Source organism: Chenopodium album, chromosome 14 (genome assembly GCF_948465745.1).
Source record: "Chenopodium album chromosome 14, dcCheAlbu1.1, whole genome shotgun sequence".
NCBI lineage: Eukaryota > Viridiplantae > Streptophyta > Magnoliopsida > Caryophyllales > Amaranthaceae > Chenopodium > Chenopodium album.
The window spans coordinates 40,145,269-40,217,357 of NC_137847.1; the positions used below are offsets into that span (position 1 = coordinate 40,145,269).

A 72,089-nucleotide genomic window follows, 5' to 3' on the forward strand; every position below is an offset into this window, starting at 1 on the left:
TCACAAGTCAAACAAACGGTTAACACATATATAATAAATACAAGCAAGGGCACAAGTAGTTCACATAGTCACAAGATGAGTTTGCAACCTAACCATGGCTCTAGTTCTCTAAAGTTCGAGGATATGGGTTAAGTCAAAAAGGTCCATGGTTATGAATCCATATGCATTGCACACAAGCCTACCGGGAGGGTTGGAGCGAATGGACAGGATTCCGCGAGTTCGTGATGAAATCGAACTCGACTCCATGGTTTGGTGGATTCACAAACTTTGCACGTACCCAAATCTGAACTTTGCACATGATAGTGGGATATTCCATTGGGCAGGTGAAACAGGAACCCCCAGAGGGTTATTTCCATATGTAGAACACATATGGGTTCAGAAAAGTGAGAAAAGGACTCAATCAATAAGCAAAATCAAGCCAACAATGCTAGAAATGGTCAAAGCAAGAAGGCAGACCCCTGGTTCGGTATTGGAAGAACTTGGCGCCAGACTACAGGAACTGTCGCCGCAAAAAAGCTTCTGTCGCCAAGCGACAGAACTGTCGCCAGGCGACAGAAACTTTTTACGGGCGACAAGCCCTGTTTTCAAGGCACTAGTTCCTACATGCCTTGGCAAGTTTCTGTGCTCTTCGAATTTTCCAGATTTCGCATCATCTTTTCGATTCTAGTCATGAAAGATATTTCTCAAATTTCCTACGTGTAAAATTCCTATGGATTGACTCATGGGGTGCTCCCATGAGGACCTTTTAATGCATATGACAATAATGTTAATCAAATCACGCACATGAAATACTTAGAATTTTTCGAGTCTCATCCGCTCATTCTAAATAATTGCCAAAATTAAATAAATTTCAGGAATATAAATAGAAATCCTCCCCAGTGGAGTCGCCAAAAACTGTAGGGAATATTTCAAGCATTATGATAACCCCAAACTTGAACCCCACTGTGATCATACACTAAAGTACGGTGGCGTTCCAAAGGGAAAGACAAAGAGCAAAAAGAGTCGCCAACAAGTTTTAGGAACTTGTAAACCCAAAAGACAATCCAAAAGGACCATCAACTACTCCATAAGGTCTTGAACCAAACAGGGTCCGGGGATGAAGGTACGAATCCAATCTACAAAAGAAAGGACCCGCCCTATAAAATAGGCCTCTACTTTGTTCTGCTCGTATTCATGTGCGCTTTTCGAATAACATACAAACATTATATTAAACCTACCCTGTTTATCTATGTTGGTTGAATATTAATGCACAAATAATACTATTATTGGCGATCACTTGAGTTAAAATCACATTAGCCTAAACCAAATTAATAATTATCTTATTAAGCGTGATTTCAAGTATAAATTCCCTTTAACAATCATAAAAGGTGTGATCAAGCAATAACAATAAAAAATATCAAGCAACATAATAATAAATAATAACAATAATGATAATAGCATGATAAGGCATAATAAAGCTTAAATATAATAGCAAGATCCTAGGCATGATACTAACAAGATTAATAACCAATCCTAGCATGTCACTAAACAATAAAGATCAAAGCTTTAAACCTGACATGGCACTAACATGATAACATGATATTAGAAAAGATTAAAGGCACCCTAAACATGATACTAGAAAGCATTAAATAACATCCTAACATGATACTAGGAATCATAAAATAATAATAAACATGCTTTCTACATTGTGAAAGAAATAGGGAGTAAGCTAATCTACTTACTTTGAAGCCTCGTACCTCTATCTAATAACAAAATACACAAGTTAGTAAACTTCAATGAAAATAATAAAGAATTGACTAAAGAATTAAATTGAAATCAAATTAAATAAAGTTTTGACTAGTTTTGGACCAAACCCTCAGAAATTATCAACCTTTCACGTCTAGGGCGAAGGCAACTTCGAACTTGGCTAAGTGTTTCAAGATCTTGTGAATGCGGAATATTGTATGAAAAGGTTGGTTTAGAAAGAGAGGGAAAGAATAAGCTATATTGCTTAGAGAGAGAAAAGAGAGAATTGAGAGAGAGTTAATGAGAATTGATCGAGAGAATTGATTGTAGATGAGAATTGATGATTGAAAACAGGAATTCAGACCCTATTTATAAGAAAAATAGTCCGGAAAAACATAGAATTTGATAAGGAATAAAACTACACGTTGTCGCCAGGAATCGACTCTGTCGCGACGCGACAATGTCTGTCGCGAGGCGACAGGGTCTGTCGCGTGGCGACAGACTTGTCGTTTGGTGACAACCTGTATTAACGCGTTTTCTTCACACGGAATCCGATCTTTAATCAAATTGATCTACGGAATCCATACAGAAGATAAAATATGTGTTTTTAAGATAACAAAACGATATTTTATTCCAAATAAAAGTCTATTTTAAAATAATTAATTATTAAATCTAATAATATTAGAATTAAAAAGAACCTTCTAGAAACTTCCAGAAAACTATAATTAATCCTAATAATTTTAGGAATAATAATTAACATGGGGCCCTCCTCTAGATCATTGGGCCGTATTTAAATAATTAACCAGGCCCAGTTTAGTATCTGGCCATAACATCCTCATTATTCATCGGAATTGGGCTTATAATATATCGTTGGAAAGGTCTTGTAAAGCCCCATCCAATTACACCATTATTGGACCCTTATCATGGACCAAACTAAATTGGTTTGGCTATTTTCAAATAAATAAAGTCATTTTCAAAAACAGAGAGAAGAGAATTTAAATAAAAACTAAACCGCAACACTTGACTTCCAACCACTTTCACCTTATTCGATAATGGTTCAACATGAAAGGCATTCATCACCGGGTTTGGTTTTGGGGAGACACAAATGGGTGTCTACAATAACCTAAGGTGGTGGGTAAGTTTAAGATAAAATGTTTTATATTCATCAGCAAATGGAAACAAAATTTAGAGTACTAATTAATAAAATCAATTTATTTCAATGAAACGTAGCTTATCACTAATATGTTACTAACCGCCTCCTAATATGTTTAAGAGAAAATACAAGTTTATTTCCTAATAAACATATTTTGTTTAAACAAATGGCAAAAATATATATTAATCAACAACTTTTTGTCATATATATATATATATATATATATATATATATATATATATATATATATATATATATATATATATATATATATATATATATATATATATATGTCCCACAATTTTTTTTATTTACTAAAATGTCATGATTACTAGTACTAGACAAAAATGTAAATAAACCAACAACTTTTTAGTCATATATATGGGTTCCATTGTTTTTATTTATTTAGGAAAATTTATCTAGAAAAAACATATATGTTTACTATTTTGTCTGGAAGGACCTTATATGTTTAAAGCGGTCTAAGAGGACCTTATAAGTTGCTTTTGTTGTTTGGGGGGATCTTCAGGTCGGAATCCGATAATAATTGACTTTTTTCTCTGACGCTGACCTCTCATGCAACTTTAAAAAATGACTCCTTTTCTCTTTTCCATGATTTTCCTCAAATTTCCTTATTTTGATTTGTGTCATTTGGGGATTAGAAGAGAGAAACCTCACCGTCATTCTCCATTTCACCTTCTCCACCCCCCGCACCCCGCATCCCAAATTCGCCAAGACCTTATAGCCTCACCGGAGCATCATATGCGCAGCCCTCACTGTGAGTCGTCACTCTTACTCGACAAAATGAAGTTTGTCCTTCGTAGTTCTACTTTTTACGATTTTGGTGGTTAGATTTTGGAATTGTTTATTGGGTTTATGGGATTAATCAGATTATGTAGTAGTATTTGTGAATTGTGAATACTGAATATGAGTTTTTAATTGAGGTTTATAGATCAATCATCTATGTAAGTAATTTTTCTGAAAATATCGTTATATGAAATTTATTTATTTAGGCCTTTTAATGTGATATTCTACATCCATATTCTACTTGTCTTCAATTAAATTTAGGGTTCATACTTTATTTTGGTCTAATTTAAAAAAAAAAAAAAGAAAAAAAAAATTGGGTTTTAAAATTAAATCAATGGTATTATGGTACAATTTGAAAATTTATTTACGCCATGAAGTTTGAACAGGTTCTGCTGCACTGTTGCCAGTAAGTTTGTTTTTTTGATAATTTTTTTTATAATTTTTTTATAATTAATACTTTAGTTCGGATATCCGATGATCCGATCCAAAATTTTGGATATCCGGTTTAAACCGGATTGGATTCGGATCGACTCGATCCGAAAGTTTTGGATATCCGAAATTTCGGATCGAATAGAATTGGATATCCGAAATGGCCAGCCCTACTTTTCAGGTACTTAAATAGCCCAGCCCATGACCCAATCCAATATATCTTGGGACCCGTAAATGGGTATTGGATTATACTGGGTCGGGCACAAGGTACCCAGTCTCGTAAATTACTTTTTTTTAAATAACCTTCTTTTTGAAAAAATTGTTATCAAAATTATTGCTTATTATTTCTAGCCTTGTTGTCAAGTAAATGTACGTACGAAGTACAAGTTATTGTTATAAATTAATTAAATTAATATAAATTTGACCTTTTCCTATGAATCTCAAATGCAATAATGCTATTACAAAATTGTTATTTTAAATTTGTTGACATGAAGAGTGGATTTGTATGTGCTATTGTTAGTCAGCTTCAACATTCAAGATTGGGCCAATAAACATCGTCAAGGATTGTCGACTACAAAACACGTCAAAAAACACCCTTGACACAAAAAAGCGTCGAGAATCTCGATGTTAAAAGGCAACTAGTTAGATAAAAAGCGTTGAAATACTCGACGCAAAAAAGCATCGAAAAATTCTCGATCTTTTATCGGTGCTTTTTAAAAGTGTCAAAACTATTTTTTTTTGATGCATTTATGCGTTTTAAATTGGGCCAAATAGCATCTCAAAAACACGGTTTTTCTAGTAGTGTATTTTTTTCGTATAATATTCTTCAACTTGTATCAAACTTGTAAAAAATGTGATTCATAGGGTCGCAAGAGTGCTTTCTCGTCGCAGCTTCTCTTGTTGGAGTTGCCACCCCAGCAAATACGCTAAAAATTAATGTGAACACTCATGTGCCGATCAATGGTTTTGTTGGTCTTGGGGTTGTGGAAAGGGATGTTGAAGGGAAGATTATTGTTGCAGCAAAGAGAAGGACTGCCATTGCTGTACCTGAAGTTGTGGAAGCCCGTGCAGTACGTTATATATGCTCTCCAGCTTACGCGTAGATTGGGGCATGCTAGAATTATGGAGGAATCGGATGCTATCAACGTTATAAAGGCTGTGGGTTTAGAGGATGAGGGTCATTCACCCATCTATTCCATATATGATGATATTCGTATTGATAGAGCTAAGTTTGAGTTTTTTACTTTTTCACATATTAAACGATCATGTAATACCGTCGCTCATCTTATAGCAAGATGGGATACGGGTGAGAATATGGAACTTGTACGATTGTGCTCCTTTCCCCAAAGTATATTGACTTTGGCGGAAATGGACTTGATTTAATTTGATTAATAAAAGTTCTTCAAAAAAAAAAAAAGTAAATATTCCTTTGCTACTTGGACATAATAATGTGCTTTCCTTAGATTATCCTTGCACATATTTAGGCTATACTCTGTCTTCCCTAGGCACACTCTTATTACTTGGTGCTCAAAGAAACAAAAGTCATTAGCTTGTTTGTCTATCTAGGTGGAGTATAGGTCTGTTACTAATACTATTGCTGAAATTCTGAAGGTCCTAAATTTTCTCGCTAAACTAGGTGTTAAGGTTACTCACACTTTGGTGATTTAATGTGATGATCTTATTACCACTTTGGGGTGAAAAGTAATTTGGATTAAAACCTAACCAAACCAAAAACCAAATTGAATTAGTAATTTAGTTTGGAAAAATTTAATAAACTGAATTTCAGCTTGGATTCGGTTTTGGGTTGAAAAAAACCGAAAACTAAATTTTGGCCCATTAGTGCATAAGCCCAAACCTCTTTAACTTAAAGCCTTTCTAATTCTACCCTTTCATATATAAAACTAAAAAGAAACCCTAATGTACAGTGTGGTTTCTCTCCTCCACAACCTCCCTTCTTTCTCACAGCCTCCCTCCTCTTACTTTCTCAAACACAATTCTTTTTCTTACTTCTCTGTAAACCCGGCCCTAATCTCTCTCATCATATCAATTGATCTTCAATATTGCCTAAAAAAACGAATTCACATCTCAAGGACTCGAACCACAAACGTTTGTTTTAACTCCCATCTAATTTAAAAGGTAAGTTATTTACTTTTTTTTTTTAGTTCAATCTATGAAATTTGCATGTTTTTTTTTTTTTTTTTTTTTTTTTTAGTTATACTTCGATCTATGAAATTTGTTCGCATGTGTAAATTTTTTTCATTTATATATTTTTTGATATTTGAACACTAGCATCTCTCTCATCAATTCCATAATTTTTTAGTTTTCTTTGGCAGTATGCGTGATTTTATAATTTACAAATTGAGAAGAAAAAACTTTAAAATTTGGCGTGTTATCATCTCCTTAATTTTATTGTTATGGTAGGTTTTAGTGTTGTAATCCATTTAATTTTATCAATTATCATAGTTGTAAAAAAATTGTTTTTGTTATAGACCTATTAATTATAAATTAGTTATATTTTCTTATTTAAATTTTTTCGTCAACTTGGGAAGAAGCACCAATAATTTGGTTTTTGATCGAAAGCCAAATTAGATTGGTTAGATTTTAGGTAAAGTTTAGCTTTGATTTGGTTTGGAACATTCAAAATTGAATTAATTCAAACCAAACACCAAACTTTCACCCTTAGTTCCACTTAACTCAGCGCTAATCCCGTTTTTCTATTCAGAGATAAAACATTATTTAACAATCTAATTTATTTTCATTTATGAGCAGGTACAAAATGGGACATTACGCATGTTACATGATTAATTACCGATTTCGTCACTGAACTACTATCGACCACAATTCAATGTTCTCTTGATCAAGATCAGACTTTTCGAATTGTCGTCGAGGCATATTGGAAAAGATATCAAGAGTCTCGATTAATGGAGTTAGGCTGCATTCACTTCACTTTATTTTTGTTAACTGAAATTACTTTTATTAAACTAAAATTAATTTTGATGGATTGCAGTTATTTTTGTTGAGTTGAAATTATTTTACCGATTTTTTTTTTTATGTTTCCTCTTTAAATTTACTGAATTTTACTAAACTGAAGTTATTTATCAAACTAAAATTAATCTTACTGAATTGAACTTATTTTCACTGAAATGAAATTATTTTTATTGGACTTGATATATTTTTACTGAAGTTAAATTATTTTTAATATTTTTTTAATGTGAAGTGAGCATGACCTTAATTGATATAAGTTCCTTATTATTTTGATAATACGTTTGGCTCATATCAAATTTTTAATTTTTTTGACAGCTAATTTTATAATATATTAATCTTTTTAATTATTGAGTTAAGCAAATATTCATTTGCTATCCATATTATTTTAATTATTTTCCTTAGATTATCATTGCACATATTTAGACTATACTTTATAATATTGAATACAATTACCATTTCGTTCCTCTTAGAAATGGCTTAGAGCTCCCCTATCTCTCTACTCTGTTCTTCAAATACTCAATGTTCTCTTGATTAAGAATGGACTTTTTGAAATCGTCATTTGTCTTGCAAGGCATATTGAAAAAGATAAAAAGAATATCAATAATGGAGTTAATTGATATACTTTTCTTACTTATCTTTTTCATTTATATACGTAGTAATACTTTGACACTTATCAATCTTATAATCTTTTACATTATTAAGTTAAGAAAATATTTCTTTGCTAACTGTACATGATATATGTCTTCGAGGAAGCCTCAATTTATCTCCTTGATAACCAAAACTTGTTTATTAAGTGACGAAATTGTAAATAAATCAATAATTTTACCAAGTCATCATGACATATTTGTAAATAAATCAACAAATATAGGATGACATATTTGTAAATAAATCAACAAATAAAAGACCCAATTTTAATAAAAAGTTATTAGTGTATTTATAATTTTATCATTTGATAAACATACTTCATATTTTATTTATAATGTTGTCATTCGATAAACATACTTCATATTTTGTTTATCTATGAATGAGATAAACTTGTATTTTCTCCATATCTTCCCACAAAGAATAACTCCATAATATTTACTCTATAATACTCCGTATTAAATACAAATTAGCATTTCATTCCTTCTTACTTGTTAGAGATGGCTCAGAGCTCATCTATCTCTCTACTCTGTTCTTCAAATCCTCTCTCCTCACCACCTAAATCCTCGTACTCTGCCCGATTTTTAAACCCCTCTTCTTCTTTTTCTCGTATTCCATGTCAATGGCGCCTCATTAGTCTTCAACCAACTCATGGACTTAAAGTTTCTTCCTTACAAAGCACTGGTACTTCCAATTTCCTGTAGTAATTTTGCATTAATTTTTCTCTTTTAATCGCTTGGCTTGTTTATATTTCTGGGTTTTGTGTTTGTTGAATTTCATGCTAATTTGATTTGAAATTTTGAGTATAACTGATGTATTTCTGGTGGGTTTCTAATAATTTTACTGTAACATAAATTGTTTGGGTTATCTTGGTTTATTCATTTCTGGGTTTTTTTGTTTGTTGAATTTCATGCTAGTTTGATTTGAAAATTTGAATTTACTGGTGGGTTTCTTATAATTATTGTATATAATTGTGGAAGAATTGAATTTTTTTGAGTTATTTTGGTTGTAGCATTAAGTTAATTGCAAAAATAGGAAAGTATGTGTTTGATTATTATAGTTGAATGTCTCACTTAAAGCATATAATTTTTAGCTTCCTTCCTAGGTTTAAAATTTTAAATTACTAATCAAAATTAGAATTTAAGGTTACTTATTCCCCAATCATCAAATTTGTAGTTGTTAGTCTTGTATGTTATACAAACTTTTTAGTAGTGTTAGGCTTGGTTACGCGTCCAAGTGTAAGACAGGGCAGTCTTATGAAATTTCTGCGTGATTTTGGTTCAGAATGAACAATGAAGTGTCTAAATGTCATATCCATGTCCATGTGTCGAGTATCTGATCACTGGTACTTGGGGTGACTTGAAGAGTTGGAGTAACATAGGTTGTCTATTCTCAGTTTGTCACGAACCTGGCGATAATGAATGATTAATATTTATATGTTAACTCATGATAGATATTAGTATTTTGTATAATTATATTCAAGTTAAGCCATTTCTTCCATGGTTAGCTTAAAAGACCAGAATATCCCCTTTAGATGATAAACATTTGCTTACATCATGGAGGCATTTTTTGTTTTGAACAACTGTTATTTCCAAAATAATGTACCATGTATTATGACACTTAACCATGTATTATCGTTTTTCTCAGCTCTTTCTTCCGCTTCAGCTGCTGAAGAGATAATAGAGGAAAACAATGGAGATTTAGACTTTGTTGAGATTGGCTATGTATCTAATGTACATGGGCTTGAAGGAGAGATTCGTGTAAAGCATAACACTGATTTTCCTGACTTACGCTTTGGAATGGTATGTACAATCCTGATAGCCAGAATTTCAGCAACTTCATTTTCTCTAGTGTTTCAGTAACATAAGTTTTACATTCTTCTTAGCCGGGAAAAAGATGGTTGCGACAACAATATTCTGGAAGAGATGAAGTTGTTGAAGTTGAGATCGAGGAAGGAAGAGGCCATCATGGAAGTAAGAGTTGGATAGTTAAATTGAACGGCTGTGACAGTGTAGATCAGGTTTTTATCATTTTTCTGTCTCACAAACTTCATTAAAAGCATCATTCTTGTCATATTGTTATAGAGAATTCTTTCTATAAATCTGGGAATTAAAAACCATTAAGCAAGTAAAAAGAATTCGTTCTATGGGTGGAAGTGTTGTGACTAGCCAATTTAACTATCTAGATACAACTATACAAGTACCATGAGGGACAGATTGATGAGTCTAATATGAATATCCATTTCTGCCTGAGGTAAAGGAAGCGGAAGGAAAATAAAAACAATCATTCTACCAGTATTACTCTTTTGTAAATTAATCTTGTGAGACATATATGAATCTGTTATTTTCTAAATGTACTGAATATGGCTATGCAGGTGAATGATTAAGGTGTATTGTTGATGGTGTGATGTAGAACATCTCCAATTAGAATTGTAAATTAAGTTGTATCAAATTTTCTCAACATAACCAAGTATATTAGGGATATTTATAGCCTAAACTGTTGTTGGAATAAAAATAATTGAAACTTTAAATCCTAATATAACTCTTATACCATTATCCTTATCATAAAAAGCTATTCAACTTCATAGGATTAGTAAAACCCTTAGGAATTTTATGTTATTTGGGTGCTCACGTCAAGCATGAGCTAATCTCCTGACTGAGCTTTCTTGAAACATTTCGATGATTTTTCTTCAAGACTAAGATCCAATATGGCTGCTAGAGGTGAATTGAAGATTTTGGGTTGCATTCTAGAAATCTAGATGAAATTAAGTAATATTCCTTGTGTTGCATATAAAATACATTCTCTTAAATTAAAGTTATACCTTCCCCTGTCTCTCTCTCTCTCTCACACACACACACACAAAATTTTATAATACAGAGGGGTTTTAATGAATAATGAGAGTAGATTTGTTAATAGGAAATTCCTAGGAAAATTTAGCGATAATTGTGGAATATTTGCCTAAATACTCATATCGGTAAGCTTCAAGGTAAGATATATAAATACATCATGATAAGGGAACAAGTAAAAATATAATTAAAAAAAGGATTTTTTGACTTTTACCACCAAAAAAAAATCACGAAATTGTTTTTTACTACCAAAAATTTTAAAAGTTTTATTTTACCACCAAAAAAATTTCTAAAAATTGTTTTTTACCACCTACCGTCGAGAAAACCGTTAAATTTAACGGTTTAAAAAAAATTCTTTGATTTTCGTGCGCAAAACATGTTGTTCATAGGTTTAGGGGGCATTTTGGTCCTATGAATTCAATTTGAGGTTAGAATTGACAAAAAATAATCGAAAATGCCTCATTTTGCGCGTTTCATGCAAACCGAGGTATTTTTAAACACGCAAAAGGAACCATTTTCGATCATTTTTTGTCAGTTATGACCTCAAATTGGATTCAAAGGGCCAAAATGCCCCCAAAACCCCTAAAGACCATGTGTTTGGCACGAAAATCGAAGAATTTAAAAAATTCTGTTAGGGTTTTGACGACAGGTGGTAAAAAACAATTTTAATTTTTTTTTTTTTTTTTTTTTTGTTGGTAAAATAAAACTTTTAAAATTTTTGGTAGTAAAAAACAATTTTGTGATTTTTTTTAATGGTAAAAGTCAAAAATCCTTAAAAAAATATAGAGGTAGGGCCTGTTCACATTTACTGAACTGAACTGATTGGAGCTGAACTGAATTAAACTGAATTGAGCTGAGCTGAAATGTATAATTTATGAGATAGGGAAATTAAGAGCTGAAGTGAACTGAAATGAACTGAAGTGAACTGATTGGAGCTGAACTGAACTGAAATTAAGTAAATGTAAACAGGCCCGTACTAATTAATCCAAAATTTCTTATTCTTTCCCTTGCTATGATACTATCCACATCATTCTCCATATTTTGAAAAAACTAGGCCATGAGTTTTAAAGAGCAAAAGATTAGTGATCTTGCATCTATGAACTAATGTAAGCAAAGGCAACACAAAGCCTTGGGCTGAGATGTATCCATTAATAAGACGGGAAGAGAAAATCTGGGGACGATCTCTGTGGTTATTAGGTGTGAAGCTCTTAGTAGGGGTTTTCTTGAACATCACTAATTGTTCAAAGGTTCCATTCTGTAACTCCATTTTAGGTTCACCAAACTTTCTTAAGTCAGTTGCTTGTTGTGCGGCCTGTACCCTTGTAATTCAATTCTTCTCTTCTGATATTCAGTATCTTCATTTCCATTATCTTATTAAAGATTTTTCTTAACACTATATATATCAGGCTCGACAGCTTGTGGGGGCAACTTTTCTTGTCAGGAATATTGATAGGCCAGAGCTCAAAGAGGGCGAGTATTACAGTCGTGATCTTATTGGCATGAGGGTTGTTCTTAAGGTTTGAATCTTCTAATGCCTTCATATGATGTAGCATTTTATGAAAATATGTGCATCTTGTCACAAGCCTAAAGAGTTCTGTTAAATATTTGTATAGACATCCACCTTTACTTCTTACTTGTTCTATGGACATTTCTGCAATGAATTAGGATAACAATTGTCATGTCATTCTATGCAATAAAGGTGTTTTGAGTGTATCTCTAGTCCAAGACCTCCAAGTAAAATCTTCAGGAAGGCAATCGGTGATTTCTTTCTCTTTCTAGGAGACAGGTGAATCAGTGGGAACTGTTGTTAGTGTCATCGACAGTGGTGGGAATGATCTCTTACAAGTGTTGCTTGAAGCATCCACTGGATCCCCTGATGAAAGTATTAAGCAGAAGTCAGAGAAATACGAGTCAGGCCATCTTGTTTGGATCCCATTTGTTGAAGCAATAGTTCCTGATGTTGACATGGACAAAAGAGAGATGCAGATAACTCCCCCAAAGGGACTTTTGGAGTTGAATGTGCGTTCGAATGAAAGGTCTAAGAAGGAAAGACGTATAATTGTAAGTCATTTGTAACTCTCGTGATTTGCAATTTCTAAGCTGTTAAAAAAATAAAAAGAAATAGTGATCCCAATGACAAGCTACTAATCTTCTTGTAGATAATAAATTTGTCGTGTACAAAACTTTTCTTAGTTTCATATTTCCTAATCTTTTAGCTATTACAAAACCACTTTATCCGCTAATGACTCTCTTTGGATCAGATTTGTTGTCGTTCCAAGTTATATCTGGCATTTTTAAATTGAAATTTGAGTTTTTAGCAGCTACCATGTAAATGTATACTCCTGTAATAGTTTTCTTCTTCTTTTTAGGAATGGAGAGAAAGAAAGAAGTTTCAAAGGCGCCTAATTTCCGCCAAAAAGAAATTGTGTGAATTAGACCAGCAACATATCTTTCATGGGCTTCAATATGGAGAAAAGTCCAATAGGACCTTACTCGCTGAGCAGATTGTTTGTGTGAACTTAAATTTGCTTCAGCAGGCACTACAAGTTGTTAAGAAGCCCATTAATGGGTGAGTTTGAGCATCTTATTCTTATTTTAGTGCATCACTTATCAGCGAGTCACACTTTCAATTATCACTGGATGTTGAGTGAGACCGTGAGATACATGAGTACATTTTTCAATGCTGTTAATGCTGTTTGCTGTGATGCTCTTGGCTAATGCATACTGATGCTTTTTGATGACAAAATTGACTCAGCCATTATCATTGTACAGTAAGGAAGAGGCATGGTTCTTTTACATATTAATGTGGGAATTCTGTAGATAGTGCCACAATTGAGGTGTTTTATTCTTTTGTATTACTGTTTACTCACAAGTTAGTGAGTATGCATTGAAGTGTGATAATAATTAGTTAATGTTGGTCTCTAATAATTAGCAGATCTCTTTAACAAAATATGGAGAACCAACTAGAGGAATGGTGACTTTAGTGCACTTATAAGAATAACGTAGATGCACCAGTATGTTGAAGATTATGGGTCACACCATTAAGTAATGGGAAAGTAATAATTGACCATTTTAAGATAAACACTCATATCAAAGGCAGTAAATTGAGAGTAGTACGATTTTAAATTCCAAATATTGTTTTACTTGTGGTTGATGGTTGTTAAAAGTATTTCCAAGCCATTGTATCTTATAGCATTACGACACCTTTCAGCTAACCTCCTGAGGGGAACCAAAAAAAGATTATGGTAATTGGTACATCCAAAAAAAACTTTTGCGATGTTTATAGAATTAGATTTTTCAAAGGGAAGTTATTATTATATGATTTTGCAAGCACTGGTGATAAATTGTAGCTGTCTGTATCATTCATTCTCAGTATCAATACAATAAAGGTTAGATGCAATAAGCTTAAATGATATGCATAAATTAACTGATATACATGATTTATTATGATCTGTGATGATGTAGTGGCCTATGAAACATTGAAGCATTAGCGCACTTGGAAAATGAATCCAGTTAAATGTTATTTTTTAGAAATAGGAATGAAACGAAAAATAAAAGAGGAAATCACAATGGAGGGATATCGAAAAATCCTAAATTTTGTGCTTATCTGGATTTTGCTTGATGGTATGAAATGAGAGTAGAGGGATTTATTCATGCCAAATAGCTTAAGTGAGCTTAATTACATGGGAAATAAAATAATATAGCTAAGCATGAATATTATTAGAAAGGATATTGTTCCAAAACATGGTGATTCAGTAAAATTAACATTTGGTCCAAATTGGTGTTTTGGATAGTTAGGTAAGTTGTAAGATTATTGGAAAAATGTTTTGAATTCGATGCATATAAACTTAACTTTCTTTTATTGATCCTTCCAAACAAACATAGATACACATTTTTTTTCTTAAGTGAACCATGTTGGAGGTAAGTAATTGAGCTAGGGATTATATATATATAACTTGCTGATAGCGTATCCAATTCATAGTAAGATGTTTAAGTATCTAATAGGAAATTATAGTTAATCTTCAGATTGTCTTGTAATTTCATTAAATGCTAATTATCCTTTGCAGTTAGCTGTGCACAGAAATGGTTTCTCTACTAGTCTATACTATTAATTGTACAGTGTATTGTTCTAGAAGGGTGTTTTAGTTTTCTTCTCATTCTCTTTGACTGCCTTGATATGTTTAGGTGTAACCTTGGGGAGAATATGCTAGATGTTGCCTCAAGGAAATGTGGAAATTCTTTGAAAATACCAGAAAAGTACCTCACAAACATAAGCATAGAGAAACTTGATGCGTACTCGGAGCATGGAAAAACAGGAGTCCATCTCATATCGAAAGGCAAAGTTGCTACTGTCTTCGTCTTAAACAATGAAAATCCAGAGAAGGCCCTTGAAAATGGTGAAGATCCAACCATTTCCCACCTGGAGACTTTTCTTTCAGACAAGCAAACATTCATACAGGTGCCTTTTTTGTGTGTGTTTACTTTCATGAACTTCTTGGCGATTCAAGTATTTTGCTCGACTCTTTGCTGCATTTACCATATGCCATATGCCCATATGCTATTGTTATGTACTTTTATGTGACATATCTGTGACATTTCTATATTCTTTATTACTAACCTTCTCCTATCTTATGACAAATTCTCCTGTTTCTAATCCACCCTAACTACACTAAGATTGTTACTACCTGCTTCAATGTAAAACTTCTTGCACTTGTGAATTGCAAGTGACATCATCCTAAATCTACATGAATATGCTGTAAGTTTCTGGTTCCTCCAGGATTCTTCTTGGTTATATTTTTCTGCGTCTTTTAGAGGAAATCAGGGTTCAAGATTCATTTTCTTTTGTTTGAGAAAAAAGGAACAATGGAATTAGCAGGGGGGGTATGTGGCATTCCTTCTCTATAAAAAGGAACCTTTGGAAGAATTATTTTCCACCCTTGGAAGAAAAAAAATAATAGGTTCGTTGCTGAATGATGGCTTTGATGGTAGCATCAGGTCTTCTAAGATTTCTAGAAATTAATTATTAACCAATCAAATAAAGTTGATTTTCTTAGGTTTAATATAGTTTAAAGAACACTTGTAAAATTAAATTAAATTAAATTAGGTCAAGCCTAAAACACTCCCCTTCCCTTATTTTCCCTTGCTTGGCCGGCCACACATGAGGAGAGGCCCTAGATAGGTCTTTCTTCTAATTTGGTTGCCAGTTTGTTTGTAAGTAAACGCTTTATATAGATTTCACAACCCCAAATCTTTAGAAATGACAAATTTAGAACTTTTCAAGTCCATAACTCATATGAAGTCTTTTCTATAGATTTTGATGGGCTCCTGTTTAGTGTTTCAAGAGCATATCCTCGGAATAATATAGGAAGATCAACAAGACTCATCATGGATCGTCCATCTTAGGTGCGATTTCTCCTTTTTGACACATCATTCAACTATGGTGTTCCTAGTGGAGTTTGTGAAAAGTATTCCGCAATCCTTAGATGGTCATCAAATTCTTAGCTCAAATATTCACCTCCACGATCAAATCATAAAGCTTTATTTGGCTTACCTAGTTGATTTTGTACTTCATTTTGAAATTCTTTGAACTTTTCAAAGGATCCCGACATTTTTTTTCATCACGTAGAGATAGCCGCCTTATATCGTTAGTAAGAATAATGAAATAACTGAACGCATCTCTTGCCTTTAAAATTTAAACTCATATTCTCACAAACATATGTATGTATGAGTACCCTAAGGTTATTGACCCTTTCACCATTTCCAATAAAGGGCATTTGGTCATCTTTCTCAATAAACATGACTCTCAAACATAAAAAGATTCATAATCGAATGATGTAAGGATTTCATCCTTTTGTAACTTTTAAATGTGCTTTTGGTTAGAGACTCATCCTACAATGCCATAGGTAGGTTGAGTTCAAATAATTTGTTTTTCTTTTCTTACTGTCTATGTTTTAAATTTGTATAGAATTCTCTAGAACATACAAACCATTTTTTAACTTCGCACTAGCATATTATTGTATGAAACAAAACAACTTTTGTCTCTTATTTCAAAACAATAACATTCAAAATCCAAAACAATTACTAGAAATAATGTTTTTTCGTAATACTAGGAACATAATAATAATCATAAAGAACTAAAATGAGTCCCGAAGAGTCGTAAATTGTAGCTTACAACCGCAAGTGCGGCAACTCTGGTTCCATTGCCAACTCGAAGCTCTACTTCTCCCTTCGCTAGCTTCCTTCTTTGCTACAGTCCCACAATACTTAACTATGTGAGTACCACAATTGGTATCAAATACCCAAGTATAAGTTGAAATTATATTAATTTACAACATAAATACTATGTAACTCTTTGCCTTTCATTACGTCGTTCTTGTAATGGGAACACACCTTTTCGTAGTTGTCCTCATCACAATAAAAGCACTTGCTCATAACTATCTTCATATACTCTCCAATTTGGTCAACAATCTCAATCGAATTAAGAAGACTACTTAGGGAATATCATCGTGAGTAGTATACAACGTGCAGCAGCAAAGTAGGAAGTAGGAAGCTGGTGAAGCGAGAAGTGAAGCTTCGAGTTGGCAATGGAGCAAGAGTTGCTTGACTTGTTGTTGGAAGCTACAATTTACGACTCTATTTAGGACTCATTTTGGCTCTTAATAATTGTTATTATGTTTCTAGTATTACGAAAAACATTATTTCAGTACTTGTTTTTGTTTTGGATTCCAAAGGCTATTGTTTTGACATAAGAGACAAAAGTTGTTTTGTTTCATACAATAATATGCTAGTGCAAAGTTAATCAATGGTTTGTATGTTCTAGAAAATTCTATACAAATTTACAACACAGATAGTTTGAAAAGAAAAACAAATGATTTGAATTCTACCTACCTATGGCATTGTAGGATAAGTCATTAACCAAACGCGCATCAAAAAATTATAATAGGGTGGAATCCTTACATCATTCAATTATGAATCTTTTGATGTTTATGAGTCATACTTATTGGGAAACGTGACCAAATTGCTCATTAGTGGAAAGGTGAAAGGGTCCATGATCTTTTGGCACTCATTTGTACAGATGTTTTTGGGTTGTGAGTTTAAATGCTTAGTTACTTCATTACTCATACAATTTAAGTCGATGTGGTTATCTCTACTTGATGAAGCAAAAATAGTCCTTTGAAAAGTTCAAAGAATTCCAAAATTAAGTACAAAACCAATTTGGTTAGACAATTATTGTATTTCAATCCAATTGTGTTGGTGAATATTTGAGCCAAGGATTCGATGATCATCGAAGGGATTGTGTAATCCTATCATAATTAACTCTACCATAACACCATAGTTGAAAGGAGAAATCGAACCTTGTTAGATATGGGTCAATTTATGTTGAGTCTTGCTGATCTTCCTATATTGTTCCGGGGATATTCCCTTGAAACAACCGCACACAAACTAAACAGGAGCCCGTCAAAGGCTGTAGTAAGTGAAATAATTTAAAGCTTATAGGGCCCTATCAACAAGTTGCAGGAGCTTATTGATTGCTTTGATGATAGAATCAGCAAAGATGAGGTCTATTATGATTTCTAAGTGAGGTAGGATATGTAACAGAGTAAAATGATAAGTTGGGACCATCGTTCTCGGCCCCTTAATCTTATGGATTTCCTGATGAGTCGGTGACCTGGGATGAAACCATCACAATGCAATGCTTACTAATAAAGTACGGAGTTCTTGCCAAACTTGATAAGAAATTGAGCTTTGAAATCAAATGTTTTTGTTTGCTCCACCTGTTGATGCTTGGCATAAAGTATAGCATAGATATGCCCCTAAAGGCCCTATTATTAATGAATAATAATGAACTGGCACCAATGAGTTTCTACTCTCTATCAATAATATACGGACATAATTTAGATTTTAGAAATGGTGGGACTTGCACGATTATAGGTCAACTGCCTCTTTGAGATAGTTTAGTTGTTTAACGCAGAAGTGAACCTCAATGTAAAATCATTGAGAGGAGGAAAATGCCCATTTGATATTGGTAGTAGTGGGCAAATTAGACAATTGCTGATAGTTTTACTGATTTCATACAGACTTCACTTTGGCCTTTTTAGAGAAGAATGTCAATGAAAGATCCATTTACTTCATCACACATACTAAGAAAGGCTTGCTATGGCTTCAATGGGTTTTTATTTAAAATGTTCTCAAGGCAATGTCAGTTCTCCATGTTGCTGCAATTTATCAGCATTCTGTACTGCACATCTTGATTATAGTGAAAATAACATATAAGCTTATGACTCCTACAAACAAGTACCTATTATCTATTGAATTTATTTTAAATACGGTTATTGTTCAAAACTAACTAACCATGTGTCAATTTTTTTATCAGCATTTAAATAATAGAAGCTAAGCTGTGTTGAACGTCTTGATTATAGTGAAAATTATATATAAGCTTATGACTCCCGTAAACAAGTACCTAACATCTATTGAATTTATTTAAAAACAGTTATTCCTAAAAACTAATTAATCATAAGTGTTAATATTGTTATTTCCCACAAACCTATACTTTGATATATTTGAAATATGAATGGAGGTGTGAATATTGTTTATGGAGACCCCTTGATGGAAGACGCCTCTCTATGATTGTCAACTTTTTGTTGCAGGCACAACAGCGCGAGTCTGTATCAATTATATTCATTTCACCAGTTGTGGAAATTCAACTTCTTGAAAAGCTATTCGAAACTCATGACTACTTTGCTTTCAGCCGGGAAAAGGTGGGTAGATAATAACTTTTGCATTAACAGTTAGTGTTTTTGTGGCTAAATATTTGTTTGCCAAGAATAGACAATTTCCTGCAACATTATATATTTATTCTTTGCTTTTTATAAAAAAACATTATTTTATTTATTTGGTTTGTATATTTTTTGAAAAATTGCCCTTATACGTCAGTTATCTTGCAGAATTATTGGCTTTACCTGTCATTCTGGTTACTGATTTTATATGTTAGTTTATGAAGTGTCTTCATTAGGAGTAGCAAGTAGCCAAGTATGTAATGCTTATAAAACTTGAGGGGTTGCCTGGCTGGGTTGCGTTCGAACTTCATTCTACATTTTTACCTCATGTACCTGTGTCAAATCCCCGCCATACTAACGTATATATGCACACTTCAAAGCTTCATTTTGGACCACATACATTGAAATTTTCATATAGTAGTCGAGTCTGACACAGTACCCCTGCCTTATATGATGAGTTCCTAGTCATAATTTCAGTAGGGAGGGGGGATTTTAGGGGGGGAAAACACCAAGTATTTTAGGACAAAAAATGTTTCCTTTTGGAGGTTTGAATTCAGGACTTGAGACCTACAGTTATATAATACCGAATTTCCAGTTCTGTTATTCTGCTGCTTCTCTTCTCCCCTACCAGAACTTCCTACTTGTCTTCTCACAACTGCCATTTACATGGTTTCCTCATCCAATATCAGTCCAATTTGATAGCCCCAGCCTCCTTGAAAAATATTTCTACCAATGATGGAGAACAGTGAAGCCTGAACAGGAGCAATAATTTAGGTAATGTGATCGCTGACAGTGAATTGAATTGGGGATGAGGTGGACTTGATGGCGTTGAAGGTGACGATAATGGGGCCTATATCAATACCTGTGTTTTACTATATTGTAACACCTAAAGTAACAATGTGTAATCGATCTTGTTGTGTGATTTTAGAAGCCTTGTTACATGACAACCTTTCATGGACCACCAAGATGAAATTCCTTACAAAATGGCCATTACATGTCGGAATGGCATCAATTCAAATTATTGTGATAGCACACCAATTCAGTTAGACTTGGGCAGTTCGTTTTTTTCTTTTCTTTTTTTTTTTTTTGTATGATTTTTTTTTAAATTTGTTTCTTATGTTCATAACTTGCAAACAGGTGAGATTCTTAGAAGAGGAGGAAATTCCCGTAGTTAGCAGTTCAACAGTAGAACAGAAGAACAAAGTACTGATGAAGTCACCTTGGGAGGTACACCAATCATCAATCGGATTTGGTGGGACAATAAGTGCACTAGCATCCAATAATATTTTGGAAGATCTAATCAAATCAGGGGTAGAGTATGTTGAGGTAAATTATTATGTCCAGCTTTTGTATTCATATGAGCAATATGGTTGTTTATGATCATGTGAATCTTCTGTTTACTCATTATTTTGGTCGGCGTTCCTATAGGTGTGCAGCATCAGCCGAAGCTATTTGTGTGGAAACCCTATTTTTCTGGGCTTTGTACGTTCAGAAGAAACAGATATTGGACTTGTGACTTTCGATGATAAGAGAGAGGTTCAGGATAACTTCCACGTGATACTGCCTGTGAAATCTATGCAGAAGTTGGTGAAACAGATGGAGAAACTCCCCTTGAATTCCATTTTGAAGTCCTATTCACATGTTGAGTTGATTAACAAGGAATGGGTGGATGTTATACCATCCACACCCAACTCTTATGAGTTCCATTGTTCACTTCAGAGCTTACTGGATGCGTGTTCACTTGACAGGGTTTGTGTTATGGAGGTTACCAAGTAACTTGCTATATTGCTTTTCAATTTTGTAGATTAGGTTTTGTAAGTTTACAGTAGCTGTAGACTAGTCTTCGTAAAATTTACAGCAGATGTGGTTCCAATTCGATGTATAAATTAACATATACGTATGCTTGATAATCATATATTGTTGTGCAAAAACCTATTCTTAATCCTTAGACCAAGTTTATGTCAAGATTGGCAAGGCATGCCAATTCTGAGCAGGGAGCTTCTTTAGCCAAATAGCCGTTTACTCCTTCCCAAAAAGAGTAAATATACTTTGGTCTAGACCACCAAGGTATATAAACACTTGAAAACTATTTAGTGAACATAGTTTGGTAGTTTCACCTAAACTGGTCAGTGTAGGTCTAATAATGTAAAGACCAATTCATGGAAATATGGAATTATATATCTTGTCGCATTTAGTAAAGCTAGTATTCAACTATTCATTATGGAGCATACTTATATTTTTACAAAATTTCATTACAGACCATGCTTATATTTTTATATAAAATTGCTATCGGGTAGTTTCTGGTTTTTTGAAAGGGGTTGCGTGTATGGTAACCTTGGAGAACAATGGAATTGGAAGCATGTCGATGAAGGAGGATTGCACCAGTAGTGGTTGTGCTGCTTTGACTACAAGAAACCGAAGAGAACACATATTATACAACAGAAGGTACTCGACATTAGGAAGCCCTCCTCACAAGAAGAAACCTAATTTTCTTTAAAAATATGGTGGAGCTGTGGATGTTACAATAATCTATATACATATGAGAAGTCACTTAAGGACCAATGCTAGCTACCAATCAGTTGTACACTTGTTTTTATGAAAATGTCTTGAATGTCCTTTTTCGTTGTATTTCGCGAGCAGAATTCAAATGCCTTGGATGATATGAGCCAATTTTCATGATGGTTGTCATATTTCTTTCAACGGTATCGAGGACTAGGAGGGTTTCCCATGGCCAGACATTCATCAAGTACCAGTCCCATAGGCCATGGCCAATGTAGATGAGCTTATGTTATCATGCGTGCAATGTAACCAAAATTGCCAATCGTACAGAAAGCTTCCAATTCCAAGAAGCAATACATTCAACTTGTTTTGCTTGCTGCTGGATTTCTGCCAAACTGGATAATCATTGCCTTGCCCTTGAAGACATAGCCATTTACTAGATTCTGCACACATCACACATCATAATGGGAATTAATACATAGTCTATGCTTAAATAAAGTTAAAATATTAATTGCTGGTAAAATATAATGAGAGAAGAAAGCCAATAAAAAAAAAATTAATAGAAAGGAAGAGATGTTTTCAAAGATGAAAACATGACCACTAGTTCGACCAGTAATCACCAAATTGCGGCGTACTAGTCATTTGAGAGGAATATAGGCACTGATGACAAGCAATGTAGAGTAGACTTTCTGGGTCCAACAACATACATAATGCCAAGAAGGAATCAAACTAAACTTATGATTTGGGAAACTCAGAAATTGGGAAACAGGAAATTCAAACAAACATGACACGTCACACATAATTCAGGCATAGATTTCAAAAATGACAGGTGAGATGAGTTCAGGTTTAGTATAGTGATATTACAGGTCTTATACCCCTTGAGTACAAGTAAAGTAACATTGCTCCACTCAAGATGCAAAATGGTATTAAACCAGTATAACCAGAAGTGAGTAATTCCATCGTAAGCTTTCAGGTTCAAATCAATATAAGAAACTGAAAGATAAAAGTTCCATTAACAAGCCTGATTTCTTGACCATTTATACTCTATAAAACTTGGCTTCCTATGTTCAGATAAAATGTGGAGGATAACATAAATCTACTTATTCAAATTTCAACCAAAAATGTCATGTGGGAAAAAATATGATACACAACTAGAACTTTAGGGGTATATAAGATGATTAATTTACCAGAGCACGGTGTGCTAACTCAACTGATGGAAACGTCACAAATGCCTGCCCCCTCATTCTTCCTTCCTGAAAGACACAGTTTATATATTCCTTGGATTAATAAAATATAAATAAAAAATATTCAGGGAGTTACATTTTATATAAAAGTTGCACTACTCCAAACAGATATGAAACAGAAAAACTAATGCCCAAAGCACAACACCACATCGATACTAGGTTCCAGTAATGTCAAAGCTGGCCTCCAAATATATCAATATCAAAAACCATCGCTCCACTGTGGATCCATTCCTATCTTCCCTCACCCTCCTTTCCCTTCAAAAATCTATCTCATCCTGACACATGCTTGTCTGCAAATCAGTATAGTTTATTGTATTGCCTATTTTAACTTTTGAAGTCAACTGGCTCAGCAAAGCACTAGAATCATATCATAATATCATATTAATGATGTTATATGAACAAAAACTAGAACAAGACAAGAACCTCATGATAAGTTCATTTGGATTACTTTGTACATAAAAGTTGCAGTATTGTAGACACCTTCAATAAAAGATTACTTTCCTTGGGTCCTTTGAAAACAGTTCCCCTTAGATTTCTGGACTAGATAATTGCCTATTTGCCTTTATGTTGAAAAAAATAAATAAATAAAATAAATCATAATCTCACCTTTAAAAAGGCAGACTAATTGTTGGTTAAATTGCCATGGACTAATTGTTGGTTAAATTGCCATGATGTAACAGATTATATGAGATATAGTACATTTAGCTCAAATATTGGTGTGTTTAAAGATTGATGTCTCTGATAACTTGTTTTAACCTTGTGAATATTGATATGCTAAAAAACTAGTGCAACAGAAAAATAAGATAAAGTTAAATACAGGCAAATTTTGTGTTACAGTATGATTTGATGACAATCTACATCAGTAAGATACATTTCTGCAGGCCCAGGAAAAGGAAGCCAGAAGAAACTTAAAAGAAAATATGAGCAGTAGAGTTGTAAAATTCTCATCCTTTTAAAGCCATAACAATTAAGGGATTTCCAAAATTCATGCCAGCCAAAAAGAACTTCTCAGCCTATTCAGAGCTAAGAAACAAGAATTTTACAATTTCAAGTAAGTTAACAGATTCTATAACTAGATCTTGAAAACTAAAACATATCCTAGAGAAGAAAAATGGCAGTCATGATCAGACATTCAATAGCTTCTTTTCAGAATTTTCCCCAAATAAACCACCAATATCCAAGAGTTGCATTGGAAAGGAGTGATAAACTGATACAGGATTAAAAGGCTAAAAAAGTAACAACTGACCTGCATTAATTTCACACTAAGACCAGCTTTAGCAGCATCAACGTTCCCAAACAATGACCCTGCATTAATTTACAGAAATTGAAGGCAGAAGGAATTAGGAAATAGATAGCAGATAATATAGTAAGTCCTAAATATCGAAAATGATAAAAGTAACTCACTTTTCAATATGTTTGTTCAATCGGCAAGGAAAGCATATTAAAATATGAAAATATGATACGGGAAATATTCCACCTATTATTAACGCTGTTGTTCTAACTCACCAAAAATGAAATAGAAATCATCCAGAACCACATCTTTTGCCAAGTTCTTTATGTACAGCACTGTGGCAGGATTTCCAGCAGCATAATTCTAGCAATGCAGAAACAATGACACGGATTTTAGCATAATAAATATTTACATTTACTAAAATAAAACATGAATATGAGGAAATCAATATAGCCAACCAATACTTAAATCAAAAGGATGGATGAAAATTCATCTTGTCAAATATTTGTGGGCGATTGCATAATTGTTTAATGACATGCTTACAGAACAGAAAGCATATTTTATCAGGTTCAAAGAAGTGGTATGCAGACTGTGGAACAATGTCAGCCTACAAGATTAATTAAAAATTTGATAACCCACATCCACTTATCAAATCAAGTTCTTCTGATTAAGCTCATCAATTGAGCAGTCTGAGATAGCTAAGAGGAAACCAAGTTTCATACACACGTGATTTCATGTACATTAACTTCATGCAAAGTGCAATTGATCAACATATAACGCTATGCATCAAACATGAAAACTAAATCAAGTAGATTCAATTAAAAATTGTTATGGACTTTTAGCAAAATTTTCAGCTGCGCATATGGGAAAATTATCGATGGGGTATTAACCAAGATTTAAGGACCCATAGAACTCATTTGTCCAACACCAAATTATTGGTGATACACATGACCAGTATCGGTATCTTGTAAGCCCCTTCATTAAATATTTCAATATCCGCAATTTCAACAAAAGATTGCCTTCCCTGCAAATAAGCCCTATTCAGCATAAAAACACCTGGAGCCATAAAAACACACACATACACACATGCAAACAAGATGCGAAAGCATAAAATGGTATTGACAATTGTACAAATATTAGTTGTAAATATATTCGTGAAACCACAAGACTTAATTATCCAAACTTGCTATAAAAAATGAATACAAAACAAGAAAAAGAGATTCTAACTTACTTCATTTTTTTTTTTTTTTATTCGTAACACTTTGACTTATGTATTATTCATATACTCTACTTAGACTAACATTAATGATTTATAGTTAACAAAAATTAAGTCACGTGGGATCTTGTTAGATTTCCCTAAATTTATACTTTCATAATATCAATTGTTTACTTACTGATAATTAAAGATATTAGTGATTGAATGCATTGGTAAGCGTGAAATGAGGAGTGTTGCAACTTAAAAGAAACAAAGGGCACATTTACTATTGCCATAGTTTATAGTTTCATACACATCGGAGCACCCCAAAGTACATACCTTGAACATTGGGAGAGATAGTATCTCTTCAGGGGGTAATTTCTGGCTTTCTATTTGGTCAATGGTTGCATATGGCATATCTGTAGACTCCAGCTTTTCAGACTCTTTGACTGTATTATCATTAAGAACCTCATGCTGGACCTTTTTCGGGACTATTTTGATCTGCATCCACATACACATGAAAACTTATACAAAATTCAGATTAAGGAATATATATCTTCACTGATATCAAAACATTTTTTTTTTTTTTTGGCAGGGATATCAAAACAATTGAATTGACCTGTAATACAGAGTTTTTCTTCTTTATAATTGGAATTTCCTTCGGAACCAAAGTGGCGGGTTTAAGTCCAACAGCTTCATGAGATACATCTTTGTCTATGCCAGGGCCAACAATAACTTCACGCTTGACCCTTTTTTTTGGAGCTTTTGCATCATTATCATCAGCCTCCTAAAGGAAAAAAAAAAAGAAAAAAATTAAGTATATACTTACATTCTCTAAAAGATTAGTTCTAGATTTGATTTAATTACCCAATCTCAATCAGTTTATATACAGAAAAGTAAAAGTATGATAGATAGCCCCTACTTAGCTATCTCAAGAACAATAGCTTAACTATTACCAGTCACTTCAAGCCAAGTTAACCATTTCCCCAGCCAATCCCACTTAATCTCCAAAATCATAAAATTCGCCTTAGCTCATGAGCTTATACTTCAATCAATCAATCATTCACAAGAAAAGAAAGCCACTGTCTGACTGTCTGTATGTCTCCCTGAAACTTATGCAACTTTTCTTTGTCAAGAAACTGTCAAACTACGTAACATGGAAAATAGTCAAATACCACCTCTGTTGTGAATATACTTCCTCCGTTTTCTTTTAGATGCAACACACCCTTTAGCGCGGTAATTAAGAAAGGTGGGGTTTACATGATATAATAAACTTTAAAATAGGATGAGTGGTTGTTAGGAGTGTAATTTAGTGGGCCATGTGCTTTAATTAAGGGATATAGTCCCTAAAGTAACTTTCCTTTTATAGTGTTGCAATTATTGTGACATTTCCTTTTTAGGGAAGTGTTGCAAGTAAAAGAAAACGGAGGAAGTATAAGATAAAGAAAAGAAATTGCTCCACTTAAGAAGTAAGAATCTTCTTTCACAATAATTCCTATACCTGCTCCTAACATTAAGAATTTTGGGGCATAACTAAGAGTATTCAACTTTGGTCAATATGACTTTCTTCGCCGAGGTCGCCATTTCATTGTCTCCTAACCCTTAAATCTTTGATCATCAACGTAACAAAGAAAATAGAAACACTAGCATGCACTCACCCCTCCCCAGGAACCTTAGCCCAGAAGACCTTACGATTGATGCAACAATGAACTTTCTAGTACAAATTTGGCATTCTACAAACCCCAGTTTAAATTCTTAATCATGCAGCGGCTAGCAGTATCTACCAATATGATCAAGGACACTTTATTTAGCAAAACACACTTAAATAAATCAGATGATTACCTCATCCGAAGTTTCCATTTCTGACTCATCACTAGACAAATTTCCTTGATGAGGTTTTTCAGTTACTGAAGGCAACGGTGGTGGAGGTGGAGCTGGTGTAGATGGTAAAGGGGGAGTGGGTAGTGCCATACGGAATGGGGCTGGAATGTTCATTTTGTTCATCAAGTGCAACACCTACAAGAAAGGAGTGAGGTAAAAAATGATTATGAACAGTTAAAATATTGAAGAAATAGTCAAATAAGCAGAATATGAACGATTACCTGGGTATAAAAGGGAGGAACAGCAATAAGAGCATTAAGAATATTGGTTAGTATATTTCCATCTGGAGGAGGATAAGCATACCTATAACAGAACAGTGCAAAATATCAAAACATCAGTGTAAATGAATCACATACTCTCCAAGGCCTAAAAGTGAAAATAGAATAAGGGCACACAGATTTTTAGCCCATACTTCATCACATTAGTACTCTCCCAAGTTTCAAGCATTACAGCTTTATAAAACTAAAAATTCAAGGCCACACCAAAGTAGTACCAAAGTAAAGAATTAGCATCACCATTTGCCTTCATGACAAAAGAAACAAAAGCCTACACCGAGACGACAAAATATTTTAGCAGTTTACACCATCACCTATAATGAATAGATTAAGATCGTATAAGCATTACGGCTTTATCAAACTAAAAATTCAAGGCCACACCAAAGTAGTACCAAAGTAAAAAAATTAGCATCAACATTTGCCTTCACGACAAAAGAAACAAAAGCCTACACCGAGACGACAAAATATTTTAGCAGTTTACACCATAACCTATAATGAATAGATTAAGAACGTATAGAGATAAAAATTATACTAGTACTTTTCTCCTGTTTATATTTATATTTGCTAGTCAGAACCTGAGACACCATATGTAACAAGTCTAACTACAATGCATAAGGGAAAAATATTCCAGAAACCCAGTGCAATCAAATTTCATGTATCCAAAACATTAAAGAGCTATGTGGGCAACTCCCCATATGTTAATCTGTATATCGTGAGGTCTTATAAAGATATAAAAGTATCAGTCCACTTCAGTATCTATAAAGCACACAAACCACAGAGATAGCTTCAACTTATAACTGAAACCAAGTGTTGAAGACAATGTAATTCCAAATTTCATTCTTCTGGCATAGGCTTTCCATTTTGTGCATGAGGTTATTCATGTTAGATACCAGGTGATCAATTTCATTTATTGAAAAAAAAAAAAAAAAAAAAAAAAAAAACTTTCAACATCACGTCTTTTCATGGACTTATATCCTCATCATCATAGAAAGCTCATAAGGTTCTCTGAATTGTTAATGTAGGCGATAGTAATTTTCCTAAATTTTTTTTACCCCAAAACATCCAGACACTAATTAATGTATCAGATAAGAAGTAATTTTACGGTGAAAGAGGAGAATACTAAAAGGTTAGATTTATGGAGACAAAACTGAAGAGCAAGAGATTAGACAAATGGCAAAGGCAGCATGAGCCCAATAAGAGCCAAAACCATGACCTCTTTCACAATGAAACTTGATCAAATAGTCGAGCTTGTAAAAACCTATCATTGATATCTAGCTAGAATACCCACAAAAAAGCAAAATTATGTATTCTTTACATGTTTACATCCCTCAGCAAGTCAGCAATAGCTCATCAAAGCCTAACAACAAAAACTTCTACTATGATGAGTCAACTTCCAATGCAAGAATTGACCACTCATCTCTTCCATAGAAAGTCATAAGATGCAACAGAGAAAAGAACCTTAATAAGCCTTTTAACCGATTGCTGCAAGATAGTTAGCCACTTAGCCACCATGTGCTTTACAATGTTATAATTCTCCATACTTTTGGGTTAAAGTACAATAAAATGTTGAGATTTGATGATTTTCAAAGATAGTTATAGAAAGAACGACAATTATAAGTACCCAATGGATCTTACCCTTTTGTCTTCAGAGTTTTGTACAGTAAAGGCTTGACCACACCCAAATACCATTCATGTGGGTTCCTCTAAAAATAGAAATTCCATGGTAGGCTACTTTGTTTATCCCTCAAAGATATAATAAGGTGCAAGATAAACAGTAGCAGGGCTCTTTCTAAAACTTAAAGAGTAACTCACTGACTATCTTACACAGTTACACCTACCCAAAGTCCCATACATATATAAAATTTGGACGGAGTATATGTTAAGTGTCTTGTCAGTTACTCTAATATTATACTTCGGTACTTTCCCTATATCATTCCAACATTATTATCTCCATAATTTCTCAAAAAATAACCTCAACTAAAATAGTCTACTGTTACATTGTAAATACATTTATACCACAGCCAACAAATTGGATGAGGCCCCTCAAATTCATTCTTGTCACATAGATTAAAGAGCATAAATAATCAATAGATGTAGCAAGTTACAGATGACATACTCTAAATGAGGAGGAAATGGATAGTTGATGCCAAGCTTTTCAGCAATTGGCTCAGCTGCAAGCTGGCTGGCTGACTTCGAGCCTTCTTGCACATCTCTACTCTGTGCGTTCTCCTGATTTAAGGGTTTCAGTGTATTCTTTTCAGATTCACCTCCAACCTGCTTGTTGTCCTCTGAAGGCTTACTAGACTTCTCCACTGACAAGACTTTGCCAAGAAATCGCAACCTAAGCCACCATAACAATGAAGCTCCTCATCATCAAAAATTGATACAAGAGACAATTTGCTGGTTTCAGCTAGAAATAATGAAAACACTGTTAAGTATGAATTCTATATTTGAGCATGAAATCTGAAATGCCTACCCATTAAGTTGGCGTTGTGCATGTGAGGCAGCAATTTCATCCCTGAAGTCCACAAATGCACAGTTTTTTAATCTGCCAACATGTAGAAATTTACAATGATGTCCAAAATCCAAAGAACCAGTTCACAAAGTGTAATAAAAAAAACCATTAGCAACATACCATTATACCAATACAAATTGGTTTTTCATTTCTCTAAAAGTTACAAATTATAAATCCGTCTGTTATCAAAACAGTTCAATACAGCAAAGAAAGCTTTGAATAAGGTCCACGATTAGATATAACTCATATAAGCAAATAACCCAATTTCATTGCAAAGGTTTCCCTCAGTTTTAACACATTATTATTACCATGAACTACGTACTAGACTAGTCTCAATTTCAAGTCTAATCTTAAGCTCATCAGAAGAACCACATTACAATCACATATCAAAAATAACAAATTTATAACGAGATTAAGAAAGAAAATTCCCAAATGCATTACTCTATCAAATCAAGACAGCCCACCAATCTATACATAAACCCACCCCGTCTCCTTATGGGTGTAAACGAGCTGGTACATTCATGTAAACCCACCAAAAAACTCCCTATCACAATTCACAACACCAACATTTGGATTTTAACAACAACAAACAAAAGGGTATTGCATTAATCAATATTAATGTAATACCCTCCCCGTCTATACATGAAACCCGCCCCGTCATCTTATGGGTGTAAACGAGCTGATACGTTCATGTAAACCCACTAAAAATACTCCATATCACAACACCAACATTTGAATTTTAAAATCAACTAACAAAAGGGTATTACATTAATCAATATATATTACCCTTTTACCAACCAAAACGACAACAAAGCAAATTAATTTCAAACGATTCTAAATAACAATACTAGTATACTACTACAACAACAACAACAAAGTCTTATTTGAGGTCGGCTAACATAAATCGTCATTTAAAATCGTCCCCGATACGAATCTAACAAGAATGAAGTTAAGAATAACAAGTAAAAGTAAGGAAAAAAAAAACCTTGCAGAAGTACAAGGGCGAGCAGCAAGAGCACCATAATGAGAGAAAAGGCGGGAAAGAGTATCAAAGGGAATAGCTTCAGGAAGATGACGAATTAAGAGGGTAGAACTTGAATTTGACTCATTTGGGATTGTTTGATTGTGAAATGAAATTGGGGGTTGAGTATAATTTGGTGGGAAATTGGGGTTCATGATTATAATTGTGATGAAAAATTGAAGTTCTTCTTTCAAAGATGAAGGAAAGGAGCTGTGAGCGTGATTGCTGGATTAGGATGCTGTTTGTGCACCCGATGTAAAACGGCGACGTTTGCTTGGGTCTCTGTCTCTCTGACTCTGTTTCACAACCGCTCTGTTACTTCTTCTTTTTTCTTTTTTTTTTTTTTTTCCTTGAATTCTTTGATTAATTTCAGCTTTTCACGGTAAACTACCCTTAAACCCGCACAATGTACGGCTGTTTATTGTATTGTGATTTTTTTATTTTAAAAAAATAAACATCAATAAAAATAATATGCGATCTCAACATCATACATAATGGGTTAATATATATTTTTTTAATATATAGAAATTACTATCGAATCTTATAGTAACTGGCAATATTATAACAATAGTGTTAGGTTAGCATTTTTAATGTACAATACACATAAAAGTCTGTCAAATTTAAACAATTTGTCATTTATAATAGTTATAATTTATAAATATTGTATTAAAAAATAGATCAAATAAAAAAATTGTTAAGCAAATCTAATTCAAATTTACAAAAATAATTCTTAAAAAAAAAATAAAAATAAAAAAAAAAAAAAAAAATCAGAAAACAAAAACGAAGTAGCAAAATTTAAATTCATAATTGAGATCGTTAAAAAAACAAACTCAAACTTTAAACATTGTAAAAGAACCTTTTTTTTTAACACAGTAAAAGTAAATTAATTACGAAAACTTTTTAAAAATCCAGATGAAATTTTGAAACACATTTTGATGTGAATCAAGAGGGGAATTCTTTTGAAGGATCTAATGTACTTTTAGAAGGTATTAATAACTTCATTATAAGCTGCCCAAACAAGGAAATAAACAAGGAAATGTTCAATAGATCAATTGAGAAAGAAGGAAGCTTGATCACCAAGGAAGAAGATTTGCAGCAGTTCACTTCCGACGACGATGACGATGACGATGCACACACGCGAGCTGGGTCCCACGCGCCGGCGTCCTGGCACCGGATTGAGGCTAGCTACACGCGCGGTCAGGCGTGAGAGGTGGTTTTGTGTCGGCGATGTGAAATGTCTAATTTTTCATACTTAGTTTTTTTTCTAGGGTTTTGCTTCCAAGTTTTTACCTTTCACTTGAAAAGGTTTTTCTTGGTTTAAGCGCTTGGATAAGCTTTATTTTCTGTTATTTAATTGCTATAAACTTCCTAAGGTTGTTAGGAAAGTATTTAGTTAATTAGAGTTTGTTTAGGATTAGGTTTTCTATTCTAATTAGTAGTAATTCTATTCTAGTTAAGATACTTGGGGAACAAGGTTAGGGGTTTGTCTTAATCCTTTTAGGGATAGAATTAGTTATTTTTAGTCTATAAATAGAGGAATTTTGTGGCTCTTAGAGACATGAGATAAAAATCAGATTAATTTTAATAAAAATTGTTTAGCTTTACTTAAACGTTTTCTTGCTAGTTTTCAATTCAAGGAGTTGTTTTGATAATTAGAACGTGCAAGTCTTAGTTCTAGGAGTAGTCTAAGATTTGTTCATCAAAATACTTAGTTCTAGGAGTAGTTTAAGTAGTTTGATTAGGCATTGAATTCGTTCCAGGAGGGGTCGTTTTCAAGGTCATATCCGGTTACTTTCAATCGTTTTTGGTTCGAATTTCTGATCAAGAACGAAGCTTTGTTCTAAGGGTGTGATTTTAGATCTTTTATTGGGTTAAGGGGTTTAAATCCACATCACATTTTTTTTGAACGGTAAACACAATTTTTTTTTCTTTTTTAGGCAAGTAAACACAATTGTTTAAATAAACAATTAAACATCAATGATCCAAAGATACAAAAGCATTTGAAATAAAATTAAAATCTTATATAAACTTAATAAAAATCAAATCTGAAAAAAGTGATAATTGATAAAATTTAAAAATGTTGAAAATAATAGAAAAAATTGACCATTTAACATTGAAATAGAAAAAAAAAATTATATAGATTTTTATGAAAACCTACACAAATTTTAAAGCAAAATTTGTTTAAAAAATAGAATTCAAAAACAACGAAAAATTAAAAACAAATTCGAAAAAAAAAACCGAAGTGAAAATAAAGTATAGATCGAAAAAATACCTTTGAATGCTCCTGTAAATTCAATACCACCATTAGTTTTTTTAAATTTGTATACAACTTGAAAATAATTATTTTTTTAATTAGTTGATATAAATTATAGACTTTGGGTGAAAGAGAGGAATGGTAAAATCACTAAAAGAGTAGGAAGGTAAAATATTATTAATTTTTTTTTTTGTTTAACTGAAAATTTATATAATGCATGTAGTGAAACCCAAAAGACACATATGAAAATTGATATTTTAAAAGGATTGTAATCATTTAGGGTAAAGATGAGAGTTTTTTTGTAATTATTTTTTTTTTAACATTTTAGTTTATAAAATATTAAAAAAAAAAAAAAATTGAAAAAACAGGAAGGACTAGTGTCCTTTAAACTTACTGTTTTAAAATAGAAGTACAGATTTCAATGTTTGTCAAAATTTATTGAAATCAATAATGCAATTATCAAGATATTTAGAGATGTAGAGGAATTGAATAGATAATTGTTCAAAATCAAACAATAATCATAGAAATTGAAACCTGAAAAATTGAATTGGGCTCTTTTTTTTTTTTTGTGAGAATTTGACCAAATTCTTTCAAATATTTTTAACGGATTTTTCACCAAATGCCCTTGAATTATTTTTTTATTCATCAAATACTTATGAAAATTTTCAAATTCACCATATGCTCCCGAGTTTAATAAAAATGTTACCAGATGCTCAAATGACTAACGGACGTTAACTCCGTTAGTCATTAGGGTTAAGTATGCCACGTGGCATGATGTCATTGGTTGCTTAAATTAATTAACTATTAAAATAATTATTTAATTAATTAAAAAAACCCACCACCTTGTCCCTGGCCACCCCGCGTCGGCGTGATTTTCGACCTAAACCCGCACGCAAGCAACCCAGCCCAGCCGACGCTCTTTTATTTCTTTCCCTGAACCACCCCTTCTCCCAAACCTCAAAACCCCTTTTCTCCCTCAAAATACCCCCTACCCACTGTCGCCGTCCAAAGTTCCAAACCCCCCTCCCGCGCCAGCGAACCCAAATCACCCCTCCCCTCCCCCCTCCCCCCTCTCGCGCCATCTCCACCCCTTGAGCCACCATACCTAATCCCAAAATAAAAAAAAAAAAAAACCCCAAGAATCAAAACCTATGGTTTCAATTTTGGGGTTTTAGGGTTTCAGGGTGGTGCGTGGTTTTTGGCTTAGGTGGGCAGCGGCGAAGTGGGGAAGGGAATTTAGGTTGTCGACAACGGGCTTTCATGAGTGGTTGCTTAAATTTCGGCTCTAGTGGTTAGGCGTGATGGGTTTTGCGATTCAAGGCAAGGAGGGAAATGTGCGGTAATGGTTTAGTGGAAGGGATGAGCACTGGCAGGTGGGGAAAGGGGTGGCGCCGGCGCAGTGGGAAGGCTGGCTGGGTGGCAGTTGTGGGGAGGTGGCTGGGCTTAGGGGGTTGCCCAATGGCAGGCTGGTTGGGTTTGAGGTATTTTTTTTTTTTTGAATTTTTTTAAATAATTAAATAAATAATTTTTTTAAAAAACCAATTAGATGCTGCTACTTGGCATAATAAACCCTAATGACAAACGGAACTAACTGTCGTTAGTCATTTTGGGCATATGGTGACATTTTTGTTAAATTTAGGGGTATAAGGTGAATTTGAAAATTTTCATGGGTATATGGTGAATAAAAAAATAACTCATGGGCATTTGGTGAAAAATTCGTAGTTTTAAAGAAGAAGCTAAGGGTAAGTTTATTAGGGATCTGGAGTAGAGTCTAGAGATGAGTCTCACTCCAGACTCATGCGTTGTAATAAAAGACTCATCTGAGTCTTGGATAAAACTCACCTCTAGACTTTGCATGAGATAAAAAGTGTTGCAACATTTAGTCATGAATCAATTAATACTTACTACCTCACTTAACAAAGTTAATGGCAATTCAATCCAAAGATTTCCAACGGCTACTTGTATGTGTAATTTGAAAGTGATATTACAACGACTAAATCATGATCAGTTTGTATATATACATATGATAAATGTATATTTAGTGCCCAAAAAAAAAACCTCTATTAAAATATATAAACAAAACATTTCATCCAAAAAAAAAAAATCATGCATCCATTATGAATTCATCTCAACAAAATTAATCTCAAAATTCATCAAACTCACATATGGGTTATGCACAAGTGCCAAATTTGACCTAAATTCTCCAATCTCAAAATTGTCAGTCTGCTCCTACAAATAATATTGAACAGGTATGAAACCCATTATGTATTATAAAATAAATTTAGTAATTATCGCTGTGTATTATCTCGTCCATAACAAGTTTTACAATATTAACTAAAATTAATATTATCCGAATCATCATAAATGAGTATTTTTATCCAAAATAAAATTATAAGACATGGATATTAATAATGTTTATAATAGTTTTTATAAACAAATAATTAAATATAATTTTAAAAAATAAATAAATATATTTTTGAGAGAATAAGTGAGTCTAGAGTGAGTCTTCGAATAAGGTGTGAATTTGGAGAAACTCTTGTAAGAATCCGAATATTTTAAAAATTAGTGGAAAGCTGATATGGCAGAGTTTGGATTCTGGGTCTAAGTCTGGGGATAAACTCACCCTAAGGCCGGGTAAGTTTATTTATGGTCTAGAGTAGAGTTTGGAGATGAGTCTCACTCCACACTCATGCGTTAATATCATCAAAGACTCACGTGAGTCTTGGAGTGAGTTTGGAAAATCAAAACTCATCTCCACACTTTGCATGGGGAACAAAGTGCTGCAACATTTAGTCATGAGGCAATCAAAACTTGTCACCTCACCTAACAAAGTTAATGGCAATTCAATCTCAAGATTCCCAACGGCTACTTGCATGTAATTTGAATGTTTGAAGAATTTTGTAGAGGGGTGATTGAGATTTATGAAGCATACTATTTACGTAAATTCACAACCAATGATGTATGACGTCTTCTCCAAGTTAACGAGGCTCATAGATTTCCTGGTATGCTAGGAAGCATCGATTGTATGCACTGACAATAATGGGAAATGCCCAGTGGCATGGCAAGCCAGTACAGTCGAGGTGATCAAAGGGTCATTACCATGATATTATAAGTTATCGCTTCTAAAGCTAGATTAATGGATTTGGCATGCCTATTTTGGTGTACTGTTGCAGGTTCCAATAATGAAATTAACATACTAGATCGGTATCCAATATTTGATGAGCTTCTTAAAGGCCGAAGCCCTAACATACTGTAGGGAATATTTCAAGCATCCCACACTTGACCCCACCGTGATCATACACTTAAATATGGTGGCGTCCAAAGGGAAGGAAGCTAGAGCAAAAGAGTCGCCAACAAGTTTTAGGAACTTGTAAACCGTTCACAGGGTGAAGGTTACACCCCTTCACGATCCATGAGATTACTAACTCCATAGTGGTCTGGAACCATGACTGGATATTCGGGGATGAAGGTACAAATCCAACCTAAAAGAGATTGAACCTGCCCTAATAATAGGCCTCTACTTTATTCTTCTCATATCCATGTGCGCTTTCTGACTTACATGCAATCAATAGATTAATTCTAAACCTGTTTAATCTATGTTGGTTGAATATTAATGCACAAATAATCTATTATTGGTGATCACTTGAATTTTAATCATATTAACCTAAACAAGATTATTAATTATCTTATTAAGCGTGATTACAAGTACAAATTCCCTTTAAACATGCATAAAGGGCGTGATCAAGCAATAACAACAATAATATATATCAAGCAACATAATAACAATAATCATCATCATAATAAACTCAATCTCATCAAAGCATAATAATATTAGCAAGATCCTATGCATGATACTAACAAGATTAATAACAAATCCTAGTATGTCACTAAGCAATAAAGATCAAAGCTTTATCCCTAATATGATACTAACATGATATTAGAAATAGGAAGCAACCTAAACATGATGCTAGAAACATATATGATATTAGAAATATTAGTTAATACCCTAAACATGATACTAGGAATCATAAAGACATCCTAACATGATACTAGGAATTAATATAATTAAAGCATAATTTCTATAGAAAAAGAAAGTAATTAAATTACTTACTTGGATGCTTCGTATCTCTTTCTACTAACAAAATACACGCGTTAGTAACTTCAAGGAAAATACTAAAACAAACAATTAAATCAAATAATTGAAATAGGGATTTGGGACCAAACCCTCAGAAATTATCAACCTTTCACGTCGAGGGCGAAGGCAACTTCGAACTTGGCTAGGTGTGTCTAGAACTTGTGAATGTGGAATTTTGTAAAAAGGTGTAGAGGGGCTTAGAAAAAGAATAGAGAAAGAATATAATTAGATGGTTTTTGATGATTGTGAATCCTTAAAAAAAAGGAAATACGACCCCTATTTATAAGAAAATAGTCCAAAATTAATAGAAACAAATCAGAATTTGGATTGGAATAAAACTAATCCCTGTCGCGAGCGACAGAGTCTGTTGCCATGCGACAGAAATCACGAACGGCGACAAGCTCTGTCGTTTGGTGACAGGCTTGTCGTTTTGCAACAATTAAAAGATAAAACGCGCTTTTAGTACGGAATCCTTTTCTTAATATAATTAAGCAATTAAAACTCCGTTTTAATTAATTTTAAATTAGATTTTATCAAAATAAACACTTGTTTTATTTCAAACCAAATTCATTAATTATCAAAGATATTAATTATTAACCTTAATGCTATTAGAACTCAAAATAACCTTCTAAACTATTCTAGAAGACTATAATCAATCCTAATATTTTTATTAATAATAATTAATGGGCCCTCCACTAGATCATTGGGCCATAAAACCATTTCAGACCCAAATTAGTATTTGGACCATAACTTCTTCATTATTCATCGGAATTGGGCTCATAATATATCATTGGAAAGCTCTTTACGAGTCTGACCCAACTACACTATTAATGGACCCTTATCAAGGACCAAGCTAAACTAGACTGGACGTTTTTCATAAAATAGAGAAGATTTACGAAAACAGAAAGAAAGATTTTTATTAAAACTAACACATCACAAGACTTTTCAGACTTTCACCTTATTCGATAATCAAGCGACGTGAAAAGTATTCATCACTGTGTTTGGTTTTTGGGGAGACACATTTGGGTGTCTACACATACAATACACAATAAATGGAACATTGTGCTATTTGGGATATTATCTAGCAGATAGTATCTACCCGGAGTGGCCAGTTTTTGTCAAATCTATTCCTCGAGCCAACATGCACTCCGAGAAAAGGAAACGATTTTCCCAATTTCAAGAAGGCGCGAGAAAGTACATTGAACAAGCATTTGCAGTTCTCCAAAAGAGATTCGCAATTGTATGTAACCAGGCATGTTTGTGGAAAAAAAGTGAAGTAGGGGATGTCATGAAAGCATGCATTATATTGCATAATATGATCATTGAAAATGAAAGAGACGATAACAACGAAATGAATCTACCACAAGATATCCAATACTCTGTAGCAGTGAATCAAGCAAAATCACCTGAACTTCAGCATGGTCTTCTTCGAAATTATTATGCAAATCACTATCAATACTTTAATTCAAAAATCATATTCGAATTCGTAATCGAACTCAATGTCATCAATTGCAACATGACCCGATGGAGCATATATGTACGGTCATGTTTTAAAGGAGGTGCTAATAATTACTAGTTATTGTTGTTTAAAAATTCATGTTTATTAAGTTTAACTTGCCCTTTTGATTTCAAGTGTTTTAGAAGTACTATTGACGTAATATATTAAAAAATTTCGCAAAATTAAATAAATTCGTGGTATATAAAATTATCATTATGTAGTATAAAATAAATTTAGTAATTATCACTGTGTATTATGTCATCCATAATAAGTTTTACGATATTAACTTAAGATAGTTTTATCCGAATTATCATAAATGAGTATTTTTATCCAAAATAAATTTATAAGACATGAATAATAATAATAATAATAATAATAATAATAATAATAATAATAATAATAATAATAAAGTCGGCATTTTTCAGGAGCATTTGGCGCGCCACATAAGCAAAGGCATTATTTTGACCAATCAAAAAATAGATTTGTAATTTATTTTAGATTTAAATAATTCACTCGCCACCTAAGGAAAAATGACGAATGCGACTTAAGAATTTTTTTACGTAGGTAAAAATAACGAATAATGATTTATTAGGATTTAAATTATTTAAAAAACTAAAAACTATCTTTTTTAAAGAGCTAATAATTATCTTTAGATATTGAAATTTATATTATTTTTAAAAAAAACATACAAAATGATTTTTAAAAAAAAACACGTATATATAAAGGAGATTTTTTTGAGATAATACAAGTTTATAATCTTGATAAACAAAAATTGTTTATCAAGGGGTGTGTATGTAAATTACATATTTACGTCTAACTTTTGTTTAAATGTTATTTTCTCTCTCCTCCTTCAACCTTTTGGTATTTTTCGATTTTCTCTCTCCTCCTTCAACCTTTTGTTGTTTTCTCTCTCCTGCTTCATCCTTCAATTTCAATGGTAGAAATCTAAAGCCCAAAGTCCCAAACCCAGAAACCACTTCTTCCTCCATGGCACCACCACCTATGGCAGTTTAAAATGCCGCCTCGAATGCAAGGCTTTCCTTAAGGGGTTCATATGGCCCTAATTTACACTCTTTCCTAGTAGGGTGTCTTTTTGTTTCGCCGCGAAGCGGCCATTGTTGATGAAATAAAGAAGGACTACGGGAAGAAGAGGAAGACGACGGGACACGGGACGAAGAGGATGAAGAGGAAGGCTTTTGTGGGTTTGGTCGGCGGAAGGTGGACAGATGGTGGTGGCTGTGATGGGTTTCGGATGGTGGTCGATGTGATAGTGGTGGACCAGATGATGGCTATGGTGGTGCTGCCGGTGGAAGATTTGAGAAAAGGTAAGGGGAAGAAGATGAATAGTAACTAACGATGAGTTAACATCGTTAACTCCAAAAAGCTGTCCAACTTGTCATAGTGGCCCACAAACAATAAAAATATATTTTTTTAATCAAAAAACACAATTTTCCATGCGACTTATTTACGAAAATGTCATTTGATAAAACATAATTTGTTTATCAAGGTTATAAACTGGGGCTTGCTCGTTTATTTATTTATTTTTTTTCCAAATTTTCTGAATACCACGTAGATTTCCATGCCACTATTGATTTTAATTGTTTGAAAAAAAAAGACATTAAATTGAAAATTTTTAAATTTTAATTGAATGATTTTTTCATAATTTTTAATTTAATAACAAAGGGAAAAGGGTTAACTTTAAATCTTAAAATTATGTTCAATTGGGTTAGATAAAAATATATATTAAAATTATTTTGTTTTCAACTAAAACCACGTTCATTTAGAAAAATTCTATTTTGGATTAAATAAAAAAAATATCATATCACTAAAATATAAAGCCGGTCTTGCAGCCAAGCCATGAGACAGCGATACTTAGCATGCCAGTTTTTCGCCAAGTGTCGAGCCAGGTAGGCGACAAATAGATATTATTGTGACACATAGAATGCTAAGTAAGCGAATAGATAGATTTTTTTAAGATAAAAATGTTTTGTAGTGTTTTATTATGGTATACTTCTAATATTTTCATATATATACAAAATTTATTATAACTTTTAATAAATATCTTATAACTCAAAACCATTTCCATCATAAAATTCGTTTTAAAAAGTTCTTTAAATGAGATCCATTTATAATATATTTTAATAAAATAAAAAAATAGAAAATCAGTAAAAATAAGTTTTAATCAGAAAAAATAATTTTAGTTTGTTAAAAATATTTTCAATTCATTAAAAATAATTTAAGTGTAATAAAAAAAATCAAGTTACTAATAACATAGATACCTATTTACAAATAAATTAAAACTACAAAAGTACACTATTATATAAATAAGCGATATGATATCGTATGTCTAAATACTTTACAATATCAGAAGGGGTTATACAATCGTATTTAACATTCAAGCTAAAAACTTTAGGACAATTTGGGCAACGCCTAAGCACAAAACTATTAAAAATATAAAACTAACAAATAGCCATTCATTTTATCTTGCCAAAAAAAAAAAAAAAATTCCGTCCCCTCATCATTTATCATTTATCCCATTAAAAGAATAAATATACACTAACAAAATTATCATATTAAAGTTTACCATATCAAATTATAAAATTTTATCACCATCTTAAATTCAGCATTTTTTCAGTTTTATATAAACCCATCTGATCTTACACAAATAAACGTATAAATTTTGGGGCAAATACTAGTTTATTTGCCAGATAAACGGAATTTTGTTAATCTGGTGGCATTTCTATAAATATATATTGAAAAAGCATGGTCATTTATTCAGTACTTTTGGTGAGCTGTCTAATTACTGTTTGTAACTTGCATTTAGGAAATTACACATGTACCCCTCAACTAGTATATGAAAAGACGCATGTACCCCTCCACAGGTACTTGAAAAAATGATTATAACCTTAGATAAACAAAAAATTTGTTTATCTAGGAAATTAATTGGCGTGGGCACAGCCCTAAATTTTGTAGGTGAAGAAACATATTTTATAAGTTCAACATCTTATTAAGTATGCAACTCAAGAATGATGGAAGGTCAATCATCATTTTCGTCGTGTATACAATTTGATAAAAGTTAGCTTTCACATAGTTTATAAAGTTAGCTTTACATAGTTTATTTTCTTTCTATTTTTTCTTAAGAATTGGTTGCCACAAACTGTACAAGCTTGTGATTATATATTTTTCATAAATTATATCTTCAATTATTGAAATTTAATAAGACCTAAATCTAATTAACTAAAAGTTTTCCTTTTTCCGTCTCTAGCATGTCATCCTATTTACTCTCGAGAAACAAGCACTTGTACCAGTACTTTATGCACTTTTTGAATTTTCATTCCATTACAAAATGAAAAAAAATTACGATAAAAAAAAACTCCTCAAATCATCACCATCATCTTCAACTCTCATCTCTCACAAACTCACCACAAGCAATAGCAGCACCTCTCACTTTCTCTCTCCTCTTCATCAATGGTTTCCAAAACATTTTATTTCTAATGCTCATCTCAAAGTAAAAAAATTACTATCAAAAACACTTCTTAAATCATCACCATCATTTTCAAGTCTCATCGGATTTCAATACCATACTTTCTTCAACATCAGCTCTCACAAACTTACAACAAGCAGTAGCTCTCATTTTCTCTCTCTTCTACATCAATGGTTTCTAAATACTCTGTTTCTACTCATTTCAAAATGAAAGAAATATTTAGAAAAACTTCTTAAATCATCATCATCTTCAACTCTTATCAAATTTCACCATTATCTTTCCAAAATCAGCTTTCACAAATTTACCATAAGTAGTAGCAAAAGCTCTTACTTTCTCTCTCCTCTTCATTAATGGTTTCCAAGATACTCTGTTTCCTCTAATGCTCATTTTAACATTCTGGGTTGTTCGAGATTCTGGCTTACGACGCATTCTTATGAACCAGAACCACCATTCAAAATGAAAACTGCTGGGTTTCTTCCTCTGTGGTAAATAGATAGATTTTGCCATTTTTTCTTTCTATTTTACTTTTGTCTGATACTGGAATGTTGTTTGTTGATTTATTTAATTCCTCATTCTAAGATTTTTGTCATATGAAATGGTTTATCGATATTTTTTATGGCTAATTTTATGAAATATTGATTTGATGATGTTTGTAATGACATGAGATAATTGAACAATTTGTGTGCTAATTCTGCTAGTCTTCTAATTATTACGGAAAAAACACTTTGTTTTATCACTAATCTTACGTTCATTATTGCTAGGTGCATTACGTTGGGTGATTCCTTTGTTACAAAATTTAACAAAAGGTGTTGAATTTCCAATGTTGTGTTGAAAGCCAGTATGTATTCTAGGACTAACATTTCTTGACTATATGGTGTTATGCAAATGTTGATCTATATATTCTTTATATATTGGTTTAGATTTTTTCAAGAAAAGGACTTGCAATAAATGTTTTTGCGGGTCTTTTTTTTTTAGAAAGTGCTTTCAAGGGATTAATTTTACATAACAAGAATCAAAATCAACTTAAAATCTATAATAAGAATGACAATTTTAGGAAAAAAAGGAATCAAAATTTTAGAAAATGTGTTATTGTCTCAAGCCTTCTACGTTGAGAATGTAATACAAGGTTAGTAATGGATCTAACATTTAATATAAGTGTTTCAAAATTAAGTCAAATTAAATACATTGTAATATAATTAATTATAAATTAACAAATTACATGAAACTATATATATATATATATATATATATATATATATATATATATATATATATATATATATATATATATATATATATATATATATATATATATATATATATATGGGGAGGAAGGCTCTTGTGAGAATTTAAGCCTTACATGAAAAACTCACTTATATGAGAATACATATTAGCCGTAGATTAGATTCAATCTAACTGCCCAAAACATGCTACAGAAAATAGCAAAATTGTAATTTCATTTGTTGATATACTCCCTTCTCTTTTTTCACTTTCACTTATTTTTTTCTTTCTCTAAAATTGGGTTTTTGTCTTTCTAAATTCGATCCACTCTCTAGAAACCCTAGTTCATGCCACTTTGTGAATCAGAAAATAGATTCGAATCAAATACTACCAACATCCCCTGTTATTACTTATGAAATAAAGAAGTAAGTTTATGTTTATGAATTTTGATTATATATTTTCAAATTTTTCTCCTCTTTTTTTTGTTAATTTTCGTTTAATTTTTTGTAGATCAATCGATTCACAATGCACGGATAAATCTCCAATACAAGTTATTTTTCCATCAAATTAGTAATTAGCGATTTTATTAGGGTTTAATTATTTGATTTTTGTTTAATTTTTAAATTATCATGTTTGAGCACGAAAATTTAGGCTCAGATTTGCTCGAATTTGGGAGGGGTTTGGCTCGAATTTTCTTAGCATATACACTGTTAGTCAAATTCCATGGGTTTTGGTGTCAAATTTGTTAGGTTTTGGGGTCGTTTTTAGAAATCATTTTCAGATGCTCATAACCTGTTCGATAAAATGCCAAGCTGAAATTTAACTGCATGTTGCGTGTATGATTATGGAAATCACTATTGTTGTTTAGACTATCTTTATTTTGTGGTATTTGTCATATTATTATCTGAATACAAATTATTTGAGGTAGTGATTTGTATATAGGCTATTGTAGTTGCTCTAGGTTAGTGTAGTAGATGCCCTCAAAAAAAAAAAAAAAAGGTTAGTGCAGTAGATAAGCAGAAGATAATTCGACAGCACCAGCTACAGCCTTGCCAGGCCACTTAAAGCAGCAGCCTTGGCAGGCAGCACCACCAGCCTTGCTAGCAGCAGCCTCAACAGCGTAGTAGCAGCTGCAGCCAAGCCAGGCCACCTGCAGCAGCAACCTTGGCAGGGCAGCAGTAGCTACAGCCTTGCCAAGCCACCTGAAGTAGCAGCCTCGGCAGGGCAGCAACAGTTGCAGCCTTACAAGCAGCAGCCTTGGTAGGTAGCAACAGCCTCGGCAGGGTTGCAGCAGCTGCAACCTTGCTGAATTAGGGGCCTTGTCTTTTTTTTTGAATAAACTTAGGCTACCGAGATTAGCTAGTGTACCTTGTTTTTAACCTCTGTTTTAAGCTTCTAACCTACTCTTCTTTTTTATTTTCAAATAGTGATGGTGATGAATCACTTGTCAAAAAGAAAAAAAAAAGTGATGGTGATGAAGCTATAAAAAATGATGTATAGTGCTCTAGAAGTCCAATTGTGGAGTCATCTTTACTAGAAGCTATAAACAATGATCAGATTCAAAGGTTGGTTATCATCAATGGATACCGTTCAATTTTTTTATACATGTTAGATATGTTCTAAAATTTTACTCATATGTTCTAAAAATTTATTTGCATGTTCTAAATTTAATTCTAATTTTAATTCTTATTTTACTCACATTTTTATGTTTTCCTCTAGAATTTGTTGAGTATTGTAGTATATATACATTCTAGTTCAATTGTTAATTTTTGCTGCAAGTTTATATGTCTAAATTTTTTACCCATATGTTCTAAATTTTTGTACAAATGTTCTAAATTATTACACATATGTTCTGTTCTAAATATTTTTCCCTTGTGTTCTAACCTTTATATATGTTATATGTCTATGACTTGCAGTAATAATTTTGATAATCTTGTTGGTGATGATGCAGCTACAACCTCTAATTAGTTTGCTACAACATTTTATGGAAATGCAAACATGAGTACCAAAGTAGATAATAAAGGAGGTGATCCAATTGAGGGGAAACTCAAAGTTAGAGCTAAAGATGTTCCGAAAAACAAAGCAATGAAGAAAGAACCAAAGTAGGAAGACAAAAGGAAAAAAGGAAAAGAAAGGTTGATGAGAGTGATTCTGATGATGATATTGAAGTTGTTCATGTAGATCAAATGGAATGTAGAGCATTAAATCAACGAGTTCCTCCCAAGAATTTTATGAACACTGTGCTTAAAGATTTGCCAAAATCTCATAAGGCGGCTATTAAAACTTGGCTTTGGAGGTTTCTTAGATTTGGATTTAGATGCACATAAATCCGTGTTTTGCTCTAAGCTTGTGTCGAGTTTTGATTGTGATAGGGTGTCTTTAGTTCTTGAGAGGAACCAAAAGATTGAAATTACACCCGTAGCCGTACATTTGGTTTATGGTTTGCCGATGGGACGAGAAATTATTAAAGAGCCTTGACAAGAGGAGGATGAAGAATGGGTTGAGTTTATTAGACGATGGAGATCTTGTTTTGGGATAAGTGGTGGAAGTCCTTCAAACTCTGTGATTATTAATCGAATTGAAGAGTTAAAGAAGAAACCTGTTTGTGATGAATTCATTTGGCATTTTGTAGTTTCTGTTGTCAATTGTTGTATAAAATCCACTGCCAACCCAGCCTTAAATTACAAGTTTTTGTATAAATTGCACGGATACAAAGAAGATTGAATGTTTGGATTAGTGTGAATATATGTATAGGAGTTTAAAGTCGTCTGTAATGGAATGGCAAGGTGGTTCAGCTTTCTTCACCGGTCCATTGCCTTTCTTGATGGTAATTTCTTTACTATATTGTACATTTTTATATTATTTTGTCTTTTTCTAAATTTGTCCTTGTTTAACACATTTTTTTTGTATATTTGTATTAGATATGCTATTTTGATCGTTTAGAATGGTCTAAAATAATAAATTCAAGGCAATTCCCACTCCTTTCTGTTTGGAAGAAAGATTTGATCAAGGAACGGATGAAATTGGAAATGAAAAGAGGATTTGGAAAGGGACATGTACTTGATAGAATGGAAGTTGATAGGTTTGATAACAATGTATCACAAGTGGCTGGAGATCCCGAACTTAGTGGAAGTAATGTTAGTGGTTCTAATGAAATGCTGGTATGTATTTTTTTGGAACATGTTTTAAACGTAGACTTATTATAGTTAGTTATATGTTCTAAATATGAAGTTATTTGTTCTAAATATATACCCACATGTTCTAAATATTTAGTCATATGTACTAAATATATATGCACATGTTCTAGATATTTTCAATTTTTAAAGGACGTGATAATAATTGAGTTCTATAAATCTTTACTCATATATTCGAAATTGTTACTCATATGTTCTTAATAAATAGTTTCATGTTCAAAAATTTAAAGTAGATGTTCTAAACTCAAATCAGATGCTTTACATGGTTATTCAATTGTTCTAAATTTATATAACTTTTATTTGTTAGGAATTCCTTTAAAAATTCAGAACATTGGCTAAGAAGCTTGCTGAGAATTTAAGTGAGATGTATGCCATGTTGGATAAGGCGAATGAAATATTTGGTAAAGAAGAAGAATCTTATATGAACACACTTATTCAGAATATTTGGAATAAGTATTCCATGAGAAAGGAAGAAAAACAAAAGGACAACCCCTCCATTCTAAGTTAGACAAGCATTTGTTTGATGAACCAGTTTTCATCAAGGAGTTAGATGATGTTATGAAAAAATCATGGAAAAAGTTCAAAAGGAAGAAAAAGAAACCTTTTGAGATGACTCCTCCGAGTTTTGATTTGTTTTCTCATTCTCAGTCACCCACTCCTCCTCCCCTCCTCCTCCTTATCCTTCTCCTCCTCCTCAAACTCATGGGCCTTCTCCTCCTCTTCTTTTTCCTCCTCCTCAAACTCAAGGGCCTTCTCCTCCTTTTCCTCTTCCTCCTCAAACTCAAGGGATTCCTCCTCCTCCTCAAACTCAAGGGCCTTCCACTTCGATTTTAGTAGGAGCATGCTTAGGTGCTAAAGTCCAACAATCTGTTCATGGTTCAGTATGACAACACATTCATAAAGGTCGATGGACACAAGAAGAGAATGGCAGAGTATGTATTTGCCAATGGATTACCTAAGTAAGTTCTAAATTTACTCAGTAATTTTAAAATAATTAGTCATGTGTTCTGATTTATTACTCATATGTTTTAAATTAGTATTCATATGTTTTAAATTAGTATTCATATGTTCTAAATAGTATTTATATGTTCTAAATTAGTATTCATATATTATAAGGGTTAATATTATATTATAACATTTAATGCTATTTGTTTTTATGTTTGTAGTGAGATTTTATATGATGATTGTCAAACTACATTCCATAGAGATGAGATGTCAAGCCTTGCAGCGAACAATTATGTGTTAAATAACATTGTTGATGCTTGGTCATTCATATTATCATTGAAAACAGAAGACGAACCCCAGGGTCAACAAACAGATTGTTTTTTTCAACAAAAGCTTATGTATGATTCTTAATATTGAACTTGGCTTCTTTCATGTTATAAATTAAGATTTCATAACTTATTTTTAAATGCTTTCAGGAAATTTTGTGTACGAATTATCACTTTTCTCCAATTGTGAAAATGCAAGATAGATATCCTTCTTTATATGAAAGGGTTGGATAAAGAGATGAAACACTCTAAAGTGCAAAACTTTGACAGAGTTCATTTAGTAAAACATTAAGAAATCCATAAGAATTTCCTTGTTTATAGGCTTCTTCTTTCTTTCTTTCATTTTTTTAAACAATTATTTCACTTTCATGATCTATTATTATATGTAGGTATTTTTTTCAGTTGCATCTTCATCACATTACTACATGCTTTGTGTGAATTTTCTGAGCAAGACTCTTGACGTGATTGACAACAGATATTTGGAATATAAAAATTCTTTTTGGCACAAATACAAAAACAAACCGAAGAATTTGGTAATATATATCTGTCTCATTTACATGTGCTTAGTATCAGATGTTCTAAACATTTATTTCAATGTTCTAAATCTTAAATCACATGTACTAAAATCATACTCATATGTTCTAAATCAGATGCTTTAAATTTTTTTCATGTTCCAAATAGTACTTATGCTCTTAACATGTTTACTTATATATTCTTAATATTTACTCAGATTTTTAGAATTATACTCCGTAATTCATTTCTAATACTTTTCTTAATGTTTAATTTTTAGTTGAGGGCTTTTGCCATGTTCTTGTCAACCAAGAGATCAAAATGCGATCAAGAGGTTTCTAGTTTCAAAACTAGGACATTAAAAATGAGTTGGAGGACCAATGATAACAATGATGATTGCGGCGTGTTTTTCCTTAAACATATGGAAACATATCATGGTGAGAAAGATATTAACACTAGTAGAAAAAACCTCATTAGTAACGCCCTATTAGTAACCAACATACATTACGATAGTTACTATAAGTGTATTTGTAACTGACATAACTAGTGTGCGTTACAAATACATTAACATTAGTAACAGGCGTAACTAAGGCCAGTTACAAAAACCCAGTCAATAATAGTTTGACCGATAATTAATAACGGACATAAAAAAGGTCGGTTACAAATAGCTGATAAATCTTTATTGACTTTATTAGTTGTAAGGAGCATTAACGAGGCCAATCATTAATGGCCCTTGGTAAATTTTAATACGAGTAACAAGCCCAACTCTATCTTAGCAGTTACCCCTTTTTTTTTCCATCTTCAATCTTTAACCACGACTTGCCTCTATCCTTTTTTTTTTTTTTTTTTTTTTTTTTTTTTTTTTTTTTTTTTTTTTTTGGTTTCCCACACTCTCTATCCTCCCTGTAGAACTCCCATTTGTTTTTCCTCCCATCTCTAAAGCTACTAATCCATGTCAAATAGTTTTTTGCTTCAAAAATCCCAAGGTCGGTTATTAATTGCATGATTGGTAGTGGTTTGCAGGTATATTTTCTTCTAAGTCTCGATTTTTAATGACAAAATCCAATTTTGGATGATTTTATTGTGTTTTGGGTATTTTGGTATGAAAATTGGGGTAAATTCATACGAAGTATTAATTACGTTATCAAATAGGACTTTTGATACTCGTTAATTTGAATCATTTTGTATGCTGAAATTTTATGTTAGTCTAGCTTATGCTAATTGGTTATTCTCTACTCATCTTTAATTGTATCATTTCTCTTAACGTAAATGATATTTAGGTATAAAATTTCACTTTTGTCTTCAATTTTTTTTTTCAAATTGAGTATTGTCGATTAATGGTCTGATATGAGTTTGATTGATGAATATTATAGATCTTACAGATTGTTTGTATACATTGTTATGTTTAATTTTTAATTTAATTATGAAAATTTGGCTTTTTATTGTTTTGTGTTTGAAGCACGATTTTGAGTTTAGTAATTTTTGGCAGACACTCTTTGGTTAATTTTTATTTATTGTGTGTGTGTGTATGTTTTGTTTTTTTTTTTTTTTTTTTTTTTTTTTTTTTTTTGGGGGGGGGGGGGGGTTGTGTATTGTTGTTTTATTACAGATAAAAAGCTATAACTATTCTTGTATCATGAATCTGCTACACAATTTAACTCTGACTAACCTACATTAAATCCAACATTAAAGACATTAATGTGTTAATCTAACTTAGCTATCAGAATGAGTAAAGCTTTAGTGGTGGAACAATAATATTTAGCTACTTTAATTTAGTAGTCATATTTGTTTAGTTTGGCAAATTATCAATTGAGAAATTAATGTAAGGTGGGTGGGTAGATATATGTGCAATGTAATTGTTTGCTAGCTAATTAGAATATTGTAGCTTTATTTATTTTAACTTTTAATTGATCTGATATGTGTTGCTTCCTTGCCTTTTATCCTTGGTCAGATTTCATCAATTATGGCTACCTTTTTCTAAGTGATTATTATGATAGCATGACTTGTTATAGTTGTTTGCAATATAATAGCCTTACATTATCTTAAACTCATTGCTGAACATCATTTACTTGATTAGAAAATTAATGAATTTTCTTATGTAATGCTTCTCAAACTTAATTTTATTTATTTTTTTTAATTTTTTTTTTGTTTTTGTTTTTTTACCTTTTAATGTTGTGGGTATGCTGTTTGGTTTAACTAATTAATTGAGTAGCTTGTGCATTTTCTATTTTCCATTTAATGCAACAAATAGACAATATTAGCTTTGTTAGTATCATGCTTAAATTATCATAGTCAATATAAATCTCTATGTTGTTTGATAAACATTTATATATGATATTAACTATGAGCTAAGATTCTTCAATGATATGCACTCCCCCATCATTTTTTTCTTGAATTTTTGTGGATTTTACATGGAACATATTTGGCTATTCATTTAATTATATTTAGCTTGGTATTAGTACATTACTAGTTCTAGTGGCAATTTCTAGTATGAAATTAGTATTGGAATGAGCTCATGATAAGATGATAACAGCCTAATTGAAGCTCTTGCTCATGTAGGTGAATTATCTAATGACAGAGGGAAGCAACTTCTTGAAATGGAGAGTTTAAAGCCTTAAAGTCCAGTGTTAGTGGAGTGAAAAGGTCATCTTTGATATGTCTACTCTTAGTGATTATGTGTTTGTAAATGATTTAGAGCTTTTGCACAATATGAGGGATCAAATAAAGTCTCACAATCTCACATGGACATTGGCATAGATCAAATATATGCTAAATATCATGTTGGCATGGTCTCTGTTCTACAGGAATTTCTTATAAAAAAAATTGGTATCTATTTTCCCTCTTGAATTAGCGAAAATTCTATAGTAAATGATGTGTACCGATATGTACCACTAAACTAATGTACCGCAATGTACCACTATTAAATTTAATTAAATATATTATATATTTTTTGAATTTCTTTAACACAGTTTGACTTTAGCTAAGATGGTGAATTGTATTATTCCTTTGTGTAGGGGTTTAAGGATCAAATCTTTGTGCTCACCATTCTCTTTTTTTTTCTTTTCTCATTTTTTTAAAAATTTTTTTTCCCCTATATCACATTCAAACAGAATTATCAAATACTTGTTTGATGTATTTTACATCATACAACCTATTTAGAATTACTCATAGGACTACATTATATTTAAACATCTTATTATAAATTTTGAATATTTTGCAATTTATTAGATACATTTTGTTTTCCTCTAGACTACCTTCAAAAAGAAATATGAAATAATTTTTTGATTTATTTTACATCATACAACCTATTTAGATTACTCATAGAAATAATTATATATATATAAATACTTATCAATTTCGAATCCTTCTCAATTATTAGATCCACCAAAGTTATGATTACTCATTCTTGTAAACTCAATTCTGTTAATCTATATCATGTAATTTACAAAATAAGAATAAAAAGGAAAAGGTAAATACATTTTTGTTTGAGGTAATGTAAATAATTTAATTGAGCATTTCCTCAATTGTGTTAATACTTTTCTATTTACATTTAGTATGGTTTTCAATGTATAATGTTGACCATTAAAATTACTAAAAATAATAAAATGTTGATGAAAACTATCACTTCCGTCCTAGACTAGCTAACTTGTTGAACTTTTTTCACTCTTTTTCACTCTTTATATATGTAACTATTATTTTTTTTTATTAACCTAAGTAAGACATAATTTTTTATGAGATGTGTTATTACATAGATATTGATATAAAGTTTCATAATATGACTTTTTTTTTATTTTATATTAATGTTTTAGGTTACACGGACACTTCATCCAACTGTTGTGTCTGTGTTGGACATCATGTCACACAACGACACTCGTGGGACACACGACGATACGTCTTGGACCGTATCCTACTACTATATGAGTTGTTCAACTTTTTTTAATACGAAAATATAAGTAAAGTAAGATAAATAAGGTAATTGTTAAATAATATTAGTGTCTTCATATATAGTTCATTGTTAATATGATGTAGTATGACCTAATGAGAGGACGGAATGATAAATATATAGTCAAATTCTTTTTAAAAAATATATTATATGAATTTTAACATCCTATACCCGTGTCCCTTATTTTGAAATAAACGATTCCTATATTCATTTCGTACTCGTGTCCGTGTCAATACCCGTTCTTTTGCAACCTAGTGTTTAACTATATAAAAAAAAAAGTCAAAATAGTGGATTAACATGTGCAAAGTTTTATTGTGCCAATTACTCAGTTGTTTTAGAACAAATGGATTTTTTCTGTTCCTTATATTGAAAAATTGGTACTCCATTTATATGACATGTTTCTACTTGTCTTATCTATTACTCCTTTTGTCCTAATTTCTTCATTTCAAATTAAATAAATGACATGTTTTGACTTTTTATGATATCCGCACAAGGTCTAGTTTGACTAAATTTTGCGATTTATAGATAAGAAAAAAAATCGTAGTTATGTGAAATTCAACCATTAACGCGAAAAGGTATTTTATTTCACTTAACCCTAAACCCTTAACCCTAAACCTCTAACCCTTAACCCTAAAAATATATAAATCAAGAAATATGAAAAATAGCTATCAAAATAAATTGCCACCAACAACTTAAAACAAGAGATTTTACATTTAAACAATTTTTCATTTAAACATATTTATTTTTCTATTTTTTTTAAACAAAATTTTTTAACTCATAAGCCTATTATGAGAGAAAAAAAAAGGCTCGACAAGACGACACTCCATATTCTCATTTTCTCAGCTCTAACTCTCCACCGCATCAACTCCAACTCGCCACCGCCTGAGCTCCGCCGCCGACACGCACCTGACTCCGTCACCGAGAGAGGAGATGCACAACGCCTAAATTTGTGGTGAGTTTTTTTTTTTTTTTTTTTTTTTTTTTTTTTTTTTTTTTGGAGTTAATTGTGCCCTAATTATTGTGTTTAAATTTAATTATCAAATTTGTGATTTGTTAATTAGTAAGGATAATTGTTGTTGGTTGTGCCGCTTGGTAGCTATTGACATGCATGATTGTTGCTATAGATTTCTAATGAGTATGAAGTCATCTATTTAATTGAGTCGAACTTCTATAGGAGTCTAAGTTCATAATTTCAATCTAAGTACCAGTCAATTGTTAAAGATTTGCAATAGTAGAATTTATGATCTAGATTACAAAGTAACTTCCGCGGCATTGGTTGATCTAACATTTAATGAAAGTAGATAATATTTAGCTATTAAATATATTTTTTTTCCTTCTTAAATACAGCACCAAAGTCGATCAATATTGTGTGGATTGCTCACAATGGACGATTAAGAAATAAATAATGTTAACACACAAGGAGAAATTGATGATCATGATGATAATGCTAAGTTTGATGATGACACTAATACAATAGAAGATGAATTCGAACTACAAGAAGAAAAGACAATTGACTACTTTATTAATAAGCAAATATGGGACAAGATTGGAAAAAACTTAGAAGACTATGATGAAGATGATATGGATAAGATTAGGTGGAAGTCGTTAGAAGATTTATTGATGATCATGATGATAATGCTAAGTTTGATGATGACACTAATACAATAGAAGATGAATTCGAACTACAAGAAGAAAAGACAATTGACTACTTTATTAATAAGCAAATATGGGACAAGATTGGAAAAAACTTAGAAGACTATGATGAAGATGATATGGATATGCTTAGGTGGAAGTCGTTAGAAGATTTTATTGAATTTTATTATACGTATACGAAAGTCAAAGGTTTCGGAGTACGAAAGGATGCAACAACTAAGAGTTGAAAAGATGGACATGTAATCTTAAAGAAGTTAGTGTGTTGTATGGAGGGTCATAGGCATGAAAAGTGGATAGTTTTACCGGATAGAAAACGTTCCCCTAAACCATTTAGTAGATTTGGATGTTCAGCATTTATTTAATTCAAGTTTATTGAAGAATACAAGTTTTGGAAAGTTGGGAAATTTCATGGAGAGCATAACTACTCAATGGTACACCCAAAACAAGTACCTTATATTAGGTAAATGTTTATATATTATACTTGAGCAATGTTTTTCTATATATAAATGCTTATCATTATATTGGGGTAATATCTATGTGATGGTTGTTTTTTAATAGGTCCTTTAGGGGAATACCCGAAGCAGATAAAATTAAGATTAAATCTATGCACAAATTAGGAATTGCTCCTAACAGAATAATACAAAACTTTGTTAATGATGCTGGTTCTCGTGACACTGTTCCATTTTTAACAAAGGATTTGTATAACTACATTCAGAGAATTAAACAAGAAGAAGTAGAAGATGGTGATGCTGAAACAGTAATGGCATTTTTATTTGGAAAGAAAGCCAATGATCCTTCCTTCTATGTGAACTATACTCGAGATGAAAATGGAAATTTAGAAAAATTATTCTGGAGTTATGGTATATCACGTAAAGATTACAAGACTTTAGGTCATGTACTTGCATTTGACACCACTTATAAGTGTAATGCGTACAACAAGTAGTTTGTAGTTTTGGTTGGTGTTAATCACCATCGAAACACAGTGCCCTTTGGTTGTGCGTTAGTGGTTCATGAAAAACAAGATACTTTTGCTTGAGTTTTAGAACAAATGATTGAAGTGGGAGATGGTTATAAACCACTAACTGTCATTACGGATGGTGACATAGCTATGAAAAATGCTATTAAACAAGTAATATCGGATGCAAGACATAGATTATGCTTATGGCATCTTATGAGGAATGTGAAAGTAAATGGTGGAAAAAAATTTATAAAGGGATTTTTAAAGTGTGTGTATAAGTGTCGGACGCCCGATGATTTTGAAAAAGCTTGGAAAGAGTTAATTAAATTACACAGGTTTGAAACTAAGAAGTGGGCAACAGAATTATATGAAGATAAAGAAAAATGGGTAGAAGCATACTTGCGAGGATATTGTTTTTTGCAGGTTAGTCATTGTTTTTACTTGTTATGTATTTGTGGCATTGTACTTTCAATATAATTAAATTTATTTTACATTATGATTTGCAGGGATGAGGAGTACCCAATGTTGCAAGGGAATGCATAGAACACTAAAAAGAATGTTGGATAAAAAGGTAATGTTGTATAGATTTGTTGAGTATTATATGCAAGAGTTAGATACTTTAAGGTGGGAGAAAGGTCATCAAGAGTATAAAGCAACAAATGAACAACCTTGTTGCAAGGGTGTGTTGTTGACTTTAAAAAACATGCATTGAAATTCTTTACAAGAAAAGTCTTTTATGACCCTTAGGTCTGAAATGTCGTATGAAGGATTTTATTTGGTGAAAGATGTTAATCATAGTGACCGATCAAATGATCGTAAATTTTTTTAGTTACAGCATGTAGAGTATGAAAACTATTGGTATCTAGTCATAAAAGACAACACTCTTGATACCATGTATTATTGTTGTATGAAATTAGAGTTTGTTAGATATATCCTTGTAGACATATGTTTGCTATGCTTAAATATGAAAATGTAAAAGAGTTACCAAGAGGATGTATCATGAAACGATGGACAATTTATGCGAAGGAAGGTGTAGAATTAAACGATGAACGTGTTGGTGTTAAAGGAAATAATGAAGCAGAAAAAGGGAGAAAAATTAACCAAAAAATTGGGATTGGTGATCCGATAGTTGTTGAAAATGGACGAGGACAAAAAAAGAAAAAGGCTCGGGTTTCAGAATCACCTCCATCCGAAGCACATGATTCACAAAATGAGTCTAAATTCGATTTGAATAAAACTCCTAACAGATCTCCAAGTAAGGTTTCTACAGATATGAATTCAAGTAGCATGCTAAGTTTATCCGATGTAGCTATGACTCACATGCCAAATACATATGAAGAGGGTGATGTTTAAGAGGTAAGTTATCATAGCCAAAATAGTTTTTTTTGTCATTACGTTATCATGATGTAGTTAGATGCTAATTTTCGCCAAATATTTTTTTGGTGCAGAGCTCATACAGTTATGAATAGAAAAAAATGGAAGATGATCCAACAACTTTTGATTGGAAGCCAAATCAAGATTGGTAGCGTTTGCAGAATGAAATCATAGCCCAAGGGATTTTGAATTTGTTCTTAATCTGCAAAATTTGACGCATGTTCATAACAAATGTTAGTATTTTTCTTCCATTTAGCAATGCCAACACAAATTGTAAGCTCTTCCGGAGATAAAAAAATCCAAATATAACTTGTATGTATCTAGTACTTCGTTATTTTCTTGAGAATTTTTGACAACGTATCACCTACTTGGTTTTTAGCCTACATAAACAATGTGTAAGTCTAAAAAACATAATTCAATCAAAAAAACACATTTTGTTAAATAATATATATACATTGTTATCACCTTCTTTTTCTTAAATGACTTGCGTTGAGCTTTTACAAGAATATCTTGTATTGAAAATCTATGTCATCGTTACATTCATATTTTCTCCTTCATCCTGAGAATAATAGTTTGATTTTATTATATATTGATAATAAAATAACTAACAATATCATTACGTACTATTCAATCAGATAGCGTTCATACCTCTTCCTTTACGAAACTTTTAACCACAGGCTCAGATACCTTCTCCTTATCGTACCATGTAGTGCTTTCATCCTTACTCGATACATTATAATCATAACCATCAATCAGTTTAAAGCGAATAAAATTAAATGTGAAAATAAAAGATATATAATCAATTAAACATACCGATATGGTTTCCTCTTGAGTTTGAGATTTTCTTTTTAACCTCGTATTCTTCAACTTTTGATCATTACCATGACTTGGATGGATAACATTTGACTTCACATTATGTTGTTTCTTAGATTCGTGATTGTTGCTCTTTTTATTACTTGCTGATTGTTTAGTAGCCTTGATTTTTTTGATTGGAAGTTCCTTTAATGTAATTAATTGATTAGGGAATCGATTTCCAGTATATTGGAAATTAATTACCTCACTTGGAAGATTTGAAGGCCATTAGTGAGGATGTTTGCCTTGTTTTGACAGTTCAAATCTAGTTCTCTTCTAGCACTTTGATTAGTAAGGGAAATATTTGATAAATGGTGAGCTACAAGATTTTTTTAGGAGTACCACATTTTTCCTTTGATTTTTCCTTATTTTCCTCTGAAGACCTATTATTTAAATCTTCTACCTTTAATGTTCCAATTGTAAAACCCTTCTCTTCTATATCTTCTTTGGTCTTAAATAAACCATTATCATTCTTTCTCATTTCATTACTCGTAAATAAGGCCAACATCTTTTCAATGTTACACCCCTTCGCATGATCTAGAAAGAAAAAGAAGTCCGTGCTACTATAAGGCCTCTAAACTCCTCCCTCAGGACTCACTAGAGGCTCGGAAAACAAAGAGAAGATGTGTACGAACGAGTTTGCTTATTTCTTCTTTTGAGGATCGACGAATCAAATGATATTTTTGTTCCAAATTCTTCCTCTTCTTCTCCCGCTGAATCAAACTTTTATACTAACAACTACATTTTCAATATTTTTCATTGACTTGATAACATCAAACTTGTCTAATGGTATTTGATCTCCAATATGATCTGCATTATCATTTTTTTCCTACATTTAAACAAGTGTTTACATATATTGATAGGAATACGTAGAAAGAAAAAATAACATAAGCATCCAATTAATTATATATAAGACTATAAGATGTATAGAAAAATATTTAACCTTGATGTAAATATTCTTTGTACAATTGTAAGCATGTTGTTTTGAAGGAGTCAAATTCAAATCCTTCGATTAGTTTCTTTAACCAAGCAACAACAAACTCAGACCATATAATAGGTAATTTGCAAAATCTGAAAATAAAACAAAAATATTAAAGAGGTAAGGAATGAGAAATCTGCCCAAGAATGACAAAGTCGAGAATTTATGTGCCCAACAACGCATAGAAATTTGAGCAATTTTGAGCAAATTCGAGCAGCAATTCCACTAGCAATACATTGTCGACTTTCCCCCTTTCGAAGCCCAATTCTCAGCGAATTCAACAGCAAAATCTCAAAAAACTTAAACTCAAAAGCTTATATTCCCAATACATTAAGTAAAATAGTTGATCAAATTTGGAAATTGTAATTGACATCTAATTACTCACGGAAATTAAAGAATCTTTTTACCCAGATTTTTATATACACTAATAAAATTAAATCAGGAATTGTAGAAATTTACATAACATCAACAATTCATATCAAAAGTTGAAGAAGCATTACGAGGGAGAAGAAGAGGATTACCTGACAAATGCATGCCGAGATTAGGGTTAGGGTTTTTTCTAGGGTTACGTTTTAGATTAATGAAAAGAGAGATTAATATTGAAAAAAACTAACAAATTACCTCAATTGAATCTTCAAATTAAAGATGTTGAATAATGCTGTCCCCAAATTACAATTTGCTTCAAGATTTAATTGTGATGAATGAAAATAAACAAAGGAGGCAGGTAGAATGAGAGAGTAGGAACAATAGAAACTAGAGGGAAAAAAAACAAAAAAAACAAAAACCTATGTGAGAAAAATAAAATAAAAGGAGTTAAGTGTTTTTTTACGTATATATATAATTTAATAACACATAGCAGTACATAGCATTTATGGTACATAGCGGTATTTGTCATGCGCTGTAGACTCTCCCGATGTTTGTAATTTAAAAGTACATCAATTCAGTATTATTGTATAGTTAATGATGTATATGTAGATGTCGCTTAAATTTGGCCTTATATTGGTTAGATTAATAGTTATTGTATTTTATAAAAGTTTATTAATTATTTATGGTCTTCACATTAAAAAAAATGTAGTGTACTTTGCCATTTACACATAATACTGCTTCCATTTTATTTTTATTTTTTTTTAAAAAAACACTATTCGTAACTAGCATTAGGCTTTGCCATTTACAAATAATACTTTATTTGTAACCGGCGTAACTTACCGCTAGGTTCGAATAGTATGCTTTTTAGCTTGGAAAATAGACTATTTGTAACTGGCGTAACTTAACGCTAGTTACGAATAGTATGCTTTTTAGCTTGGAAAATAGACTATTTGTAACTGGCGTTAGGTTAAGCAAGTTACGAATAGTACATTATTAGTAACTAACATTAGCCAGTTACAAATAAATTTTTACTAGTTGTAACGGTGGCAATAACAACCAACAATGCTAGTTACTAAAAGTCATTTTCACCGGTTACTAATAACAGTTTTTCTACTAGTGCAAGTGGGATAGCGGATTAAAATTGAATGATGTAAGTTGTGTAAATCTAAATTTTTATACATATGGTCTAAATTTAAACTCATAAGTTCCAAATTGTATAATGTAAGTAGCAGATTAAAATTGAATCATGTAAGTTGTGTAAATCTATTTTTTTTATATAATGATGTGAAAAGTGGGTAGCGGATACCAAAGTCTAATGATTTTATCTTACTATGTTGCAGATCGATCAAATGAAGAAATTGAGGGTGGATTTTTGTGCTAAATTTTTTTCACACAAGGAAAATGAGCTACATTATGAGATTACTTCAAGATCAGGGAAATGGGCGAAAGAAAATATTTTGTAATATAATTTTAGAAATAGCATGTAGAATTTTATATAGTATAATCATACTTTAAATTGTAAGCCTTCACTCAAAAACTATTTTTCTAAAAGGTTATATTCGAATATATGAGCTTTTCTTGTCTTTCTTGTGATCTACTTCATTGTTATGCAAGAATATAAAAATACAATTTATTATATTTATAAATATGTTTTTTTGAATAGTCACAATTTATTACGTATTAATACTCATATGTTCCAAATTTTTACCCATATGCTCTAAATATTAATGTCAAAATATATAATGTTATATAAATTTTTATGTTCTAAATTGTTATTTAGAAATCCCCTTAGAACATAAAAAATAGCATGTTATTGTAAACTATTAGTCATATGTCCTAATATTTTACCCACCAAGCCCATAAGTTCTAAATTTTTATAAATATGTTCTAAATTATTAGTTATTTGTTCTAAAATTTTAACCTTATGTTCTAAATTATATGTTTATATATGTTTTAAATTATAGCTCAATTTTTTATATTAAAACTCATATATTCCAAATTTTTTTACTCATATCCTCCCACTCAAATGCATCTGAATGAAATTTAAAGGCATGCAGCACACCCTCCCACCAAAATTTTAATCATAATGGTCTAAATTTTTAATTTTGAAATCCCGTCGAAAAAAAAACATTAATTAAAAAATATTACTCATGTATTCAAGAACTAAGAATTTAAGTGATAAATTTTAATCATATGGCCTAAATTAAAATTTGAAATCGCATCGGAAACATACAACACACATGATTACTAATTATAACTCACATATTCTAAATTTTTAGTCATATGTTCTAATTTTTTACCCATAAGTCCATAAGTTCTTAATTTTTATAAATATGTTCTAAATTATTACTCATATGTTCTAAAATTTTAATCATATGGTCTAAATTAAAATTTTGAAATGGCATCAGAAACATACAACACACATGATTACTAATTATAACTCATATGTTCTAAATTTTTAGTCATATCTTCAAAATTTTAATACATAGGAAAATTTGTCAAAAATAAGCCAACCTTTGCGTGGTTAGCTCAAAATAAGTCAATCTTTCGATTAACTAAGAATAAGTCGACTTTTTTGGGTATTATCTTTAATTAGGCAAAATAACCTACTACTTGTTCAACAGGTTACTTTATTTATTTACTTCCTCCGTTAATGGTTATTTGCAACAAAGGAATATTTTATATCTCACAAATAATACCCCTTTGTTGCAAATAACCATTAACGGAGGAAGTATTTATTTATTTATTTTTTTTTTCATGAAATTTGTGAAAATCCTTCACCTCATTTGAACGAATTCCTACCCAAGTACCCAACCACCCAGGCAACACTTCCCACCCTCAATCCCCTAATCCCCTCATAACCCTTCCTTACCCAGCCACCGACTTCATTCCGCCCAACTCTTCCTTCTTCCTTGACATTCCTTACTAAAATAGTCTACCAATTCCACCTCCATCATTACTCACATAACCACCCCTCCATTGCCACTGGAAGCATACCATATACTCCACGAAAATCACCTCTCAACTTTGTAACAACTACCACCGTGGAGCTTCACACATCATCCTCCATCGGAATTTGGAAACCAACAACACCGTACTCAGTACTCAACTACTCACCATGGTCAATCAAGAAATCCGCTTATTCACGAATCCGTACATTAATTAAAAGCCCCAAATTAATTGTTCCCGCCACTCTAAACACCACGACACCACCGCCTACTTCCTCACCCTCACTTTCTCTCGCCTCCTCATTGTGTTGCCACTCAGATTGCCGCCTTACTCAACCTCTCTTCTTGTGGTGAGGTGGGCATTTGGGGTGGAGTAAAAAGAGAGAAGGCAATGATAGAAGAAATAATGGTGGAAATAAGGGGTTGAAGGTGACTTTAGGGAGGAGAGAGAAAGAGGTGGTGAGGGGGGGGGGAAGAGAGGTAAAAAAACATTGAGATAAAAATTTAATAGTATTTTAAAATTAAGTAAAAAGATTAAAATTAAAATTTAAAACGCCAGACCAATAAAATGCAACACTTGTCAAAATAACTTGTGTAACCGGTTTCCAACAGGTTAAGACTCAATAAAAGAAAATACCTCATAAAATAAACTTATTTTTAGTTAATCAAAAGCAAACTGTGTAAAAGTTGACTTATTTTTGACAAATTTTTCTAATACATATGTATTAAATTCAAACTCACAAGTTCCAAACAGTAATCATTTTTATACAACAAAACAAGTGTTATTCAACACACAAATTCAAAAAAATGTTCTAAAATCATCTAACTTTCTTTGGACAATTTCGAATATCATGGTAACTCAATTCCCCCACAACTTTTGCACAACCTCTTCTTTTTCTGGTTTTGTTCAACTGCCTTTTCTCTGTCCCCCTTTAGCCTTTTCCCACTTCCAGATCTTGTTTCAACATTTGAAGTCTCTACAGATCTTGTTTCAATATTTCAGTTGGAACACGTACTAGCTCCAAAATTTCAGTTGGAACACGTACTAGCTCCAATTAATAGTTCTATGTCTTTTTCTTTGTTAGTAGCATTTCTTTCAACATTACTTCTTACGTTCCTCTTAGCTTCCAAAATTTTCTTGTCGATTATATTGGCACATTGTTCCAATAGATTTCCTCCTAGATCAAATATTGGCTTTTTCATTGCCATAGTAGTCCATCTGTTTAGAATATACTGCTCAGGAATAATTCCAAACCATTTTGCTTTTCAAACCCAAACCATGTGCCTGCATGGAATGCCATGCCTATAAAACAACTTGCAAGAACATGTTGTCTTTTGGTTAGTCGGATTAAACACAACATCAAATATTCTACTCCGACCCCCTTCACTTACTTTTGTAATTTCCAATCCCTTTTTTCTCTTAAACTCTTCACACCCACAAGAAAAACAAGCCATTTCTACCTCATATTAGAAATCATAAAAAAACAAAAATAGTGTATATGTTTGAGGCATACTTTTCTATCCCTAGTGGTGTCTTGCAATCTGGGTATTTGTAGAGGTGGAGCTAGAGGGGGACATGGGGGGACCTCCATTTAAAAAAAAATAGTTTAAATACATAATGTTGTGCAAATTACTCAATATTAAATAAGATGGTGTAGTGGTTAATGCCTTCCTTGTAAATGCTGTAATCACAGGTTCAAGCCTTAGTGGTTGCATTCAACACTTTTTTTTTTTTTTGAATAAGTGCAAAATGGTTATTACTTATAAAATTTAAACTTGCTATTTTATTATAACTTTCAATTGCTAACTTCTTGGTGAATGAGGTGAGTATGAGTTCAAGAGACCAAAAGATCAATCATTGATATAAGCATTTTACTGTTATTATTTTTTAATGTATAAGATATTATTCCTTCCTTTTTTTTCTTAATAATTACTCCATGTATTCATACATTTATTTGAATAATTGTAATTGTTGATTTGCATTTTATTATGATAAGTGCATTCAATTATTTAATGTTCAACTTCTTCAATAGTTCTAAACCCATAAGCCAAGAAATGGTAACATGATGTTGGTATTTTTTTACTAAGTAAATCCGTGTTTTGGATTTTTTTTTTTTAAGTTGTAACACTTAAGCTATTTAAATATTTGTGTGTTACACCATTTTTCTCAAATCAAGTGATGTACATTTGTCCCCCTAGTGGAAAATTCCTGGCTCCGCCACTGGTATTTGTACTTTGAATAATTGTCATTCATTTTGACCTTAAGTGTGTCTCTGGGCATCAATTGTAGCTTCATATCTCATGTAAAACTCAACAAGTGACACGTGAGGATTGATAAAGGAGCAAAAAAAGTTTTTTTCACTTTCAAATCTTGATGTTGTACGCATTATTCCTCCCAGGAACACATCTCTGAAATATGCTGGAATCCACTTATCCCTTATCTCGTACATATAACATAACCACTCATTTCCTTCCAATTAAAAATCAACCATCACCTTATTCCACCTTTCTTCAAACTCAATAGGCTCAATTTCAAGATGCCAAATACAGGCACATATTTTTTTTAGGAATCCTGTTTCCTCCTTTGTGATCGCTTGCCCTACTTTATTTAGCAGCTTTTTCATTATATGCCACATACAAAACTGATGTTAACATTTTTGAAACACTCTTCTTAAAGCAATTTTCATAGCTAGATCTTGATCTGCGATCAGACAACTAGGTTCATTATTGCCCATTGCCTTAAGAAATGTTTTGAACAACCACTCAAATGATTCAATATCTTACTTTGCTATGAAACCAGCCGCAAAAGTGATACAACTCTTGTGATGATCAACTCCTGTAAATGGAGTAAATACAATGTGGTACCTGTTTAGAATATGAAGATCAAATTTCATTACATACAAAATATAGCACTACCTATTAAGAACATGTGAAAAAAAATTTAGAACATTTGAGTAAAAATTTAGAACACATGATTAAATATTTAGAACATATGATTTGATATTTAGAACACATGATTAAATCAGAACAGAAGAAATTAATTAGAGCATAGATTTAAGACTGAAGTTTACTTAAATATTTAGAGCATAAAGGTTATGAGTTTATAAAAACATAATTTGGAACATTAGACTAAAACTTTATAACATAATAAAAAGCAAATTTTAAAACATGTGAATAAAAATTTAGAACATATGATTAAAATTTTAGAACACATAATTAAATATTTAGAACACATGATTTGAATAGAAGACTAATTATTTAAAGCTTAATTTCAAGACTGAAGTTTACTTAATTGTAATCAGAACATAAGAATCACTATTTAGAGCATTTGAATGAAGAGTTAGTTGTTAAAGCTTATGAGCATATAAAACATAATTTGGAACATTAGAAGCAATTTTTAGAACAATTGAATAAAAATCTTAGATCATGTAAGTTAAATTTAGAAAAAATAATTTAAGATTTAGAACATGTGAGTATGAAATTAGAACATTATTGATAATAATTAATTCAAAGTATACATGCAAATCTGATTTAAAACAAAGAGATTAATTATATATAGAGCATAAATTCAAGACTGAAGTTTACCTAATTAAGATGTTTGTTCTAAATTTTTACTTATATGTTCTAATTTATGAATCATACGTACTACATTGTTATTTAGACACCCCATTAGAAAAATCTAAACATGTTCCAAAATTTTACTCATTTGTTTAAATTATTTATCAAATGCTCCAAATTATTTATCAAATTTTACTCATCTACATCCTCATTTATTACTTTCCCTTGCTTTCCTACTAGCATGTTCTAATTTTGTACATACATGTTCTAAAATTTCAACTATGTTCTACGAATTTGGAACATGTTGTACATAAAAACATCAAAGTTAGTAAAAATTAAACCTACTTTAGTATTTGCTTGTTCATCCATAATTTTCAACCTAATATTATGAACCTGCAAAAATTCAGAAAACAAATTTCAAATGAAACACTGATAATATACACAAATTCAATCCAAGAAATCAAGATCAATAAATTTAAATCAAAAATTCGAAAATAAGATGGAAATTCGAAAATTAAAATGCCTATAAATTGCAAAAATCGAACATGAACCGAAAATCGAACATAAATCAAACATAAAGCAAACAAACTCGAGCATAAAAATTGCAAAAATAGGGAAAAATTTGAGAAAAATTGCATAAAAATCGAAGCAAATTAAAAAAATCACTTAAAAAATTGAGAAAAATCACATAAAAATGCTCAAACAAATCGCAGCAAAAATCATAAGAATATAATGAATAGAAAGAATTGAATCATAAGAATTGAATTACTCACCTAAGAACGAGAGGAGAGAGAAACTCAAGCTTTGTAAAGAGAGAGAAGCTGGTAATTTGAGCATGGGTTGAATGCGTGGGTTTTAGAGATTTTGGGAGGGTTTTATTTGAGCGTAAATTTACATTTTTGACAATAATATATATATATATATATATATATATATATATATATATATATATATATATATATATATATATATATTATTGGTATTAACTATTAATAGATTAATCATTAAATATCACTTTTCTCATATTATATAATTCTATGTTAAATAACTTATCATATCTTATCTTTTAAATATTTGTACAACAAACTCCAATTTGTCCTTTCTGATATCATCATCGCCATTACAAAATTCTAATTTGTCCTATCTCACATTATTCCTTATTAACACACAACACTTTCCTATAACATACACACCACACTCCAAATTTTTTTTTATTGAAATTCAAATTTTTTATCTGGATTTTGTTTTTAAATAATTTTTTTCCCAAAAATATATCTCCGCAAGTTTCTCAGATTTTACCCTTGTTTTTTCTGGTATATTTCCTAAATTTAACACTAATTTCCCTATTTTTTCCTTGCATTTATGCTTTATTTTTAGATTTAAAGTATGAATTTTCTAAAATAGCTTTTTAGGAGTTTAAGATGGAGATTGAAATATAGCACTTTCCACACTGTAACCCGCATGTACATTTAGGTTCCATACAATATCCTTGTCATTATCCTGCCGTTAACAAATTCCGTTAGTGGGGCCCACTCTTCACTTATTAATATTTTTTATCGATTTGCGTGTTAGAATATGTCTTGTGAAAGGTTTTGGAGCTATTTTGGCCCATAAGGATTCAAATAGAGTTCAGATTTGACAAGAAAGTGTAAATGCCTTGTTTTTCATATTAAAAAATGTCTCGATTTTCGTGTTAAGGTTTTTAATTAGTCGATTATAATTGATCTAAAAATTGTAATTGTACATAATCAAATTTATGCATCGGAATTTTTTTCATCATCCACAATTGCCCAAACAATATATTTTGGAAAAATTGAATCATTATTTTGATGTCACTGACAATACGATATTATTGCTTCTTATTTGGAATAACTGAAAAGTATCTAATGGAGTAAACTTTTCCATCAATCAATTATGGACGAAAGTGTTGAATAAAGTTGGCTTTAATTGAGGCATGAACATAATCATCCTGTAATTAAAAATAAAAATTAAATTAATATAATAACTTGATTAAGCTACCTAAATCACAAAAATTTTAATAAATGTAAACGATTTATAAAGATTTAATACCTCCTCGTCCAATAGGACCATATCCAAACTTATTAAGCTATCATAACTTGTTTGCAACTTTAGTATGTCAAACAGGTTAGAAACTCGTACCATGATTTTCCAATCATTTTTTCTCGAATTTAAATCTCTGATTCAATTAGATCTGCATGTTAAAATAAAATTTAGTAAACAAAACATAAACATATAATCGTTAAGTATCCCAAATAAACACAATGTAAGCAATAATTATAAATTAAATTTAAACTGACACAAAATTAGTAACACGAAATTCCCTTGATTTGGTTTTGTATTGATACAAAATTTTGTTAGAGTCGTATGATGTGTCGATTTATAATGGTAGTTATCACAAATTTAATTTAATTATAATTAAGGAATAATTTTTATTTCTTATCATAAACTCTATCAAAAATTATCTTATAATGGTAGGTATCTGTAGGGAATTTTTTCAAGCATCCCACACTTGAGCCCCACCGTGATCATTTTTTAGGAACTTTTAAACCGTTCACAGGGTGAAGGTTACACCCCTTCACGATCCATGAGATCGCTAACTCCATAGTGGTCTGGAACCATAACTGGATATTCGGGGATGAAGGTACAAATCCAACCTAAAAGAGATTGAACCTGCCCTAAAAATAGGCCTCTACTTTATTCTTCTCGTATTCATGTGCGCTTTCTGACTAACATACAATCAATAGGTTAACCCTAAACCTGTTTAACTATGTTGATTGGAATTTAATGCACAAACAAATCTATTATTGGCGATCACTTGAATTACAACCATATTGGCCTGAATAAGATTATTAATTATCTTATTAAGCGTGATTACAAGTACAAATTTCCTTTAATCTTGCAAGAGAGGGCGTGATCAAGCAATAACAATAATAATATAATAACAATCATGTTAACAATAAAGCATAATAATAATAGCAAGATCCTAGGCATGATACTAACAAGATTAATAACAAATCCTAGCATGTCACTAAACATTAAATATCAAAGCTTTATCCCCAACATGATACTAACATGATATTAGAAAAGAAATAGGAAGCATCATAAACATTCATAATATCAGAAATATTAGTTAACCCTAAACATGATACTAGGAAGCAATAAAACATCTTATCATGATACTAGGAATTAACAAAATAATCTAAGCATGATTTCTATATCAAAAGATCAATAAAGTAATTAAATTACTTACTTTGATGCCTCGTATCTCTTTCTAATAACAAAATACACACGTTAGTAACTTCAAGGAAAATATAATTAAACAATCAAATTAAATTAAATAATTGAAATAGAGATTTGGGACCAAACCCTCAGAATTTATCAACCTTTCATGTCTAGGGCGAAGGCAACTTCGAACTTGGCTAGGTGTGTCTAGAACTAATGTATGTGGAATTTTGTAAAAGGGAAGGGTTTAAAAAAGAATAGAGAGAGAGAAAGCTTCTAGCTTTTAGAGAGAAAGATAAGAGAGATGATGATTGTGAATTGTTCATTGTTAAAAACGGGGGTCAAGGACCCTATTTATAGAGAAAATAATCCGGAAACAAATCAAGTCCTATTCGGAATAAAACTAGCATATGTCGCCAGGCGACAGACATCAGCGTTAGGCGACAGGATTAGCGCCAGGTGACAGATGTTAGCGCCAGGCGACAGACTTTGTCGTTTGGCGCTAATTAAAAGATAAAACGCGCTTTGTACGGAATCCTTTTCTTAATATGATTAAGCAACAAATTCTGTGTTTATCAAATTAAAATCGGATTTATCATAAAACACTTATTTTATTCCAAATAAAACTCTTTAGAATATAATTATCAATCCTAATTCTATTAGAATTTTAAAGAACTTTCTAGATATTCTAGAAGATTAAAATCAATCTAATAATTTTAGGAATAATAATTAATAGGCCCTCCTCTAGATCATTGGGTCGCATATAAAATTCATTTCGAGCCCAATTTAATTTAGGCCATTACTTCCTCATTATTCATTGGAATTGGGCTTATAATATATCGTTGGAAATCTCTTTTCGAGCCCAATCCAACTACACTATTATTGGACCCCTACCATGGACCAAACTAAATTGGACTGACTATTTTCATAAATAGAGTGAGAAAAAAGAATATTTTCGAAAACAGAAAGAACGTATTTTAATAAAAACAACCACGTCACTAGACTTTCCACACTTTCACTTCGTTTGATAATCAAATGACGTGAAAGGTATTCATTACTGGGTTTGGTTTTGGGGAGACACATTTGGGTGTCTACAGTATCAAACTTTATTGTAGTCGTTTATTATTTGAATATTTTTTATTTATTTTATTGGGTTATCATGATTTATCATATTATAGTAGCGTATTTAATCCAATTTAAATTATCATATTATAAACCTTGTAATTCATAATCAATCCAATTTAAATTATCATATTATCATATTATAGTTGCATAGTAGCATAGCATGCATCACATATTCACATTTCATGGATAAGAAATGTACCTAAAGACAGCCTAATGTATCATATTATAAATTACAAACCACCATATTTCTCCACCACATCATAAATTTAAAAAAATTAATATTTGAACCCACCATATTTCTCCATTAATTATAGTTACGTGGAGATAATTTTTGGATAGTACGGTATTTTCATAATTTGAACCCAATAAAATATCGTTTTGGAGATTTATCTTTTTTATTTTATTTTATTTGGATTTTTCATAGTATTGATTTAATAAATTTATCTTATTCTATATGTTCACTTTATTTTTTTTCATTGGATTTTAATCTACGTGGCATTAAAATTTTAGATATAGCAAATCTAATTCGTTACTTGTATCTAAGTGGCGTTCTAATTTTTTAATTCAAAAATAAAAAACAAATATTTTTTCTTATTGGTCGAAATAATTATACTCCCTCTGTTCCTGAAAATTCGACTCACTTTGCAATTGGGCGGTTTCCAATGAACATCTTTGACCATGAATAACTCCAGTTGTGTATAAGTGAAATTTGTATGAAGTTAATATTTGGATTATTTATAATTAGGGGAATCTAATAAGATCTCACATGCTAATTTATTTACATTGTATAGCTCAGAAATATGGTCAAAATTATTTTATTTTGATCACATGAATAGTAAGTGAGTCGAATTTTCAGAAATGGAGGTAGTATTTCTTACGTGGCGATCCGAATGGTCTTCAAAAATGCCTACTTAAAAGTGACAAATGAGATTTAAGAAAATTTTCACGATGTAGGTAAAAAAATAACGAATAGTGATTTATTAGGATTTAAATTATTAAAAAACTAAAAATTATTTTTTTTAAAGAGTTAAAAATTATCTTTAGATATTAAAATCTATATTATTTTTTAAAAAAACATAAAAAATGATTTTTTTTTTTTTAAAAAAAAAAACCATATACATAGAGGAGTTTTTTTTCCCAAATTTTTAGAATACAACGTGTAGACACCAAATTTTGATATTACTTTTGTAATTATCACTATTAATTATCTTTTATTATTATAGTTATCGTTTTTTGCAAATAATTATTATTATTTTGCTAAATATATTTTATAAACTTAATGACGTTTGTTTTATTATTTAAAACGAAGAAAACAAGTAATAATAATGATTTTTATTTATAATTTCCAAAATACATGTTATAATTTGTACTTCTAAACTACTAAATTACAAAATATAGAATTACAGCTAACACTACATGTATTTTTACCCTACTCCACCGAAGTAATTTTCGGGTTTTACTTGTGGATTAACAAGTAAATTAATACAGTCATTAGGAGGACCACTAGCCCCACAATGTACATGAAGTACACCCTTATCATCCTCATGTCTTCATCAAAGGTGAAGACAGGCTGATCTTCCTGGTTTCTCGAAACATGGTGGCCGAGTTTAATGGTGTTTTTTTTTTGTTGTTTGGTTTTTTCGGGTAAGGAGGAAGATGGAAGAAGATAAGAATTAAGTGGTGAGTGGAGATTTTGGATAAGGGTAATTTCTTTTTATAGTAAAAAATAAGTATTTTAGACCGTATTTTTATATGTATATGTATAATAATCGTATAGTATAAAGTGCAATATTTTTTGTCTCGCCAGGGGAATATGTCATTTTCTTTATAAACAAGCGTTGTTTACTCCTTTAGAGTATAATAAGTATATTCGTATGTTCACTTAGACTGCTAGAGTAAGTTTTATTCTTTTTATTTTATCTAGTGATTTTTGCGATTTGTGAAATACTCTATTATATGACCAGTTTACCTAAGCTATAAAGTCCACTACTCTAAAGACTCATGCCCAACCAATATAGGGAAATGACAAACATCCCCACACCTAAATGGGTACTATATGTTGTAGTGTTAAAGGGACCTCCTTTTATGTACGCTTGTTATAATGTCTTCGTCTTTTTGTCCCGCAGTTAATACTTTATCCGATAAATATAAGTTCGGACCAAACCCATCGATATTTATCTAAGGATAATTGAGTATTGTATGGACGAGAGTAAAAGGTAAATACTTGTGAATACAACGCGTAGTAATAAGTATGTGTGAATAGTAAAGCCGGCGTAGAATTCGGATCGTGTGCCTTTAACT

The 72,089-nt window shown here is 31.7% G+C and overlaps 2 protein-coding genes across 3 annotated transcripts; one reads left to right on the top strand and one right to left on the bottom strand.

Moving 5' to 3' along the window:
• The first annotated feature begins 8,208 nt into the window (after positions 1 to 8,208).
• On the top strand, positions 8,209 to 21,292 carry LOC145580238 (uncharacterized). Of its 2 annotated transcripts, none has more exons than XM_081637661.1 (10): positions 8,209 to 8,422; positions 9,386 to 9,540; positions 9,624 to 9,758; positions 11,991 to 12,101; positions 12,364 to 12,645; positions 12,954 to 13,153; positions 14,770 to 15,043; positions 19,233 to 19,343; positions 20,499 to 20,687; positions 20,790 to 21,292. In XM_081637661.1, exons 1-10 carry the CDS (start codon positions 8,239 to 8,241, stop codon positions 21,135 to 21,137), a joined length of 1,989 nt encoding a protein of 662 aa, XP_081493787.1. In that variant the 5' UTR covers positions 8,209 to 8,238; the 3' UTR covers positions 21,138 to 21,292. The 2 variants fall into 2 exon arrangements, with proteins under 2 accessions (XP_081493787.1, XP_081493788.1); XM_081637662.1 differs by having other exon boundaries at positions 12,367 to 12,645.
• Positions 21,293 to 21,545: 253 nt separating this feature from the next.
• Positions 21,546 to 31,548, bottom strand: LOC145580239 (U11/U12 small nuclear ribonucleoprotein 65 kDa protein-like). Its single transcript, XM_081637663.1, has 11 exons — positions 31,187 to 31,548; positions 30,163 to 30,234; positions 29,803 to 30,027; positions 27,633 to 27,714; positions 27,373 to 27,546; positions 26,150 to 26,317; positions 25,870 to 26,031; positions 24,611 to 24,698; positions 24,351 to 24,409; positions 23,048 to 23,113; positions 21,546 to 22,303 (listed from the first exon to the last, which is right to left on the bottom strand). The coding sequence occupies exons 1-11, from the start codon at positions 31,375 to 31,377 to the stop codon at positions 22,220 to 22,222; spliced, it is 1,371 nt and encodes a 456-aa protein (XP_081493789.1). The 5' UTR covers positions 31,378 to 31,548; the 3' UTR covers positions 21,546 to 22,219.
• Positions 31,549 to 72,089: the final 40,541 nt, after the last annotated feature.

Coding starts and splice junctions, on each gene's coding strand:
- LOC145580238 (XM_081637661.1), top strand. CDS start 8,239: ATGGCTCAGAGCTCATCTATCTCTCTACTCTGTTCTTCAAATCCTCTC. Junction 8,423..9,385: donor TTCTTCCTTACAAAGCACTG/GTACTTCCAATT, acceptor CGTTTTTCTCAG/CTCTTTCTTCCGCTTCAGCT. Junction 12,102..12,363: donor GCATGAGGGTTGTTCTTAAG/GTTTGAATCTTC, acceptor TTCTCTTTCTAG/GAGACAGGTGAATCAGTGGG.
- LOC145580239 (XM_081637663.1), bottom strand. CDS start 31,377: ATGAACCCCAATTTCCCACCAAATTATACTCAACCCCCAATTTCATTT. Junction 27,715..29,802: donor CCATTTCCTCCTCATTTAGA/GTATGTCATCTG, acceptor GTTCTGTTATAG/GTATGCTTATCCTCCTCCAG. Junction 27,547..27,632: donor TTCCTCCCTTTTATACCCAG/GTAATCGTTCAT, acceptor CCTTTCTTGTAG/GTGTTGCACTTGATGAACAA.